This window comes from Oryx dammah, unplaced genomic scaffold (assembly GCF_014754425.2).
Source record: "Oryx dammah isolate SB20612 unplaced genomic scaffold, SCBI_Odam_1.1 HiC_scaffold_7, whole genome shotgun sequence".
Lineage (NCBI taxonomy): Eukaryota > Metazoa > Chordata > Mammalia > Artiodactyla > Bovidae > Oryx > Oryx dammah.
Window position 1 is genome coordinate 23,221,559 of NW_024070191.1, and position 71,698 is coordinate 23,293,256.

The following is a 71,698-nucleotide window of genomic DNA, read 5'->3' on the forward strand; positions in this document are numbered from 1 at the left end:
AGACCCTGAGAAGCTTCTATCAGTCTGGGAACACAAGTATTACCTACACTGTGAAGATATAAACATCTGCTGAATATGTGTCTGTAAATATCATGATTAGTAAAACTTCAAACATTTTCATAAAACAAAGAAAGCTTCTGTAAACACACTGCTAAGAGAGAAGAGTGAAGTACTCTTATATCGCCAGTGTACTAACTTATGAATGAGACAAAAGAAATATATTTGCCTCTGTGCATCTGTCTGTGTTCGTGGCACACAGGAAGGATAAAGAAGAAATCATCGAGTTTGGGGACTGCAACAGATGGGTGGGAGCAGGTTAGAAAGGATGGAGAGATGGTGACAGGGGCTGGGGGGGCGGTGGTGACACATCTCTGAGTATCTCTTTTTGAATAGTTTGGGCTTTTAGTGCCATGTTATGTTTTACATTCCCCAAATAAATAAAACCAGTAAGACTGAGGGGTAGAGGAGAAGGCAAGCTCAGCTACTCCTTTGTGCTTAGTTATCCAGTTGTGTCGGATTCTTTGCGACCCCATGGACTTGTAGCCCACCAAGCTCCTCTGTCCATGGGGATTCTCCAGGCAAGAATGCTGGAGTGGGTTGCCATGTCCTCCTCCAGGGGATCTTCCTGACCCAGGGATTGAACCCAGGTCTCCTGCTTTGCAGGTGGATTCTTCACCGTCTAAGCCACCAGGGAAGCCCCCTAGGAAAGCTGAAAAATCATACTAGTAATGGGAATAGTCAATAAAGAAAGGTCATACATAAAGGGCACAATTCTTAGTCTTTCAGATTTGTTTTTAAAGGAATTTGTTATAAACTCGGAAGTTGAAATCTACACAACCTGAAGTTCTACAGCTTCTGCATAGCTGGAGCTCTTTGAGAACACAGTAGTGACTGTATGACTCCAGTAAAGGTCTGACAAGTGATGCCGTAGACTGAATGTTTGTGTACCTCCCGCTGCCCCCTCCCCTAAATCCAAAACTGAAACTCGATCCTCAATGTGATGGTAATATTAGGTGGTGGGGCGTTTGGGAGGTGCTAAAGTCATGAGGTTGGGTCCCTCATGAACGGGACTAGTGGTCTGCTTTTTTAAAAAGAGACCCCAGAGAGCTCCCTTGCCCTTTCTGCCATGTGAGGATACAATGAAAATATGGCCATCTGTGAACTAGGGAGGGAGCGTGCTCTCATCAGAAATGAATCTGCCAGCACCACGATCTTGGACTCACCAGCTTCTGTTTAACTGTGAGAAACAAATTTCTGTTGTCATAACCCACTCAGTTTATGGTATTTTGTTAGCAGCCCTATTGGACTATGACACAAGAATATCTTTTGGAGGGTTGTGGGAAGTCCTTGGGGCTGGATCCAGGCAAGTGGGAAAACAGATGGTTTGTCTCTGAATCTTGCCTTCTCATTTCCTGCCTTCTCTTCCACCCTTAGAAGAGTTCAGTTCCCATGCCCAGCTCCTTTAACCTGTCTCCATGCCTGATTATCCCTGATAAGGTACTAAGGCAGGAGCCTGAAGGATGACCTTTAGGTCCTAATACTGTACATAAACATTTTGGTCATCTAATCACATCCGGTGTTCAGGACAGCATTTTTGTAGGAAATAGCTGTAATCATTTCTGGTAAAGGGTCTGGAAAGATTTGAATCCCGCCTTCAGGATATGTGAAAAGTGTACATGTTCAAATCCCACTGGGATAGTTCTGTACAAAGTTGTCTTGCTGGCATGCAGAAAGATCCCAAGTAAACTTGACTTTGCTTCCCTGACTCCAGAAAAGAAGACTGAGTACCCAAGATAGAGCAAGTTTCCAAACTGACCATGACCCCAGATCCTCCTCAATCAGTGATACTGTGTTTGGGTTAATCTGGATGCTTTACCTGAAGATAACCTCCTTTCCAGGGCATAGGTCCTCCAAAGGCATCTCTGACCTGGAGTAGGTCTCCTGGAGTGTTGTTAACTGTGTTAATTAGCATTGGAAAAGAGGAAGAAAGAGTAATTTGTCAAGACTTTCATCCCATAGAACTTGCCCCAGATGTTTTGTTCTTGCCTTTTATTTTTAGCAATGACAGCAATTGGTTTAAATTTTGGTTTCTAAAAAATCAATTCCATTTACCTCACCCTCTATTAAACATGCCAAGCAGATTTCACATTATAAATCTATTACTTTAATGGGACTTAATAAGCTTACTCTTAGATCTTCAAAGACTTACAGACACTCACCAGAGTGGGAAAGGGCTGCTGCCTTGACTGGCAGTATATTAAAAGAATACATTTCAGAGAAGTCATTAAAGGAATGTGTGTCCTCCTTCTTCAAAATCTTCGTCATTGTTCTCTGTACACGTATGCCTCACAAGAGGGCTTTCTCCAGCCCCAAGCCTTTGGAAACCAGGATGCCTCACACAGAGTGGTAACTACAGCTCCCCAGAGCCCCATCTTTTTAGAGCTGAGCCATGTGCTACTATAAACAAATCCTCCCTGAAGTACTTATCTTGCTTCTGGCAAGGATATAATAATTTAGACGCCTGCCTTGTAACACCTGCAGAAAAGAATTTAGGAGAAGAAAACGATTCTACATCGGGGCATGGGGAAGAGAAAGGCCCGTTAACAACCCAGCGTATAATGTGGAAAGGCTATGTGGGCGACTTGATTCAGAGTCGGAGGGAAAAGAACCTAGAGATTTAAATACTAGTAGTTGGGTCTAAAGCCGAGAAGAAAGGAGAGGAGATGAACTCACAGATAACAGGACTATTAGATAGCCAGATGTTCCAAGACTGTCATTATACAAAGGTTGCTGCCTCTTTTTGAACCTCGGTCCCCTGTGGAAGAAACTCTGTTTCTGGATTTAAATTTATTTGGTGCTTGACGTTTCTGTGAAGTAAAGGCATGCATCCCAGGTATATGTTGGGGTAACAAAAAAAAGCTATATTTGGAATTCTGTGTGCCTGAAGCTGTTTGCCAAACCTAATATTTGTAGCCGTGTGACTTGTCGTTCATGGAAAAGGCTGATTCGTGGAGTTGAGTGAGTGGCTAGGGCCCTGCAGAATCATCTCAATGAAACTAGGCCTGAATGTTCATCTGTGGATTTCACCAATGGTGAAGGTGAAGGTGAAGTCGCTCAGTCGTGTCCTACTCTTTGCGACCCCGTGGACTGTAACCTACTAGGCTTCTCCGTCCATGGGATTCTCCAGGCAAGAATAGTGGAGTGGATTGCCATTTCCTTCTCCAGGGGATTTTCCCGACCCAGGGATCGAACCCGGGTCTCCCCCCATTGGAGGCAGACGCTTTAACCTCTGAGCCACCAGGGAAGCCCTTCACCAATGGTGGATATAAGGAATTGTCCTATCTAAAAAAATATATCTCTTTAATTTGTGTATGTGTGCTGTTGGGAACATTATTTAATGCCTTTAAACAAGGAAATCCTTGACAAAATCCCTTCAAAATCAAGCATCAGGACAAGGTTTGTTCCTGCTGATGAACTGTCTCCTGAAATTACCCAAAGAATTACCCAAAAGTAGAGAACACCTGGCTGTTCTCCACTTTTCTTAGGTTGGTGGACCTAAGCTCAGAAGTAAGTCTTATGTTTGATCACTACCATTTTTCTTAATTAGAATTTACTGCTATAGTTCCTTCTCTTTCCACCTTTACTTTGGGGTTCATTTTAGTTCTAAAAATCTTTTCTACCATCTCAGTGTTGTTTTTTTTTTCTCCCCTGAAGTGGGTGGCATATAAAAAAGGTGCAATTAATTCAGAGGTTTAAAATGTGCCTCTTGTGACAGTTATTTCCAAATAGCGCTGCATTCCCCCTGGCAGAATATTTGCTTCCTCCCTCTCCATTGTTTATTTATTTGATGTGAGAAAGAATAAGAAAGCAAAGACAGCAAACTAAGGGTGGAGGGTTTGCCTGGAAAATTCCCAGGAAGAAACAACTGACAAAATAATACCCTCTGAAACAGATGGGTCCTATGGAGAATTATGATTTCCATGTTCAAAACTCTTTCTCCGTACAAACATAGCTGGAAGCTGGTTTTAGCCGGTTTTTCCCTCAATGCTCAAGCAACCACTGAAATGACATAGGTGCCTTGAAGCTCCAGGGTTCACTTTAGATGCCTGGAAGTGTGGGTGTGTTTACCTGGAGTCCCAGGCTGGAATGGCTGCAAAAAGAGTGAAATTAATATGCAGAAGGAGCACTTGCCAGTGGCTCAGTGGTGAAGAATCCTCCAGCCAATGCAAAAGGCAGGGGTTCGATCCCTGGTCCGGGAGGGTCCCACATGCCACGGAGCAACTAAGCCCGTGCGTCACCACTACTGAGCCTGTGCTCTAGAGCCCGGAAGCCGCCTCTACTGAGCCCATGCGCCCTAGAGCCCAAGCTCTGCAACAAGAGAAGTCACTGCAATGAGAAGCCCACATATTGCAACTTGAGAGTAGCCCCTACTCATTGCAACTAGAGAAATGCCCTTGTGGCAATGAAGACCCAGCACAGCCAATAATAAATCAAAAAAATTATTTTAAAAATATGCAGAAGGGGACCTGGGAGATTTTGCCATCCTGGTTGCTGGCCACTTTCCTAGATTCCTAGGACATCCATTAAGATCTTTGATTTTAAACTTGTCCATTGTTATTAACAAGGTTTGAGAAATTTGTTCACAACTTCAAAGATTACTCTTTTTAAGGTAGCAATACAAGGCTCTTGGGCTATTTCCCTTCAAATGGGTGTTTATTGATTTTTTTCTGTGTCTAGTTTTGAGGAAGAAAGATCTGGTGCTTCTAAATTTTCTTTGAAGCACTTTTTAAAGGCATGGTAACAAATGCTGACTCTAGTAGGTGCCAATAAACGTGTCAACTGAATGAGTTTTAAAAAATGGAAACCCAAAGGAGCTTTGAACAGCAGGTGGGTGAGTGGTCTGAAAGTGGAAACACTGAGTTCTTGCACTGCCCTTATCTAGGACAGCATTAACAGCGGGCTGTTTCCCACCCGGCATTCCACTCTTTCTTCCCAACCCTGCCAGGGAAGTCAGTCTTGCCAGCTGTATCACCCAGGCCCCCTTGCTCTCTGGCGTGTCACTGGTCTTGTCCTGGGGATGACAGGTGGGGAACAGATTGAGTGAACCCTTCCCATTCCAGCCCTTGCTTTTTGTCTCACCATCCATTGTTTTTCTCTTAATCCTGCCGCAACTCTCTAAGTGGTCCCCTGCTAAGTTCTTGTCATTTGAACCATCTGGGGTGGCTTCCGCTTTTAGCCAGGCTTCTGATGCAAATGATAACAAGCTTTAGCAAACTGGAAATGGATTTCGAGCAGTGGGATAAAATTCTGAAACTCTGGGTCACACCAGCTGTGTCTGGCTTCTTCCTAAGAGGCTGTTAGTTGGAGAGAGAAGCAGGGAAGATGAACTGGTCCCCACATGCCTGGGCTCTTGTGGCCTGATGTTCCTTCTGATGAGAAGTGGAAGAACAGGGACAGTTCAAGTGGTCTTGAAGCCACTGTTGCAAGGGCTTAAAACGATTTTACCCACCAAAGGTATTAACGCACTTGGGGATAAAAGAACTTTGCTCACGACTCGACCAGCAATTTAATGAAAAATGGAGGGTTCTTTTGGTTTTAAATAGCCACTTGACAAGAAGGTAAAGAGACCCCTTAATGGGGTAGTGAGACCAGAGTCCAGGCTTCATTCTGCCGGCGGCACTGTCCTCACGACCTTGCAAGAAGCTAGAAATGTACATAATTGCAGAGGAAACTGCAAGACTACAGGAGAAAAGGAGGCTAGACCACGGTGGGGAATGACATCCACAGCCTTTCATATTTATATCTTATATATATATATATATATTACATCCAAGTATGACAGTCATTTGTACCATTTCCCAAGAGACACGGATGTTTCCAAGGCAAGGCAGGGCACGGGGAAAGGGGTAGGATGGGGGTCCGGCCCAGAGGAGGGGGCCGGGAGCTGCCTCACAGAAGCTGTAGGAGCTTCAGCGATTGTAAGAGGGCTGCAGGCTCGGCTGACGCCAGATACTGGCAGCAGAGCCAGTCCTCCAGCTCCACCCCGCGCCGGCGGTCCACCGCCTTCTCGGCGAACTTCATCATCATCAGGGCTCGCTTCATGTCGATCCAGTTATGTAGCGTGGCACACAGCGCCTCCTCCGAGGTGCCCGGCGGCTCCACCAGCTCACGCCGGGGCCCCCACAGCAGGCACTGCAGCACGCGCTTGGCCTCGCCGATGCGGATACGCTTGATTGGGTCGGCCTCCAGCAGCAGGTGGGCGAGCCGCTGCAGGCCTGGCGAGTAGAGAGACAGCGCGGGCAGCGGGGGCAAGTCCTCCTGCCGGTAGTCCTGCTCCCGGAGCTGTGCCCGCACCTCAAACGGGTTGGGCTGGTGGAGTAGCTCATAGATGAGGATGCCCGTTTGGAATTCGTCGAACTTGCGGTACTGGGAAGCAGACACGATCTCGGGAGCCAGGCGTGCCTGGCTCTTCTTCTGCTGCAGGTTGGCGGTGCCACCCGGCTTCTGCTTGGCCTTCAAGAAATTGCTGATGATAAGCCGGGGCAAGTGTTTCTCACTGGACCCTCCTTGAAAGGCGGGGGCGGCTGGAGGGGTGGGGGTGGCGCTGGTAGGGACAGTGGCTGAGGGGCCAGAGGACGGGGTGGCCGCAGGGGCGGGGGATGTGGTGGCCGGGGAGGGCTCGGGGGCGGCCTGGGGGGCGCAGTGCACCAGGAGCAGGTTCTCCAGGCACAGGTCTCGGTGGATGATCCCGTGCTCCTTCAGGTGCTCCAGCCCGTTGCAGAGCTGTAGGAGCAGGAAGCACACCCGCCGCTCGTAGACCTCGGGCTCAGACTGGTGGCTGGTGGCCAAGTCCCGCACAAAGTCCGAGGCGGTTTGGTAGGGCACCTCCCGAGTGATGACCACCACACAGTCCTGCTCCTGGGCGGGTGGATGTGAGGGCAGGGCAGATAGAGGATCCTTGTGTGCGTCGGGAGAGGTGAGCATGCTGGAGGGTACGGAGGCGACAAAGTGGCCACAGTCCTGCTGGATATTGAAGTGCACGGGCACTGAAGGGCTGCAGTAGGAGGCTGCCTTGGGCTCGGGGGTCTTGCAGATCTGTGGGGGAAAGCGGAAGTGAGGTCAAAAGCCAGAGCCTTCATTCTGTTCAGTAAACAGTGCCGGGACGTTTAGACATCCACACACAAATGGTGAACTTACACCCCCACTGCCCACTGCGCACACACCATTTAACTCAAAACGGGTCACAGAGACCTAGGTCACAATGGTGAGGCTTAGGTGTGAGAGCCAAAACATACACACTTTTGAAGAATACACACGGCAGAATCTTTGAGGCCTTAGGCTAAGCCAAGATTTCTCAGCAACCACACCAGAACCATGGTCCAAAAGACAAAAGGGTGGACAAACTTGACCTTATCAAATCTTAAAAGTTGTGTAGTTCAAAAAGTATTAAGAAAATTGGGAAGACAAGTATTAGAGTAGGAGGAAATATTTGCAAAACACATATCCATCCAGAATGTACCCAGAATTCTTGCAAAGCTGTCGTACGATAAATTATCCAATCAAAAAGTCAGCAAAAGATATTCACAAGCATTTCACCCAAGAACTATGTAAATGGCCATAAGCACATGAGAAGATATTCAACATCATGAGTCATAAGGGAAAGGCAAGTCAAAAACACAATGAGAGCCCAGGTGATGCCCACCAGAATGGCTGTACTAAAATGATAATACCAAGCGTCTATGAGGATGTACAGAAATGGGAAGTCTCAGATACAGCTGCTGCTAAGTCGCTTCAGTCGTGTCCAACTCTGTATGACCCCATAGACGGCAGCCCACCAGGCTCTGCCATCCCTGGGATTCCCCAAGCAAGAACACTGGAGTGGGTTGCCATTTCCTTCTCCACAGATACAGCTAGTAGGATGTAAAATGGTACCACCCCTTTGGAATACAGATGGTCAATTTCTTAAAAAGTTAAACCTAAAATGATCATATAATCCAGCCAGGATGAGTTCCCTTGTTAGGAAGACATCTCTCTGCCCACAACGTGGACTGGACAAATTCTCAGGAAGCCAGATAAGAGCTTCTTCAGGCAACCAGCCTCACTCCCCAGCCCCTGCACCTGACTTGGCAGCTACCTGACAGCAGATATGTTTGATCGCTGGGATATTCCCCTTTGGGGGAATCTCAGGGGCAGAGATGCAGGCCCTATACCTCTAGGACTTGGTCAAATTCTCTTAGGCTGCCCTGGTTTCTAGATCCAGGTTAATATGCCATGCCTACCAATTGGCACAATCCATGGGGCTGATTTTAGTGGAGCTGCTAAGTGCAAGCCACTCCTCCAAGGGTGAGTCATAGCAGCTGAAAGAAAATAGAAAGCTCTCCAGGGAATAGGGAAGCCCAAGGGCCCAAAGGCACCCTCTGAACTGAAGATGGAAATAAACAAGTGGAGGATCTCAGGTTCTCTGGGGAATTCCTATGCTGTATCTTTCCCTCTTCTTCTACATCTTTTTGTACTAATGACAGCGTCAGCCACCTAAGGATCCTGAGCAACAGGAATCTTCATCTGGTGGCTGCACAACTGAGAGTCTTGAGTCACACACAATGGCCTCCCATCAGGCCTGATCCCCTCTAATTAATTATACTGAAAGAGACTGCAGATGGTCTGTGGGCACTCCTCTGCAAAGGAGATGGTGCAGCCCCAGCCGTGCTTTGTAGAAGGGTAAGGATCAGTATGTAATCCTGAGAAGAAAGGCATCTGGCCCCATCTACAAAATATCACCCAGCAAACAATCTCAAAACAACCCTTCGGCTGCTGCACGGCTACACTTGAATGGCCATGGCAGTGTTTATGGAGTGCCACAATGCTTACAGGCGACGTTTTTAGAAGTTCTGTTGCAAGTGCCTTTTCAAAGAGATTTATTTATATTGCAGCTCTACAAACCTCAGCATGAAACCTGGCATAAAGGAGCTCAGCTACTAAGAAAACTTTTTAAAAGATAATCAGAGGGTTGGGGGGTCAGGGGGAGGGAACGCATTAATTTAGTGATCTCTCTTATTAGAAAAGTAGAATAGAAATAAAAGAGAAGCTCATTTTATCCCAGACAGTGTTTCCTCTTCCATTAACAAAAGTGATTTCAGGATACATGTCGAAAAGGCACTGCTATAGGTTCTTTCTTATCTGAGCCCAGCCAGCTATATTCCATTTTTAAATGGCAGTTTTCTGGAACATTGTCAGCTTGGGTGGTCCTCAAAAAACAGTCTAGTGTATAAATACCAACAACCACTGTGTATGGACCTGTTTGCAGTGCCATCCATGGATACAAGTGAGAGCTTCTCAACTACAACATACCCAGAAAACTTTCACATGGTGCCTATAAAGCATATTTACTGTAGTGTCTCTTTAAATCTCACTGAACAACTCGATGAGACAGATGTTACTACAGAGCAGGAAGCTGAAACTTTAAAAAGTTAAGTTATTTTGCGCAAGATTGTACAGCTGAGAAGTGTGCTGGAGGTGAAGAGCACGAGCTTTAGGGTGAAAAGGACCTTAGTTTAAATACGAACTCTGCAAACATTGGCAAGTTACCCTTGATTCTTGTTCTTTTCGGTTGGTCGTTATGTTCTAGTAAGTAGTCACAAACATGGAACACATGAATGCTGAACCACTGCTCCTAGGGAAATGCAACATGAAGTTCTTACAAATCTCTGGTCACAAGATGTTCATCAACTGGCCAGTGTATAACCCTGCTGTATGTGTGTTTCTGTTTAAAGACTCCTTATTCATAGATACTGTTGAGTATTTCAGCTGTGCTAACAGTGACTCATGGCTGACAGCAGTGTAGCTCATGCCTGAAAAGAAGCTGATCTAACACCCTCTCAAAACTGTATCACAATCTTCCCGACCTTAGGATCATGAGACAGGACTTCATTGCTTGGCATGGCCATTTTAAAGGGTGAAATCACCCTTAAAAAAAAAAAAAAAGTGTGAAGATGAGGCACTTGTTTATAGTATGAGAGCTGAGAAAGAAGGTGGAGAGTCCCTAGCACCTCAGCTAGGGATTTGTGTGTTGAATAACTCAGATCTCCCCAATTCTGCACATGGCCAGGAATAACCACTAAAGCACCCTGAGTTACAAAAAAATTTCAGCACCAAATTCACAAATATGAAATCCCCAAATATTGAGAATTGACTGTATTTATCTCAAAGTCTGTTTCTTCTCTGTATCTCAAGGGCAGTGTCCCTCCTCACAGGGCCACTGGGAGCATTAAAAGATACAACATAGACGCAGCTTTCAACACAAAGCCTAGCTCAGGTGAGCACCCACTGGGAAAGGTTGCTATGGTGACTGCTCTTGTGGGTCTGATGGTAACCTGGTGGTAGAGCCAGGCAATCCAGAGGTGGCTGGCAGGTAATTGTACAAACCCAGAGGGCGCAGCTGCCAGGCCTGGGATGCGTTTCCAAGGATCCTTTTCTCCAGGGTATCAAAAGCTTGAGCCCAGCAAAAACTCTCCTAGGGAGTCCAGGCAGTTTGCACAGAGATGTAAATGAAGGAGCAGAGTCAATGACAACTGGCCTGGATGAGATTCAAAATCAGTGAGCTGGTCCTCTGGCAAGACCTCACTGCCTCGAACAAAAGACGGGGTGCATGTTAACCAGTGGGGCAGCCCTGGGCAGGGCCCCTCAAGATCATTCTACAGAGTCAAATTAGGAGTGAAGGTAGAGGAGGTGGGTGAAAGGCTTCTCTTCCACCCCCACCTCCCCTCACCACCCCACAAGATCATTTTCAGGGGTTTGTGCTCAGGTTTTGGCTCAAGACCTTCACACAGACTGGTTCAGCTCCAATTTCAAAGGTTTCATTGAGCCAAGGCTTGCTTTAAACTTTGGTGCCTTGGCCTGCTTCGTGGTTGAAAATCTGGGCTAAGTCATGTCTGCGAAATAAAAAAGGCCCAGCCAACTTAACACAGGTCCCTAATTACTGGAGTTCTGGCTGACTGAGGCATGAAACAGCTTCGACAGCACACGTAACAAAGGCTTTTTCTCCTACCCTGTATTCGTGGAGCAGGGCTACACGAGCTGGCTTCACTCTCTCACTGCCACAGGAGGCAAAGCCCACAAACAGAGGAACCAACACGAGCCTGAGCAGGTGCGAGCCTGCAACCGAAGCTCCTGCATCCCAGATACGGATGAGCTCGGCCGCAGACAGGCGGCTCGGGAAGGAGCCTGCTCCCCTCCTGGGGAACCAGAGGATTCAGATGACTATTTCATCCAGAACCAGCACTAATGAAGTGGAACGGCGGCGCGTGCAGGAGTATGCTCTGCACCCCGCCTCCACCCCATTACCGTTCTAGGCACATCTCCAAATTGATGCTGCTGTTCCCTAGATTCTGAATACTTGAAATTCTTCTTCAAATTTCCTTTTCATAAAATATTGAGCTCCAATATAAAAAAAAGCTAAAATTTTAAAAAGAAATTTCCTTTTCACACGCTACAGAGATACACCCTGATCTGCCAAGGCTCCAGCAGAATCACAGAGAACACTGGGACTCTCTTCCTTAACAGGCCCAAGGTCTATCTGCTGGTTTCCTTATTATTATTATTTTTTGATATGGGCCATTTTTAAAGTTTTTACTGACTTGGTTTCAATATTGTTTCTGTTTTGGGTTTTTTGGTTGGGAGGCACGTGGGACCTCAGCTTCCTGACCAGGGATCAAACCAGCATCCCCTGCATTGGAAGGCGATGCCTTAACCACTGGACTGTCAGGGAAGTCCTTCCTTATGGTTTAGATTTCAGATGAAATGAACAACACTGCCTTCTAATCTTCTCTGGGAATGCGAATTTTCTGTACTGTTCTTCAGAATTGGCTAATGCTACATTATTACAGGAGGTCTTAGAATCCAAGCTGCACAACACAATCATGAATCTAAAAAACCAAACCGCTTGATCCAGAAGTTCAAGGGGTTTGAACTTAAACTAGACCTTGCGCTACGTGGCCCCTTGGGCCACATCACTTTCTACCCCATGGGCAAGAAGGATTAAAAGCCTGTCCCACCAGGCTTGTTCCTCCTCAAAATGGAGAGGTCAGCTGTCTCTTGACAATGAAGGAGCCCCCAGGTCCAGCCCCAGGAGGCAGGGGACAGTAACTGATGCACCTGAACACAAGAAATGTTCAGGGTGGAAGCAGAGTGATGATTCAAAGATCATTTTCTCAGGTCCACTGGGTCAGCAGAAGCAAAGAACTTCCTAAGGGCACCTCTACCCCCTTGACTTTCAAGGAGCTCAAATTTACATCCCTTCATTGCATAGGTACAGATCCCGGGCTCTGGGCTGCCAGTGATGACCAGGCTGACCACATTCAGCTCGCTCTTTCCTCCACTGAACACGTGCACACAAATCACACTGCACCATGTCCTGGGCCAGGCAGAGCGAACTCACCGAGCATTTCCAGGAAATGACCCTCCTCTGGGAGGTGGCCGAGGGGACAGGACTTCTCAAGCCACAGGGCTGCCAGTCAGGACTGCCAGCTGCATGGCGGGGGGGCGGGAGGTCGGGGTGAGACCTACCTTCACGGCATAGGTGCTGCCGGGGTCCTCGGAGCAGGTGGCGCAATAGTAAATGGCATCCCCCGAGTCACAGCAGGGCTTGTTACAGGTCAGCTTGAACAGGGACCAGTTATTCTCGCTGAAGTGCAGCTCCTTCTTCTGGCCGCCCATGAAGAGGTCCTCACACCTGGCCACGAGGCGGACCAGGGACTGGGCATAGAGGCCCCCCAGCTTGGCGTAGGTGCCCTCCTTGCTGCTGATGCTGTTCAGGAGGCTGTGGAGCTGCAGCTGGGTGCTGCCCGCCGAGGCCTGGCTGGACACACTCAACTGGGAGGGCGAGGCAGAGGAGACCCCTTTGCCCTGCAGGCCTTTGCTGCCCCCCAGCCCTGGCGTGGGGCCCCGGTGGCCACTGCCTTTGGAAGTTTTCTCCAGCGGCTCGGAAGCGGAGAAGACGTGCTGGTGGCGGCCACCAGGGCCTGAGGCGTAGCTGAAGTGGGAGTCCTCATGGGTATAGACGTTAGTCTCCGAGTGGCTGAGGTTCAGCTTGGGACTTGCTGTTCTCGGTTTGGGGGAGCCCTGGGTCCAGAAGAAGCCATCGGGGGAAGAGGCCGCCCGACTCACGAGCTTCTTCTGGGGAAGAGGTGGGGGCTGCAGGAGGTCACCGGGGGACACATCCTCGGTGGAGCCCGAAGGGAAGGGGACGGGGGCAAAGAGCTGCTTCCTGCTGTTGGTGGGCGAGTGAGCTGGCTCAGATGATGGACCTGAGAGAGAGAAACAGAAATTCTCAGGCTAGAAATCCATGCTGCTCAGTTCCAGGATCCTGTGGGCTTTTTTTTTTCCCATCAAAGTAATTTATTTTATATTGTTTTTATTTATTTCTTGAAAAGACAACATATGCATATGAACAAATTAAAAGTGCAAAAAAGGTATACAATGCCAATGAGTCTTCCTCCTATCTGGTCCCTCAGTATCCAGTCCCTCTAATCTAAAGGAAACCACTGCTGGCAATTTCTCACGCATCCTTCTGGAGATCCGCCAAACAACCAAAACAAACACACACGCAACATACACACGTTTACACAAAGGAGAGCAAACAGTGCCCCCTGATCCCAATATTCCTTTTCTTCATTTGCCTCTATGGATTGGAGACAGTCCACATCGGATGATGTCCAGGTGTAGTTCATTCTTTTTAACAGGTGCCCCATATTATATCATTTTATGCAAGTATCATAATTTGGGGGATGGCTACTTATGTTGCTTCTAATATGTGGCAAACGATGTTACAACAGCAACAACAAACTTGAACATGTGTGGCTCGGCTGGATTTTTTTCAAAAAGTCAGTTTATAGAGGGTAGTGTTTAGCTGCAGTATAATGCCTCCTTTTAATGTGTAATTCTATGAGTTTTGACAAACTCCCTGATGGCCTGGGGGACAGGGCAGGCCAACAGACATTTTAGAAAGCAGACAATGGTGGTGGTGGTTTAGTCATTAAGCTCTGTGCATCTCTTTCGACCCCCTGGACTGTAGCCCGCCAGGCTCCCCTGTCCATGGTTTTTTCCATGCAAGAATGCTGGAGTGGGTTGCCATTTTCTTCTCTGGGGATCTTCCCAACCCAGGGATTGAACACGAGTCTCCTCCATTGTGGGCAGGTTTTTTTTTTTTTAACCACTGAGCCACCAGGGAAGCCTAGAGGGCATAGGAAGGTGATTTTATAAAAGCAGCAGCAGAAAAGTGAGTGGTTCCTAGGCCCCTGAGTTCCCAGAGTGGTGCACATGGATACTGATATGATTCTGGGAAAGTTCCGTCACTGGCCCAGGTCTCCACAGCGCACAGGTACGTCCAGAAACATCACAGAAGGTGAGATGGATGGCCAACCTAGACAGAGTGAAGACTGGACTTAGTCTTCATATCACTGCATGAAATGGAGAGTTCACAATGAAACAAGAGTTCAGGTAAAAAAACATTTAAGAAAAGGTACTGACATTGGAGACAAGGAAGTGCCATCTGAAATAATACTCATTTATTTCATTCTAAGAACAGATTCAAAGATGTAGCCACTATTTTAATAAAAGCTTTTAGGGGGATTAAAAGAAACCCATTAACTGTATCCATATGTGGTAAAATGCATGCTATTATCCTGAAGGTTAAAATGTGAAAGAAACAGGGGTCTCGGATTTAAGGAAGTGGACACTTATGATGTGCACCCGTCATTTTCAGGGGGGCCCCAACCTCCAGGATCTAATGGCTGATGACCTGAGGTGAAGCTGATGTAATAATAATAAAGTGCACAGTAAATGTAATTTGCTTGAATCATCCCCAAACCATCTCACTCCCCACCACCCACAGTCTGTGGGAAAATTGTCCTGCAGGAAATCAGTCCCTGGTACCAAAACAGTTGGGGACCACTGTGACTGTGCATGTCCCCTCCTAAGGGCAGGGCATGCAGTACCTCTCTGCACCCCTCTCCTCTCAGCAGGACGACTCGAGTGAAAGACGCACAACGGACACAGAGGCTGAGACCCGTGGAGAGAGCCCCACAGGGAGGCCACTGTTAGTTCTGTGTCACTTCACTCGAGGCCTTTGTAGGGCTGCTTGTGCATATGTGATAGCTGTTCACGCCTGAGTCTCTCTCTGCTTTCTCCAGCCAAAGTGGGACAGAAGTGGCCGGCACCAAGCCTCTCATGGGGCAGGGTGCGGGGTGGGGGGTGGTTTCCTTACTTAAGATGCTTCTCCATAGGCAAGAGAGAGCAAGGTGGATGACCACGTCCTCAGGCGTTGATATCCGTGCCCCAGCCTCACTGACCAGCACCAGTGAGCGACAGCAGAGCAAGCCCAGTGCAAAGCCCCCAGAAGGACAGAGTTAGTACACACAGCTCGTTGAACCCAGGAGCTGGGAACCAGGTTCAGGCAAAGAGAAGTATTATCAACACTCAGAAGATAAGGCTGGGAGAGGAGTGGAGTGTGATCAGAGTTCCGGTCAGTCAGCCCTGATGTTCACTGGAAGGACGGATGCTGAGGCTGAAACTCTATTACTCTGGCCACCTGATACGAAGAGCCAACTCATTAGAAAAGACCCCAATGCTGGGAAAGATTGAGGGCAGGAGGAGAAAGGGATGACAGAGGATGAGATGGTTGGATGGCATCACCGACTCAGTGGACATGAGTTTGAGCAAACTCTGGGAGATGGTGAAGGACAGGGGAGCCTGGCGTGCTGCAGTCAGCCCATGGGGTCACAAAGAGTTGGATATGACTGAGCAACTGAACAACAACAACCAGCAACAGGGACACCCTGCCTATGACTCCTGGTCCCCAGTTCAACTGGCCAGGGAGGTCTGTGACAAATCAGTTTGTGGACTAGTCCCCTCTTTTAGGCTCATGCTTATACCCACCCCCTTATCTGGTGTGCTTTTCTTGCCTTCCTTGTACGGCTCTCACCACATTCCTTTCTGCCTCTACCCTGATCTGAGGGTGCACAGAGAGATGTCAGCTGTCAATCTTACTCAGCTGAGTTTCCTCATTTAAAGCTGACCAGGCTGCATCCTCAGGAAGGCCCCTTCCAAAACTAATAGTCTACAATTTCAGCCACTCTTTCCATTTTCAACAGCTCCTCATGTGTATTCTGTCTCAAAGCTGCCCCCGAAAGAAAATACCTCTATACTGATGGTTATCTGGCTTCCTCTGTTCCTCTAGTTCTAGCTCTCCTATGCTGTGGCTGGAAAACTTTTCAGAATAGCAGGAATCTTAAAATATATATATATATAAAATCAGGGACACTTCTTACCCTGGATTACCAGAGAAAACCAAGAGTTTGTGCTTTAGCACAAAAAATAACGTGTGTGTTCAGGCAGTTGGAAGGAAGTGATTTTTCTCTCCTTTGCCCTGTAGGTGTTCCCTTGCTTTCTTGTGGGAACTGTGAGTCAGTGGCTTTGATGAGATCTAGATCCTGCAACCTCTGAACTAAGTTGGGCCAGGAGTACTGGATATTAGAAGGAGGCGTGGCTTCAAGGATTAGTGTGTAGGCTGGCTCCTTTTACTGTATTTCTTAGATGTTAGGTGTTTGGCACCCAGCAAGTACTGCCTAAAGCGCCGAGTGGTCAGATGATGGCACTGCGCAGGAAGGCTCCCAGCCAGGCACTTGCCCGGCGGATGCACAGGACTACACGACAGACCTCATCCAGAGAAGTGAGGCTCCCCGGAAACGTGCCCTTTCCCTGTATAACTGGGCATTACATACGTGTGTGTGCGTGCGTGCATGCTAACTCCCTTCAGTCGTGTCTGACTCTTTGCGACCCTCTGGCCTATAGCCTGCCAGGCTCCTCCATCCATAGGATTCTCCAGGAAAGAATATTGGAGTGGGTTGCCATGCCTTCCTCCTGGGGATCTTCCCGACCCAGGGATCAAACCTGTGTCTCCTGCATTGGCAGGCGGGTTCTTTACCACCACCTCCACCTGGGAAGCCCTTTACATACACACATTGTGATTTTTTTCAAATGAAAAAAATCACCTAGTTTGGTAACAGGCACCCCACCTTCTGTCCTGAGGCATTCTTAATCCACGCTTCAGACTTGGATCCATGACTGATGAGAAGACCGTAATTCTCTCTGATGGCTCCCAAGCACCACGGGATTGAATAAATAACATCTCAGCTGTTAATATTCTTAGGGCTTCTCAGAAAGAGATGTCCACGTGTGACCCTTCTCAATGAAAGTGTGATTTCTCCACCGCAAGACAGGCAGCAGCCGTCTTCTATGGAATCACAGGGAGCCCCCGAAAGCCCATTCTGGCTCTGTCATGCTCTTGATTCTTCCGTGGGGCACCTCCTCAGAAATATGGCTGTGACCTTGCAGAGGCTAGACTCTTACTATGTGTGGCAGCTGCCACCCTCTGCATTTAGAAGAGCCAGAAAGAAGACGGAACAAACATGCCTTGACACCTAAAATAGTCTCAAAACTCCCAAGCAAGCCACTGGTTTAGAAAAATGTGCCTAAAAAAATCATGAAACACTTTGGCCAACAGCCCATATTCTCAGGACTTGGATCCAAGGGTGCACGAGACAGAGTCAAATATATCCTGGGGTTTTAGGCTGGTGTTAGGTCACTCTGTTTCCAAATTCTGGCTTACAATTAAGGGTATAAAAAGGGTAAGAATGGAAAATACTTTCCTGGGACGTCTGCCTACATCACAGTTACATCATTGGTAGTTTTTTAAAAATGACTTTGGGTACTAATAGGGCCAGAGAGCTACAAACCCCATTTCCTAAGTTTTCCTTTCAGTTTTCAGTTCTGCATATCAAGCCGGTAGCTAGCTATACAGCAGAACTGCTCTGCATCTCTTTAGTGCCTGTGCTTCAGAGAAAAATGTTTCCTCGGACAAAACTATCGCTTGGTGCACAGGGTGGGATCTCAGAACAACTGACGGGAAGGTGAACTCATTTGGTGCCATCCTATTTAGAAAGCAGAGAAGAGGAACCAGGATTTCAACGGTCCGGAAAAAGAGCTTAACTCCTATGCAGAAACGCAGGCCAAAAGTTCAACCCCAGCACTGTGAGGTTTTCTTATTATAGAGTCCTCTCTTCTGGCTGGGTTTTAATAGGTACTTTCATTGTTCTCTACAGCCAAAATGAGAGCTGGGCTGCAGGAGGAAGTGGTCAGTCCAGTTTTGAAACGTATAAATAAGCCCGTGTGGCTCCTTTGGTGCCCGGCTCTGCCTTCTGACGGCGGATGTAAAGGACTGAATGACACAGACCTTGACAGCAGGGAGGCCAGAGCAAATGTGGGGACAAAGGGCAGGGTCCCAGCTAAGAGCCCCCCCGCCCAGCTCCAAACTTTAGCTTCGGCATCTGACTGTTCTCCACCTTGTAAAGGAAAGTAAATGGAATTTTCTTTTGTTCGAAACACTTAAGTGTTTTTTGGATCTTTTTTTAAAATGAGGGTAAGAGGAAATGACTGGCTGGCTGGAAATGACTGTATAGATTAATCCATTCATTCACTCATATTTCCTGAGCACCTACTACAGGCAAGGCAGAGATGGAGAAACCTCGTCCGCACCATGGCCTGCTTCAACCCCTACATGTTCAAGGTGAGAAACTGAAGCCATCGGTGGAGGCCAGCATCTCACAGGAAGTGGTAGTCTTGCAGATTTTGGCCAAAACCCCTCCCCACCCTTCCAGAAGATGTTAAGGGTTGGGGTGGAGGGTATGTTTTAGACTCACAGAGAGTAATTTTTTCCTCCAAAGGAAAACTGTACAAGCTCTTGTTTGGTTCTACAATCAAAATAGACTAAGCTCTATTTTGTTGTTGTTGTTTTGTTAAAAGAAGGCATATGGCATTTCTTCAAGAGGAATGCTTACTTTTTCAAGAAGGCAAACGTGGTCTGAAAATGGAAACACATTATTAGCATTTTACAGTTGTATGGAAAATGCAGCATTTGTGAGATGTTTCTCTGGACTGCTTCAGCATCCCAAGAAACAGTGATTAAGATGGGTAGGCCACTGACACGCAAAATGGGGAAGCACTTTCTGTTTGGAAAACAGGTTCATGGAAAATATTTCATGTCTACAGCCCGTATGTGCTTCCAGAATCATGATTTTTCCCATTATAACACAATCACTAAGGGTTTGCTTCCAAATTAACAGTAAAATTAAATGTTCAAGGCACTTTTGCATGCCACTAATGGAAGCATAAATTGACATTTTTAGAGGTTAATTTGGTAACATCTATTTTAAAATGCATATATGTTTTAACATATCAATTCTACTTCTAAGAAGTTATCTTACAGATATGCTCAGCAAATTATCTCAGTGTGTGTCCCAGGATGCTACTGTAGACTTCTAATGAAAGGAACCGACATATGCATCGACAAGAGGAGGGTTTAACTCATTCAGACAATGAAACAATACGCACCATGAAAAGAAAATGACGTTGACCTAGAGGTTCTGATTTGAAGGACTTCAAGATACAGTAGGTACAAAAGTGTGTAGAACTGAAGCTTATGATATTTGGAATATGGATACAAATTTGTGGGATGATTTAGAAAAAATGTTCCAAGTGGAGGTGGGAGCTGGGGTGGGAGTGTCTGAAGACTGGCTTTTCATTTTATATCTTTCTCCACTGTTTAGATTTGTATCATAGACATGTACGGACTTTACTGAAATAACATACGTTTTTAAATTTAGTTTAAAGGGAATAGCTCAATCTAAGATGAAGCTTTACATGTGGTGATATTGTGAGGGCTCAGGCCACACTTAAAAATGAGTTATCTTTTCTTTAGGATAATTTCTCCAACCTTTACTAATAGATCTTTCAGAACAGAACCCATTACTCAGTCTATCTCCATGGAGGGCTGAGAGGAGAGATACAGTGTTAGAGCAAAACACGGATGGAATATATTAGACTGAACCCATCCAGTTAGGATCAAGTGTTCTAACAAGCCTGCTTAATTAATAGAAAACACACTATTTTTGGTTTAGAAGTTTTAGATGTCTTTTTCAGGACCACCATTTTTTTTTTTTTTTTTGGGTTGCTTCATGTAGCTTGCAGGATCTCAGTTCCCTGAAACAGGGATTAAACCCAGGCCACAGCAAAGCCCAGAATGCTAACTACTACACTGCCAGGGAACTCCCAGGACCACCTTTTTGAAAATACTGTTTCTTCTTACAGAGGCTCGGGTAATAGCCTGAGTGGGTGAGCAAGAGCTCAGTGAGGGTGAGGCTGATGTATGCTCTTTGTGGACTTTCTGTCTCCCCTTGACAGGTGAGTCCCACCCCCTTGCTGGCTGACTTTTCCCTGTAGCACTTATTGCTGTCTGACACACTGGCCACCTGAGTTCTTTATCTTCCTCGCTATCCATGTCTCCGCACTAAACTGTGAGCTCTATGAAGGAAGGGATGCGGCACCTTCTCTCCCTGCTGTGTCTTCAACATCTAAAATTGTACTCAATCCACAGTTTGCGTGGGACTTCCCAGGTGGCTCAGTATTAACTGATTCTTTAGAATCTGCCTGCCAATGCATGAGACGCAGGAGACCCAGGAAAGATCCCTGGGTCAGGAAGATCCTCTGGGGAAGGAAATAGCAACCCCCTCCAGTATTCTTGCCTGGGAAATCCCATGGACAGAGGAGCTGGGCAGGCTACAGTCCATGGGGTCACAGAGTCCGACACAACTGAGCAACTAAGCATATCGTGACTGTGTTAATGTCTATATTTTAAAAATCCTCTTGGCATTATTATTGAGAAATGCAAGCTCACTACTGTCAAGATAGTTAATGAACTTTCTGTGCCTCTAGTTTGCCAGTGACAAAAATCAGAACAGAAACACTGCCTGGGTATATTTCTTCAAGGGAGTTTATAGTCACTACTGTCTGGTTATTTAGACCTCTCATCTATCCCTTGTGACCACATTTTCAGTTCAATCGGAGATGGGAGCCTGGCATCCATGATGTTTTTTTAACTGTGGAACTCTTAATTGAAATGTTATCCTACATCAAAAGGGAAAATGATCTTAATGCAATTATGAGGTTTGCAATATTTAAAAGTAACCATTTAAAAGCACATGAGTCCCCTGATGACCATTCCTCCCACCCCCGTCCATCCATTCACTCCAGATGACCTTCCCCTTGGCAGCGTTCATAGATCTGTCCTTACACATGCAGTTTGTCCCTCCCTACCCAAGCATAAACCTGACAACTGCTTAGATGGATTTTTCCTTTCACCGAGTTGACCCACTGTTCAATGGAACTGGCCACATGGACAAATGGGATAACAGATGTGCTCAGAAGAGTAAGAAATGCGACACAAGCACAAAGAGCTGAATTAACATTGATATAAAAATATTTTGTCAAGTTTAGACAAACTCGTTTTTTTAAAAATGCAACAAAGTTACAGCTTGCAATTATGTGTTTATTTTTCTTATAAAATTAAAAACTTTTGCAGGGGGTGGGGCACAAAACCTGAATAGAAGAAAACTAACTTTCACCATGAACCCAGATGAGTTTCCAAGAAGTTTCTAAAAACTACTACTATGCTACATGCCCTGGAATGACTTTGTCTTCAACTCACTCAGGCTTGCTCATACCACAGACTCAGAGTCCACAAAATGCGTCATTTTCATGAGTGAATTCTTACTGACAAAATCAATAATCGAATGGTCTCTTTTGATTTGGAATATAATATTAAAGAGGTTGATGCTACATTCTTGAATTAATTCTTCCTCTCCTGTCTTGGTTCCCTGTCTCAGCTTCGGCACTGGATGCCAAATAGTAACAAAAGGCACGATGGGTAAGTATTTCTGCTCCAAGGTAAAAGTGAGTAAGGATCCATGGGACGAAAAGCTCACTGTTCAACAACAGATTGAAGCCAGCTGCCTTGGCTAATGATGAGTGGCTAAATGAAGGGTTTCTTACATTTCATGACTGGCGGTTCTGGAGAGTCTCCAGATTAATGTTTAAGAGACATTAAAAAGGAGAAAAGAGAGAGAGAATTCCTGTGGTCTCTTGCCAGTTTCAAAGCAGGGTTCTGGGTACAGAGCCATATGTAGGAGCAGCAGATAGAAACTGGTTTGCTCTGACGAGCCAGAGTCTGGTTGAGAAGGTATTGGGTTGGCCAAAAAGTTCGTTTGGGTTTTTCCATAATGTGTTACAGAAAAACTTGAACGAACTTTTCGGCCAATGCAATATATACCTTTTGGTTATTCCAGGAATCTGGATTTTGAGGGGTATTTCCACTGACTAGCTCACAGTAAAAGGATAACCATGAAAATGTATCCTTTTTAAAAAATCGAAGCATAGCTGGTTTTACAGTATCATCTCAGTGTCAGACGGACAAGTGTTCATTTTAATTCTAAAAGTCAGAGTTAGGTGTCACCAACATACTCATAAACCCCCAAGTGGCTCCCTACTTCCAAATTCCACAGACTGGTTTGGAGAGCTTTGCACCAGCCTGCCCCCAGCCTCCCACCACCTCGGAGACTAGTGCCCCTCATTCGCTTCCACTGAAGTGTGTCAGGCTGGTCTCACCCTTTTGCCCTGTGCATCGCTAACCTTGTGCCTTTTTTTTCCTCCTGAATTGATTCCTTAACCTACAAAATCCCCTCTTCCTCCCACTACCTCCTCAAGTTTAACCACTCTTGACACAAGAGCTGAAGTCTCATCTCCTCAGGAAGCCTCCTCTGAACCCTCCACCAGCCCTCACTGATTCTTCTCTCTCTGGACACTTTCATAAACACTCTTGTTCTGAGCAGCCCAATTTGCCTGCTTACTGCATCCACCCATGGGTCAGGAATTTTAATCTTACCTTCCTGGCTAGACGGTAAGAGCCCGAGAGCAAACGTCATGATTTGCTGGTTCTGAGAAGAAAAGTGCTGGAGCAATTTAGTCCAGTTCTCACCAACACGAGCTGGTGGGTGGCAGATGGAAGACCCTCCCACAGAATTGCTCAGAATCCCAAAAGAGCAGGTCCCTGCGGACCAGCACAGGGTCTAATGGTTCACATACCCTGCCCAGCCCTCCACAGAATAATGTGCTTTGTAGAAATTTCTGCACAATCGAAGCGGGGAAGGAAAAAGATAGATGCCCAGGACAACCTGTAGAGAAAGAAAATGTTCTTTTGCCACATCCCACCCAAATCAAGGCTAAGATATTTCCTGTTTTTAAGTCAGAGCTATTGGAAGTTTCCCATCAGAACACACCACAGACTGACTTCTATGCTTCTGTCTGAGTGGCACTAATCTTTTAGATAGAAAAATGTTGGTGACAGTAAATTCACACTGGAACTTTGTACTCTAAAAATGCCTACGGAGAATAAATATTTCCTTAGGACTGAGAGGGTCATGATAGCACATGTTCAAATCTATCGTGCTAGGGCAAGTCGATGAGAAATATAGGAGTCAACACACACACACACACTCACACAAATGTTAAAGGCTGAAGGTTCTAATACTACCCATCAAAACTACCGGGAAGCGTTATCCCTCATTTTCCCTGGGGGAATTGGTTCCAGGAATCCCCTGGGATACCAAAATCCATAGATGTTCAAGTGTCTTATACAAAACAGCAACAGAGTACCGTCAGCCTGCTGTATCTGCAGGTTCTGCATCCATCGATTTAACCAAAGATTTAACCTTGGGAACCTGTTCGAATCTGTGAATTCAGAGCCTGCAGATATGGGGGTGGGGGGTGGGGAGGCAACTGTATACCCAATCAGGACATGTGTACATGTGTGATCAATTGCTTCTGACTCTTTGCGACCCTAGGGACTGCAGCCCGCCAGGCTCCTCTGTCCATGAGATTCTCCAGGCAGGAACACTGGAGTGGGTTGCTGTGCCCTCCTCCAAGGGATCTTCCCAACCTAGGGATCGAACCCATACCTCTTGCTTCTCTTGCATTGGCAGGTGGGTTCTTTACCACTAGTGCCACCTGGGAAGCCCAATCAGGACATACCCACATATGAAGCCTTAGAGCTTTATCCAGAGGCTCTGGGATTGGTGGTGGTCTAATGAAGCCTCCATGGTTTAATTCAACAAATACTGATACAAACACCTGCTGTGCATCCAAGTAAGTGTGTGCATGCCTGTGAAAGAAAAGGAGAGACAGAGGGTGGAGGGAGAGGGAACTTGGGATTGCCATTGTGAACCAATCCTGAGGATAGAAATCAAGTGCAGACCTATATATATAATGACTCATTACGCAGGAGTCAAGAGTCTTTCAATATGCTTCCGACCTCCCACCGTATTGCCATGTGGATGTACTATGTGTGATTGGAGAGGGAGATATGGGGTGAAGCACCTTGCCATAAATTCAACAGGGGGTAAGAATTTCTCTGGTGGTCCAGTGGTTAAGATGCCACCTTCCAGTGTGGGGGTGTGGGTTCCATTTCTGATTGAGGAATTAAGATCCCACATGCCATGCAGTGGGCTTCCCTGGTAGCTCAGCTGGTAAAGAATCCACCTGCAATGCAGGAGACCCCAGTTCAATTCCTGGATCAGGAAGACCCCATGGAGAAGGGATAGGCTACCCACTCCAGTATTCATGGACTTCCCTGGTGGCTCAGACAGTAAAGAATCCACCTGCAATGTGGGAGACATAGGTTTGATCTCTGGGTTGGGAAAATCCCCTGGAGGAGGGCATGGCAACCCACTCTAGTATTCTTGCCTGGAGAATCCCCATGGACAGAGGAGCCTGGTAGGCTATAGTTCATGGGGTTGCAAAGAGTTGGACATGACTGAGTGACTAAGCACAGCATAGCATATGCTGTGCAGTGCAGCCAAACAAATAAATAAATGAAAATAAAGAGAACTCTTACACACACACACAAAAACTCCTCGGTAGAGTCTATTTTGTGGGGAAAGTGGGAGGTCTAGCTCAATGCTTCCGAATCTCGGCAATTAACCCAGGCCTGGCCCTCCAGGCTCAGGAGAACCTAAGCCTCTCCATCAAGGTCAAATGTGTTACCTCCGGCGCTGCAGGTCCTGGAGTCGGAGGCCAGGCTGTCCGTGGAGCCCGTGGTGAAGCTGACGTGGACGCCCCTCAGGCTCTCGGCGGAGCCCTGGCTCACTTTCTCTAAATCAGAGCTGCTCTTATTCATTTTTAAAAGGTGCCTGGAAAATGTAGAAACAAACGATAAAAGTAATTAATTTGGTTTCTGTTAAAAAAAAAACAGCCAATGGAGTATGAACCTACTATGCTCTTGAAGCCTGACCAGTGCTGGCAAGTTCTGAAAAAATAATTTGGGGGAAGACAGAACAGGGGCTCTTCTGAAACCTTATACACATGAATGGCAGGTGATTTCTTGAGTGTGATTAAAGATAAGTGAGTCTATTAAATTTGGAAAAGCCCCCAAACCATGATTTGGGAGGAACTGCCTTCATACTCTGGCCCTCTCTGCCAAAACATGTATGTCAGCTATTATACCACGTGTCATCTCTACAAAGAAAAACTGAACATTATCATACAAGCCAACGTACAGAGATATACAGAGATTGGGGAGGTTTTGCAAGATCACAGGACAAATGAACTGTGGACCAAAAACAAAAGATTTCTCCTGTGCCTGGTACTCTCTTGATATAGCTTCAAAGGGTCTAGCTTGTTCCATGGAGTTAAAGGAAACATTATTTCAATTTTAACTAGATTTGTAGTGCAATGCTTAGATAGAACCATATTAAACCTTATACCAAAACTATGGAATGAATCTGCCCTTAGGCTTTCTATGAAATCTTTGATTGTCTCTAAGATAGAATGACTGTCGCATTGGGGACAGGAATATCAAGTTCAAGAAAAGAACCTCGCCTTGGAGAAAATGGTTCCCTTATCAAGTAGAAGGTTTAGCTGATTGATTTCCCTCTTTCCGAGGACCACATGAATATTCACTCTGACCTGACATTTCCCCACACAGTGGGACAGGCCACAGTCAATCCAGCCCTTTCCCTGTTGGTGGTAACCTAGATTTGTCTGGACTGATATCTCCTGATGACACCCTCTCCCACCACGGTGGATCTATATCTCACTATCTGCTGTAGGAAATACACAAAACAGTATTGATTTGGTATCAGAACTGCCTTATTTAATGCACATGACCTTACAGCCAAGAATGTATTGATTGTTCTTTGTGTTCAGCATTGCCCAGCCCTGTATGATCCTCGCAGGCAGTGGAATCTCTTGTTCATTAACAGAAAAGTTTAGAGAAAGTTTGCTTCCATGAAACATGTTCTCCAGAAATATGTTTCTCTCCCCACCTCCTATTCCTAGGACTGCATTTTTAAAAGTTTTAAATCTATTAAAACTAAATATGACAGTGATGGCAATGTTACAAGTAATAATATTCTTTACATTCCAAAGTCACTCTAGGGGCCTTGCTGCTGCTAAGTCGCTTCAGTCGTGTCCGACTCTGCAACCCCATAGATGGCAGCCCACCAGGCTCCACCGTCCCTGGGACTCTCCGGGATTCTCCAGGCAAGAATACTGGAGTGGGTTGCCATTTCCTTTTCCAATGCATGAAAGTGAAAAGTGAAAGTGAAGCTGCTCAGTCGTGTCCGACTCTTAGCGACCCCATGGACTGTAGCCTACCAAGCTCCTCTGCCCATGGGATTCTCCAGGCAACAGTACTGGAGTGGGTTGCCAGTGCCTTCTCCCTAGGGGCCTTGGGGATATCAAATCTTAGAAAGTGCTATGGTAGTAGATTATCTTTATTTTACCCTCTGGCAAAATATCGTCATAGAAGGTTTCATAAAATATTTTTATCCATCCTCATCAGATCCAACAACAGTGGTTTTGCAGATGAGGCCAAGATATGAAGTTGTGAATAACGATAAGTTCTCAGTCTAGGGGGAAAAAAAGCTAGGTCTCTCTGGCAATCCAACCACATCAGAGTGGCCCGGCAGTCTCCTGGTCTACAGGCTCAGAAAATTGCCATGGGAGGAATTCCAGCACCACAGCTGCTGAGCTGGTGCAGAAAAACACCAGAAGAAATGTATATAAATAGAGAAAACAAAACAAAAAGTAAATGTGGTGTGTGTGAGAACAAAGTGAAGCATTAAAAGAAAGAAAAATGTTCAGTTGCCAGATGCAAAGGGAACGGAGATATTAAATGACTGGTAGTGAATGAATGGCCAGCTCAATTTTGTGAGTCAAGGCAGTTTAATGGAACAGACCAGGAAAAAAAAAGAAAGAAAGAAAATGAAAAGAGTAAGTATTTGTGAAACTTTTGTTTCAGGTGTGTGTGTGTGTCTGTGTGTGTGTATTGGATCACAGTATTAAATATAATTCTTAAAATATATTTTAGAAACTTAGTTTTAAAGAGGTTAAAAGTCATCGCTCTAGAATAGGGATAGATAAACCTTTCCTTAAAGGCCAGATGGTAAATATTTTAGGCTCATGGATCATATAGTTTCTGATGCAAGTATCAGCTCTGCTTTTGTAGCAGGGAAGGAGCCATTGACAATGCATAAACAAATGGGCATGTTTTCTAGTAAAACTTTATTTACAACACAGATAGATGGGTGACCTGTGGGTGGTAGATGATGACTCCTGATCTAGAACAGTCTTGTTCAATAGAAATATAACACAAGTTATGTGCATATATATAAAATTAAAAAAAGATTAGTAGCCAAATTAAAGGTAAAATTAATTTTAACAATGTATTTTACTTTACAAAATACATAAAATATTGTCATTTCACTATAACAAATATAAAATTAATGAGATATTTTCTAGTTTTTTTATTCTAAGTCTTCAAAACCTGGTTTGTATTTTATATTTATAGCACATTGCAATTTAGGCTCCCACATTTTAGTGAGTGGCTACTGCACTGTGTAGGGCAGATTTAGAAAAACTCATACATGGGGAAGACTCTTCACAGTGTTACTAACAGCAGAAACAAAATCATAGGCAGTCCAATGGCCATCAGTAAAGGAATGGGTACACTATGGTATAGTCTTGTATCAGAGTACCATATAGCATTCAGAAATAAATAAACTTGATTTTAATGTACTAGTATGAAAAGAATTCTTAAAATGCTGACTGTTAAAAGTAGCTTGCAAAAGGCTCAAGTGTGACACCATTTATATACAATTTTAAAATACATCATGATTCTATGTATATATTTTACCATATATAACTGGTAAAATGGAAATGACACTCAACTTCAAGACAGTGATGACTCTGGGTAGCAAGGGGAAATTGAAACGGAAATTGTATAGGGAGGGATATTCCACTGTATCTGTAATATTTCCTTAAAAAAAAAAAAAAACCCAAACAGAGAACAAAATGGTAATTATTTGAAAAGCCTTGGACACATGCGTGTGTGAAAGTTACTCAGTTGTGTCTGACTCTGCAACCCCATGGACTATACAGTCCATGGAAGTCTCCAGGCCAAAATACTGGAGTGGGAAGCCTTTCCTTTCTCCAGGGGATCTTCCCAAGCCAGGGACTGAACTCAGGTCTCCCTCATTGGAGGTGGATTCTTTACCAGCTGAGCTACAAGGGAAGCCCCTGGACACATGAAACTGAGTTTAATCATTCTTTGAACTTCACTGCATGCTTGAAAAACTTGGAAATGAACATTCTTAGAAAGAAAGAAATCACTAGGGTCTGACTAAGCCCAAGGATGGCCACTTCTATTGACCTGCTGCTGAACCTCTGAAGGGCGAGGAACACAGAGATGACCCAGTGAGATTTCAATCAGTCCTCATGGGACAGACAGGCTCTATGAGGGTTGATTTCACCACAGAAAAGCCTCATGGATGGAAGTTATTTTTCAGTCCTAACAACTCATCTGAGACTGTGAGGGTTAATTTTTCTACATCTACTCAATATGAGAAGTCACAGTTTTAAAGCCCCACCAAGTGAACGCAGACAAAATCAGACTATTCTAGCGGCTGCAGGGATAAATTCTGTGTGTGTGTGTGTGTGTGTGTAGGGAAGTGGGAAGCCTCCAAATGTAGATGTTGGTAAATCTTAGTATCCAAGCCACAGATGGAATTTTCAAGGCTTCTGGGGACTTTACTACTGTTTCTCTACCAAAAAACCCTCAAGAAGTCGAGGTTCCCAACCAGTAACTAAAACCTCATAGGTACCTAGGATGCTTAGATGTAAATAAGGAGGAAAGGGGTAACCCTTTTAAAAAATCTTTCATATGAACTGCATCAAATATCATCCACCTTGGAAACCTGTATGATCTGTTGTCTTAGAGAATGGCCACTTCAATTATCAAAGAAACACAACCACACCAGACTTGAAAATGCAAAGGGGGAAGCTGGCCATCAAAGCGGGGACAGACAATCACATCGTTTTTGTGTCTCCAGTCTGTGTGTGCAATAGATTTCTCAAGAATCCTTGCAAAAGGCTTAAGATTCCAAAGGTAACTTTTCTGGGCCCTAATAGATTGTTCTATCAGATGCAAGGCCGGATGAGAATCCAAAGGCAATACACAGCCAGACTACAGTTTTTCTCTTTTAAAGGCTCTTTTCCTTCATTAATGATAGTTTGACTTGCCTTTCATGAAACTTGGTGCAAACTATCTATGCAATGAACTCCGATGTCACATGATTTAAGGAAGTGGCTTCATGAGGCCAAAGCCACATGCTCTAGTCTTTCCTCTCTGGATGGTGACTAACATTCTTATCAGCTGCAGTGAGAGCACTGCCTGCACAGATGTCGTTGCTCTGCACTGTGATAAATGACTTGTTCTTGCTCAGACTTCCTTCCCTACCTCCCCCCATGATTAGACACAGTCACAGGAGAGCAGTGGGAGATACCCAGCCAGCAGCACAGCGTCCTTAGAGATCGGAGCGCTGCAGCTGCTGCTCAGTGTTTGCAGAATGGCTTTTCCCCCCATTGTCCTTAGAGAAAGAAGCCTTGCCAGAGTTTTCTCCCTACCGTATTGGTAGAAAGCTGCGAAAAAATAATAATAATCCAGCCGGAAGAGCCATCTGCCAGACTTCCTCATTCATAGGAAAAAAAAAAACCAAGTCTAAAAATACCCCCGAGTTTTCAGAATGCCCAATATTCTGAACAGATACCAGACCCCAGTGGGGGCAGAGACTGTCTCTCAGACACGGTGGCTAGAATCCTCATACGCAGCACAACTGAAAGTGTGACCGAGGCAAACGTTCATTCTCACAGCTCTGAGTCTGGGTTAGTTTACATGTATCTGGTTGAGAAATTTTTGCCTCTGGAGCAGAAGGTAAGGAAAGTTGCACAGCACCAGTGTGCAGTTTTACACTAGTTCTCCAGACCCCTGTACACAGTTATACCACCCAGTCTTCGGATGAATCAAGTTCACTGCTATGTCTAATGTTTTGGGGAAGCCCTTTCAGGTAGCTCAGAAAGCACGAACATGTTCGAAAACTCAATAACTTAAGTTACCAAGAAGGGAAAACAAACTGGCTTAGATGCAACTAAATCAAGTCATGCCTTAATCAAAGAATGAGAGCCTCTTACCATCCCAGACTCCAGCCCTCGGTGCTGTGATCACCCGCATGGCCTCCCAGAGCCCAGGGCTGGGCTGGGCCGGTGCCGGCGGGGTCCTGCGGAGCAGCCCTGAGGATGAAGGGCCAGCTTCAAAGGCGGCCGAGTGTGCCCTGTCAGCCTGCTGTGAATTCACCAGCTCAGAGCTCTCCGTTTCCCCTCAGTTCCTCTCTGACTTTTCTATAAAATGCACTTCCTGCGAAAGCACAGGAAAATAGGGACGGCTCTGCCTCTGCGACCTGCGGCTTTCAATCTCCAATTGTCCTGTTGGGCTGCATCATCAGAAGCCATTCAAATACCCTCTCAAATACACTCAATTTCACCCTATTTCATTCTCTACTATTTGGCCAGATCCTAAAGTCAAAATCATTCAATGATTGGAGCTGAAACACTGGGTTGGCTTGGTGAATACAAGCACCCCATTTTTATTTATCTTATGCCTGTATGACCAGCAGTGCATTCTCCGATCCTGTCTTTTTTGAATACCATTCTCATATTTTCCAGTAAATAAATACTGACTGCCTGCTCTGTGCCAGGCACTGTGTCAGGTTTTATGGATGCAACAGCGAGGAGAGGTGATACTATCCTTGCTTCAACAACCTGGTAGATAAATATTGATCAATCTCCTCTAAAAAAGTATGCAGAGGGCTCGAGCCATGGTTGTCAGAAAACATCTGCAGCCTTGGTCATTCTGACTCAAAATCTCTCCAAAATCCTTCTCGCATAATGATGGTCAACCTTCAAGAACCCTACGCAGAGCCCGTGCAAGTATTCTTGACCTCTGCCGCCATACCAAATCAGCTCTGGTCTCGCACGGTAACAGAAACACACCTCCAGACTGTCCTTGATTTCAAATATCCCCCTCACCCCACCCCTGCACCATGTATACATTAGAATACATGCCTAGCATTCTGTTTGGAAAAAAAATTATCACCATTTTGGTTAATCAATATCCACTACTTCTGCTCATATATACTCTGCTCTGGTGGGGCGAGTCTCTCATTGTCCCCAAAGCACCCTGCATTCCTGTCCCTGCCCCATCTTGGCAGAGAGGGAAACATTCTCTCTCCCCTCCAAACCTTTTCCATACCCAAGACCTAGCAGCAGCAGCATCACTTACCTACAAACCCTTCCCTGGCCATCTCAGTCTTCTCTGACTGGTCTGTGCCCTCTGGGACTCATACCAAACTGAGTCTGATTCACATCACTGAGCATTTGGTTATAATCCTGGTTAGATGATTCTGTTTCATGTGAAACAGGCTTGTTACCACCACAATTATAAACTGTTTTGAGGAGCTGTGTCCTAGTCAGGACATGCTGGAACACAGAGTCATTATTAAATACTTCTTGATTAAGTTTATCTGCCTCTGTTTCAATAACTGGGAGGCATCTAGGAGGATAAATGTTTCCTTTAAGAAAAGAATCACACTTGCCCGGCTACACTTGCCCAGCAAAACTTGCAAAAGGCAGGAACACTGAGTAAACAACAGCCCTCCAGAAAGCTGGACTCAACAGCTGAGGCTTTTTCATATCTACAAAATACCACAGTTCCCAAATATCCTGAATTTATACAATCTAACAATCTTATAATTAAAAAAAAAATTTTTTTTCAAGAGATGGGATGAGAAAGTTAGATTGCTAAGCTGGAAAGGTTTTTATTGTTTTTATCCTTAGTGCTGTTTGATGAAGATGCTATGGGAATTATTCTGCAAAGTGTCTAAGTGCCAAATGAAGGAACTAATGGACCCAGTCTGCTCTGGCGACAGGCTTCCCCGCTGACTTATTAGCACATATAAAGATAGGAAATCAGTTTCATTTTGGGTCAGATGACCTTTACGGTCCCCACAGTGCAGGCTTTTTAATTTGCATTTGCAGTTAATGCACTGGTGACTGCTGGGGCACCTCAAGTTGAAAAAAGCCTTTGGTTTAACCCCAAAACGAAAGCACTTTGCATTCAGTGGAAACCATTTAAAAACAGGAATAAAGCCATGCTTATTTTTAAAGACAGCGGTATGCGCATGCATGCACGCAAACCTGCACCTACATACACATCTTTAGGTTACTAGTTAGCTGGTATAAAAACGGATAAAAATGCTTCAATCGGTCAAATGGAAATTTGCAGCCATTTGTCCTAACTATACATAGATATACTTTGGTACTGAGAGATACAAATGGCTTTAAAAGATGACCTTTCTTGTCTCAGAAAATCAAAGTCTCTTATTTGTGGCCCCCAGTCTGCATGGCTATGTCCTTTCCCAAAGAATTTCTGGTGCAGGAGAGGAAGGCAGCAACTCCCTAGTATGGGAAGGTTTAAGCCCAGGCTGAGGACAGGAGACCAGCTATGGAAAGCAGGTGAGAGTGTGCAGAAGAACTCGGCGGCTGGACCCCAAAACCTGGTCCACTACACTTGCATCTCCAATCTCATCACCTAACAACAGTGAGTCTCCAACTCCTGGCCTGTTAAGGAAGAAACGCTACATGTTCAAGAGCTTGACCATCTGTTCACACAGGGGCAGATGGGAAGAGGTGAAAAGGCAATGAATGACCAATGGAAAGTACAGGCTGAACTACAGTCCAGATGGGGCCCTCCCACCAGCTGCCCTGCCCACAGGTCAGCATAGTGTGGAAGGAACCTCTGGAGCCTTTGGGAACAATAGCAACGAAAACATTTGAAAAGCTTCCCAGAAGAGTTTCACTCTTAAGAGCATGGGTCCTGGGGCATCCCATGCACAAAATAGAGATAATACTACTACTTACCTCATTGAGGGGCTGTGGGGGGGGGTAGGTGGTGGGTTAGGAGGAGCTGATGACTTAATATTTAATAAGTGCTAAAAACAGCACCAGGTACAAAGAAAGTACTAGTTATACAGAAAGATGGGAGGATGGATGGATGGATAGATGGGGACAGACAGACAGAAGACTTCAGCAGCCTCCAGCAAATCCAGTATCTTGCTACCTGGATAGAAGATACCTAGATATTTTTCAATAGACAGGCTAGAGATTTCACTTTCATATTTTAAAGAGACCCAAAGATGAAACAAACATCTCCCATCTGACTTCTGCAGTAGTGCTTCTCTAGGAAAGCACACAACCATGCCGACTGGTACCACAATGAACTCAAACTTCCTGAGAGCTAGCTCTTGTGGCTCCTGGGCCATCCTTTCATGGGACCTCCCATTCTCCAAAGCAGCTATTCCAAACTTTCATCCCATTATTTGGTATTCTTAGCCACTATCTTCACCTCTCTCAAGTAAGCCTGGATTTGCTCCAACTCCCAGCTACTATAAACAATATTGTACTGATCCTCATTGTGTTTTACTCAAAGGCATCACTCAGGAATGGAAAGGGCCCAGTGTATTCTTATATTTCATTTTCCTGGGTAATTCATTTTAGCTTCCTTTACACCTAGACCTCAACAGTTGGTGATTAAATGACTATCACAAGCAGGAGGAAGGGCAGATCAACACTGAAGGAAGCAAAGGAAAAGGATTGAGGGGCTGGATTTAGGATTTACTATTTACTGTGCAGACAATTCCCTGGGTCAAGCTCTGGAGAAGACACAAATATCAAGGAGGTATTTTGAAAGATCTAAAGGGAAGTCACCAAGTAAATATAACAGATCAGCAAATAATCCTGTCCGGGTTTTCTTCTACTTTCTCCTCATGTTGAATATTTTCATAAAAAAAGATGACCTCACTTACCACCAATCAAAAAGACTTGGAAAAATTATTTGTAAGTAATTATGAAAACAATAGTTTTCAATTTCTAAAATATAAATTTATATCATAATATTTAATATTAATTTATATAATTTTATATATTTAATATTTCCAATTTCAAACTACTCCTCCAAAAGATTCTGACATATACCTCCTGCCTGGACTCCCTTACCCCAACCACCTAGGGCACAGAAAGTCAGTGCTAAAAGTTAAAGAGGGTGAGGCTAACATTCCTTGTTTAACATGATTTAAGGAATGAAAACATAAATTTAAGATCTTTAAAGAGAAATAATACGTTATATATTGGATACTAGATTAAATGGTAACTGTTGTTTTCTAAAATACAAACTTCCAAAAATTCATGGAATATTCATAAATCACTCATTATAATTCACAAAATATTCATAGTCACTCATTAAAAGTCAGAAAATATTCATAATCACTCATTAAGAGGAAACAAAACATTTTGGCACAAAATGGAGGTTGTAATCAGAAGACCCTCTTCTGCAAACACTTCGCTTAGGGCTACACGGGCTAGACGGACCACAGATACTCTCCCAGGTGTGGAACTTTCAAATTAGTACAGTGAAGTGTTAAGTTGCTCAGTCATGTCCGACTCTTTGTGACCCCATGGATTGTAGCCTGCCAGGCCCCTCTGTCCATGGGATTTCCCAGGCAAGAATATTAGAGTGGGTTGCCATTTCCTTCTCCAGGGGATCTTCCCAACCCAAGTATCAAACCTGGGTCTCCTGTATTGTAGGCAGATTCTTTACCTTCTGATAGGAAACAGTTATTGATCCCCAATGATTTTGCAATTACCGATGGTAAATTTTGGATTCTTAAGCTGGACTGGCAAACAGCTGGCACCTGTGGCTGTACACTGCTCCCCCCTCCCATAACCTGCAGACAGTATTGATGGAGTATGGCAAGCTGTCACAGTTTTCCATGTGAAACTCCAGAATGCTACTCCAACTGATTGTAGCTGGTGTGGAGGATGCAACCTAATTGCCCTGGTGTTGCAAGAACATGCAGTCACAAAACCCTCCCTTTGATCACACATTCATAAGGATTATTTTAAGTGACCTCCTCACCATGACTGATTTTAAAATTCCAAAGATTCTTCTTCCTTTTCTTCATAATCTTCAAAGTCTTATTACTACTTAATGTGTCAGTTAATCTCAACTATTCTTATCTTTATCCAGGGTATCTGAATTTTCATTCATTTTGACTGTCTATGGAGCTCTTGGAATCAGGAGCCATTGTGAAGGGACATACAGTGGAAACACTCCCAATCATTTGCCTAAAAGACAGGTTTTAAATTGTTTATAGCACATGTATAAATGGGCATGAAATGGCTAAAACCAAACTGCCAGGAAGTCACGGGGATCATCTGGTAGAGAAAGATACTAAAATTAACTGGAGAGTAAAATATCTGAGTAAGAAGGGAAGAGTTTGTTTTTTTTTTTTAAAGCAGTCTTTAATCTGGAAGTTCCCCTTTTCCCCCAGCGAAGGACACTTGTTTATGTAAGTCTGCCTGTTAGAAAAGTACAGTGAATAAATGTCCAGAGTACCAGACAAAAGCTGATGGAAGCGGAGGATTTTACAGAGCTGTATGGGGACAGAACAAACACTGTTAATGCCCACATTTTTAGGGATCTGCCCAAAAACCAGCTGAAAGAAACAAGTGAGCGATTTTAGCACAGAGGCTGAAGACGCTGCTCTTAAAGGGAAAATTATTAGTTGGAGAAATGGGGTTGCTAATGATTATTTGAAGTTGGTCTATCTACCCTGGTAAAGGGAAATGCAAGTCTTCTTGTGAGCACATCAATGATAATCAAACTGCAAATTTCCTGCACTACAAATAGAGAAAATGTCTCAGCAATTGGTGAGTTCTACACCTCAAAGGTAGGCTGGCTATTCTAGGAACAAAGTGCTTTTGATCATGTGATGGCAGAGGGGGCTTGATCATGTGGCCCATGCCTGTATCTCCCAACCCACTTCAGAAAGCATGGAAAATCTATTCTCAGAAAAATGAAACCACACCCTAGAATTCCTTGCAATTTATGGGTGGGGAAAAAAGTCCTTAGGTGATTACTGCCTGAAAAGAACATTCTTGTGGCGAGAGAGGGCTGGGCTCCAAACACCTGCTCAGCTTAAAAAAAAAAAAAAGCAAATGCACAATCGTTGGAGAGTAATTAATCCATGAAAGGGTGCATTGTGCTCTCATAGTGTTTGCCCACCTTGAAGCATTAATAGCATTAATAATTATTAACTTCAGTTTCTTTAACTCAAGTCACAGAATTATAATGGGGTGTCCAGTGAAAAATAAGGCCAAGATTTGTAGTTCCTTCTGGCCTTTATTCCCCTCTAATTCAATAATCTTTTACTGAATACCTACTGTCTTAAGGCATCCTATGGAAAAGTCAAAGAAAGTATATAAAATGTTTCCTGTACTCTCAAGAGTTTACAAGCTCTTAGAAAGATATGACTTATGAATGGAGTTTAATTCAAAGCACTGTGTTAACTGCCAAAAGAGAGGCAAGAACAGAGCAGGGGGGCGATCTGAAACTTGGGTGTCAGAAAGACACTTTGATATAAGTATTTAATGATGCTACTTGCTCCTTTCTCAGTATTTCTTCATGTATAAAACAGAGTTAGGTGCTTCTGGCCAAAATGAAATAAATAGGGTATGGCCTCTGCCTACTACTGTCAACTGAATAAAAGTTTCTTGAGCATCTACATATGCCAGGCATTAAACAGGATATTCTGAAATGATGGCTAAGAATGTCTTTTACCTTCAAGGAACATCTTTTTTTTTTTTTTTTAAATAGATGGCTATCTACATGCCTGTACTAAGTGTGATTTGTATTAGGTCAAAAGACCTTAAAGGAAGGATTGCTATTTCACTACTCCTGGACACCAAGCTGAGCTTATCTTGGCTTTACTGGGCAGAACAAGAAATTCAGTGAGAATCCAGATGCTGTGATAACCAGTCTCCACAAAAGCAATCAAAGCAGGAGTGCACTTTTGGCGGTCCTTTTGCACATCTGCTGATTTAATTCCTACCAAGTCAACCCTCAGGGGCCTTAAGGGGTGGAACTCCAGTAACTGGCTATTTTTAGCACCTTGCACAGAAAGTAGGCAATTAGTAGATATCTGATGAATTAAAGAATCTCTAATCCCTACGCCTTCACCATGGATGCCTTCTCAAAAATGGAGAGGATGCTGTAAATATTTTATATATGCTACTGTTCCACTTAGTGAATAAAAAAAAAATTACAGAATAAGAGAGGAATCAATGTTAGTTCTCCATGCTTCAGCATCACTAGATGTCCCACAACATTTTCTATCCACAAACTCATGGGAAGAGGCCAACTATAAATTTCCTGGCACAGAGCAGGATATAAAACTGTATTGTTGATATATGTGCTTTGTTTGCCAAACTTTGTGTGTGTATGTGGCGGGGCAGGGGGGGTCGGTTTCCCCCCTGAAGTATGCCCAGTATTCAGTCTTCACCGAACCAACTCGATCTCCAGCAGACTTATTTCAGTTTTGTCAAAAAGGTAAACACAGAGAACATTCCTGAAGCGTGTATAATGCTTTCTGATACAAACTGTGATTTTCAAAACGCCACTGAGAAAAGCATGTTATACATGAAGATTGTGGGATTTCCTGGTCAATTGTTGCCATCCCATCACAATCCACTACAGTAAGAGGTGCCTCAAGAATAAAACATTTTAAAGTTTTTTTTTTTTTTAATGTGGCCCATTTTTAAAATCTTTATTGAATTTACTACAGTATTGCTTCTGTTTAATGTTTTGGCTTTTTGGCCACAAGGCATATGGGATCTTAGCACTCTGACCAGGGATTGAACCTGCACCCCCTGCTTTGGAAGGGGAAATCTTAACCACTGGACTGTACTCTTGCCTGGAAAATCCCATGGATGGAGGAGCCTGGTAGGCTGCAGTCCATGGGGTCGCTAAGAGTCGGATACGACTGAGCATCTTCACTTTCACTTTTCACTTTCATGCATTGGAAAAGGAAATGGCAACCCATTCCAGTGTTCTTGCCTGGAGAATCCCAGGGACGGGGGAGCCTGGTGGGCTGCCGTCTATGGGGTCACACAGAGTCAGACACAACTGAAGCGACTTAACAGCAGCAGCAGCAGCCAGGGAAGCCCCTAGAGATTTAACCAGATTGGATATAGGATCTAGAGACAGTGACCCATCTCACTCATCCAATTCCAATCCTCAAAGTCATGCTAAGATAGCGTGTGATTGAGAGAACGTACAATGAAGTTCTTTTGGTTCCTCTGGGGAGTAATGTGGCCACTTCAGCGTGCAGAAAAGACCTCCATCTCTGACACCATCACCACCTGTCTGTGAGAAGCCATGTGAGAAGGATGAGAATTAAGAATGAACAAAAGCTTAGGACAGACTCAATCTCTGCTTCCCAGAATCCTTGCAGAGAAGGAGGAGAACTTAGTATAAGTATTGGGTTAAAATTATAAGCATGAGTGATAACTTTAAAACAAAATCATCCCTCACTTTCTTGGGGAAATGTTTCTTTCTTTTTGATTAGTCTCATCTGGGGCCAGATCATCTGGAAACTAAAACCATATAAACCTGTCTTATTTCTCATTCACCTGTTGTCTTCTAATTCTACCTCTGAGTTCAGGTCTACCAGCCTAATTCCTATTTGGGGATTTCTTTGTGAAATGCCTGTTTGACACTGATCAGATGATTTTCCCTTAACTGACCTTGTCACTGAAAAGCCATAAGTCATTTAAAACCAGGTTTGCATCTGTGAGGAAATAAAAGGCAGAAATAAATTTGATTTTTTTCACATCTTAATTACTCCCCCAGGCACTGGCTGCTCTCACTGAACTGCCTTGTCTCAAACATGACATTTAAACTAAGACGTACACATCTCTTTCCTGTGGGTTTTTGTTTTCTAACCAGCAGTATGGGTTGCTCCTTACCTTCTAAGTCTGCCCTATATTGGAGCAGGGGTGATCCAGAGACTCAATGGGATTGGTCAGGTTAAGCAGGTGTGAGCTTACACAGGTAGGAGGCTGCCTTGGCAGCAGCAGGTAAAAGACCCAGACCTCCTCACCTGCCTGGGAGGAAGGCTCAACATGTACTTGAACACCTCTACATGGCTTTCAGGCATTAAATGAGTATTGAGAATCTTCATCCTACATGGTACTGCAGCAAGAGTTTTCTCAGGAACCCTGATGGGAGTTTGCAGAGGACAGTATCTCAGAAAACAGAAAAGCTACTGCCAAACATTCAAAACAAGACCACAGGAAAGCCAGGTCACTCTCAACATCTATTTTTTTCCCCTCCGAGTCGGTCCGTTTTATAAAATGGGACCATAGGAAAGCCAGCATATGATTTCTTGGTTCTATAGTGGCCCGAGAAAGCACTAACTTACTTGCTTAAGTGCCTGTTAGTAAAAAGTAACACTACTCTGCATGGAACAGCCCCTCTCTCTGGAGTCCTGAGTGGACCTCATAACCATCATGACAGGTGTTATCTTTGTTCACAGGTGAGGTTGAGCCACAGAAATAAAATCCATTGAACAGATGACCCATGTGAAGAAATGAAGTTAACCTTGGATGTTGCTTAAAGACCTTCCAACATTTTCCCATCTTGGAAAACTGACATCAGCCTGTCACAGCCACCAGTGGTGCTGGATCAACCATGGGCTATACTCTGGTCAACACTCTGATTTGCCATCACCCAGACCAACTAGGTTTGAAGGCTGTGGGTTCCGAGCACCCACCTCAGTAAGTAGAGTACCAAGTTCCAGAATCAAAAGTCAGTTTATGGTCAGTTTATGGTATGGATTTGAGAGTTGGACTACAAAGAAAGCTGAGCGCTGAAGAATTGATGCTTTTGAACTGTGGTGTTGGAGCAGACTCTTGAGAGTCCCTTGGACTGCAAAGAGGATCCAACCAGTCCATTCTAAAGGAAGTCAGTCCTGAATATTCATTGGAAGGACTGATGCTGAAGCTGAAACGCCAATACTTTTGGCCACCTGATGCGAACAGCTGACTTATTTGAAAAGACACTGATGCAGGGAAAGACTGAAGGCAGGAGGAGAAGGGGATGACAGAGGATGAGATGGTTCGATGGCATCACCGACTCAATGGGCATGAGTTTGAGTAAACTCCAGGAGTTGGTGATGGACAGGGAGGCCTGGTGTGCTGCAGTCCATGGGGTCGCAAAGAGTCAGACACAACTGAGTGACTGAACTGAACTTATGGTCCTGGGCCTGCCCTCTTATATCCTCATGGGAGATGTGCGATGATTTAAAAGAGAATGCTGGTAATGCTTGAAAAATCTTCCCCAAATGAATATATATATATATATATATATATATGTATGTTCAATTTATTTTAAATAGTACCAGATGCTCTTTCCCTTTTTTCTGTGTTCTCTTAAGCTAGTTAATTTTATTTCCTAGATTTTTCTCCCCAAAGTTCTGAAAATAAAAACTTTTCTTTTTTTTTTTAAGAGCTAGCCCCTAGAACCTCTGAGATTCCCACCTGGTGTGAATTGTACATAATCCAATGGTTTTGTTTTTTAACAAACTGGCCTCCAAAACTCTGATCTCACCCCAGATGCTAACGAAGGATTCTACTTGAGTCACATTGCTATGGTGACTGGTGTTATTCCAAACCCTGTGATTCTTACCCAAGAAAGTTCTAGTTCCTTCTCCAAGGCTCAGGTGGTTTTCCTCCGATCAGGCCAGTCCCATTTCTATAAGGTGTGGGTATCCCTGCTACTGTTGACAGATCGGGGTGGCTTTTGCCTACAGAATTAATCTCTGCATTAGATTCTGTTCATCCATTTGAGCCTTTCAACAACAGGGTGTTACAAATGTATTGTTATTATTAGCCCATTTTGGAGAGGAACCTGAAGCTGCTCTGTCACAGCGAGTGGCTTGCTCGAGATCACTTAACATGCAGGTGAGACAGACGCAACATGAACTCAGTTTTCTGGCTCCAAAGCCCGTGCTTCCTACTAAGCCCTCCAGGCCTGAGGCAGACATGATGCCCATGTTTTATTTGAATGCCCTGCCCACTCCTCCATACACTGCTGTGTCTAAGGTGTTTGGAAGCACATACTATGGAGGCAGCCTGCCACGTATGCCGTGTGACCCTGGCACAGGTTACTCAGCTCTCTCTCTGTTTTGTCATCTGTAATTGGGGATGGTAATTCCTACTTCCTAGATCTGCTCTGAGCATCAAATGAGTTAATATGTCTAAGTCCCTTAGCTCCATGCCTGGCCCATAGTAAGTGCTGTATAACGTGGGAGCTCTTCTGAGCTGAGGAACCCCCCATTCAGTCAGTGAGCAAAAACCGTAGCCCAGAGTCTGTGCTCCTCCAAAGATCTGGAGGATGGCTATCTACTATGCATGGCAGGAGGCCAACTCAACACCAGAACAGAGCAGTGGTTCCAGAAAAAGCCCACGTTAGGACGCATCACAGCCCGAGATGCCTTGATGTTCAAAGTCAAATGTCACAGCTGTTTCCCTCTGTGGTCAATTCCCTGCTTCTGACATCAACCTGGAGGCACATGAGCTGAAACAGAACCACTGGAGATGACATGACTAAAGAAAGTGTTCGGAAGGGCTGTCATCTTTTGAAAAACAGCAGGCTGTTCCTTTCCCTGAGAGGAATTGGTTTTGCTCTAATTGAGAGCCACTCCCCCCTTCCCCCTCCCCACCTCAGAATCTGAATTCCATGCACAACTCAATACTTCAAAAAAAAAAAATTTTATTTTTCTCAGGCCTTTGAGAGGAACTTTAAACTGGCAGGAGAAAACGGTGAGAAAGCTGTGAGTTTCAGCACGCTACCGTGAAACTATATATATGTTTTTTTTTCTTTAAAAACCCACATCTGAGAGTTCTAAAACATGTCCAGTGCCTCCTACAACCTGCTTTTGCCCCCAAAGTCTAATCACCATCATGGCTACAATTTATGGAGCACACTGGCATTGCTCCTTTGCCTGCCCATCTCTTTGCCTCGCAAGATTCTGTAGCATAGCCTCCTGGAGCCTTTGTCTGCATGTTTAAATAAATCAGGAACTTTAGGATTTGGGTGGGGGGAAGCCTGCTGAAGACACTTCAGAGAAATGGAGAAAACAAGGACACCCAATGATAAGACGGTAGGCACCAGCCAAGAGTGACAGCCTCTCAGTGCTTCTCAGAAAGACACCTTCCCAACAGCCAAGCCCAAGCAGGGCACTGCTCCTAGGTTTGTGTGCTGAGCACCAAGGAGAAATTCACACTAAGGCACACGTGCCTACAGGCCCCAAACCTTGGCCTGATGTCTTGCAGGCAGCAAAGACCTTGGTTTCTGGAAGATGCCTCCGTCTTGCTGGACGAACACACTCTCCAGGCCCACCCAGACACCAAGTTGCACGCACACACAGTCGTACTTACCGTGACTTTGGAGGTGGCGGGGGAGGCGAGAACGCCTCAATCCCGCTTCTGTCCTTGGGGAACTCAAAGGCAAATGAGGCCGACTTGCTCATCCCAGTCCCAGCTTTGCTGTTCTGCCCAGAGGAGCCGTCTGTGGGGCAAAGACGGTGCCAGGCGGAGGAGCTGGCCGGGTCCAAGGGGCCATTTTCCACCTCTCTCCCCCAACTTTGACTCAGCAAGTCCTGCTCCAACTCATCCTCCTCCTCGATCCGGCACTGGCGACTCCAGGCACCGGCCTGGGGCCGGGGCCGCCTTTGCTCCAAGACTGACGTGCTGGTGGCAGGCGGGGGCCCCCTGGCAGAGTCACTGGCGGGAATGCCGTTGGCCCGGCAGGAAGAAGCGGGGTCAGCGGGGGCCCTGGATGGAGGCTGGGGCCCAGGGACGCCCGAGTTCCCTTCACTGAGGTCGGACATCGGGGAGGCGGAGGAGGATACCGGGGACCCTCCAGGGCTGCTCCTGGACATCTTGGGGGGGATGGCAGGTCTCCCCTTGGCCGTGGCCTCGCTGGCACCACGATGCCGGCTCTCCCTGGAGCCGAGCCCCTGCCCAGCTGAAGGCTCCTCTCCGCCTGTCTCAGGAGCCTGCTGGCTCGGGGGCCCGCGTGGCCACTGCACCCCCACCGAGGAGTCAGGGCTGCTCAGGTAGATTGTCCGGTGGTCCTCTTCTGGGTGGGCCGCCAGGACTGTGATGGTGGCCGCCAGCTTGGGGGCCACCTCCGGGCCTTCCCTGTCCTGGCCCCAGCCAGATGCGGCTTTCTGAGCCCAGGTGTTAACCGTCCGCACATGGGCCTGGCCCGGGGTGCCTGCCCCCTGTTCTGCCTTGGCCTGCGGCCTGGAAGGCACTGGAACGGCCTTCTTCCTCTTGGTACTCTCAGCATAGATGGGTTCAGACTGTGCAGCCTCCCTGGAGTGGGCTGGGGGCTGGGGCTCCCCAGTCTGCCCAGGGCACCTGCTGGAGGCCACACCATGGCAGCCAGAGTCCTGCTGCTTCCCCGGCCCAGGCTCCTTCCTGAGGGAGCAGTAATCGCTCTCAGGATGAGGGGCCAGGGGGCTGCTGGCGCGGCTGTTGGCACTCCCGCAGGAGAGGCCATCCGAAGAGCTGGCAGCCTCTGAAGCGAGGGACTGCTTCTTGGGGCCCAGGTGGGGTGGGCTCTCGGTCGGGCCCTGGCTGCAGCAGTCCCTGGGGAAACTCAAAGCCCGCTTCTCCTCCTCAGGTGGCCTGGCAGACACCCGCGGCTCCCAGCAGGCTGCCGAGCAGTCCCTGCCGCCCTGTCTGTGTCGGGAACCGCCGGCCCGGGCGGCGTCCTCCGCGCCTGGGCTCCCGGGGCAGCAGTCCAGGATGGAGCAGTATTCTCCCCCTTCGCTGTCCCCCGAGGGCGAGCACCTTTGATCGCTGTCATCCTCCGAGGGCAGGGACTCCCGCAGGGGCTGAGCAGACGGGTAGGGCCCCAGGCCCTTGTGGCAGCCGGAAGTCATCCCGGAGAAGGCGGCCAGCTTGTGGCGGAAGCTCTCCTGCGGAGAGTTTAGCTCTTGGTAGGGGATCGCTGGTTTATCGTCTCGTCCAAGCTTCTCGTCAGGGAAGCTCACCGGGTGGAAGGCGGCACTCCGGTCCCCCCGGGGCTCTAGGCTGTGCAGGCCGACCATGGCATAGGCAGGGGGGCTGCGGGGGTGACCCCTGTCTGTGGGACCCGAGGGCCCGGCAGGCTTCTGGACGCCTCGGAAGCTGCCCAGATAAACTACTGGCGCGTCTTCCTGCTTCGGGAGGGGGAGCTTGCCGGGGGCTCGTCTCCAGATGACCTACACAGCCCCAAGGTTAAAAGACTTACATTAGACCTTGCCAGAGAAAAAAGGAAGAGAGAGAAAGTGAGAGGGCAGGGCCATGACACTGGAAACAGTCTTCCGAGCCACAGTTAAGGAGCCAGGCTGCCTGCCTACCCTCTGATCTCCCTACGGCCTTCTCATCATCGCGGGGCTCCCCTGGAGCCGGCAGTCTTCCCAGACACTGCGCTTCCCGCCCATGTCTGTTACTCTTTTGGCTGAGGGGAAAAACACTAAAGAAGAACATTTTGCCTTTTCCCTTGAAACTTCTAGATGAGATGAATTCTCCCATGGGCTTTGAAAATAAGAGTTTGAGTTTTAATTTTTGCTTAGTGTTCATTAGTCTTTTGATAAGAAAACAAAGTCATAAGGCTTTTAAAAACATGGTGGGTGGGGAGTGGGGTTAGAGGGCAGGAGGGTGAGGGGTGCCTTCTGAGCTGGGCCCTGGTTCCCTTGCATCACTCACTCTGAGCCACAATCTTTCTCCCAGTGACAGGCAGTGACCTCAGCCCAAACCTGCATAAGTGGCTGGACTAGTTGAGCCTGAGACAGTGATGTAGGCTAGTCATTCCCGTCACTGAAATCACAGTCCCCTCCTCCTTTCCTTCTAAAATCTCCCCTACCCCCACTTTCAAAGAAGCCTCAAGGCAGGGCCGGCCTCTGGCTCCTTTCCAACATGATCCAAACTAGAAAAAGTTCCTGGTTTACATCTGTGAAGGTTGAAGGTGCCAAGAAAGGCCTGGGGAATGAGTGTAACCAGCTTCTGGAAAATGGAGCAGCAGCTTTGCAGGCGACTTGAAGCTGAGAGCAACCCCAGGAGGTGGCTTGCCTCATTCAAGCCTCCCTTGATTTAAAACTGACTTTTGATTTCACATAAGCTCACAAAGCCTTCCTGACCTACTCACCGTGATAGTTTAAGAAAACTAGAAGAGGTAAAGGGGTTACAAGAAGTCCCAAGAATATGTTTTAGACATGCAGCTTCTTAGAAGACATGTCTAGAGGCAGCAGGCTTCATGTGCCCTCTAAATAATTAGACCTTGGTCAGGGTCAACGGTGGGGTGGGGGGTGGGGGAGTTGGGCAGGGGGATGAGCAGAATGGTCTACTCTCTAAGGATGTAATTGTCTTTAGTAATCCCAGATCAAAGGCGGAAAAATCCAAGCTTCCAAATTGGAAATATGAACACTGGCTGGGAATTGGATGATATCACGGAACTACTGCTGACATTTTTAAGTGTGATAATGATATTTTGTATAAAGACTTAATTTTTTAAGGAGGTACAATCATGATGCAATATCTGGGGTTTGCTTTAGGGGAAAGGAGGGGAAGGGAGAGTAGGGGCAGGGATAAAGATGGAAGGAGAGTGATCATGAGTTGATGACTGTTCAAGCTTTTGAGGCAGGGTGGTGGATGCATGGGGTTTGTTAAGCAATTCCTGCTAGTTTTGTATATATTTAAGATGATCTCTTAAAAGTTTTAACTTTTTAGAAAAATGCCTCATTTTAGTGGCTATGTCCTGATACAATCTCCAAATAAACTTGGAGGGATTGCATTCATGGTTCTTGGCCTGAAGGGACTGAGAGAAAGGAGGGCAGAGAGAGAAGAGAGGGTAGCAGTCAGGAAGGAGCAGTCTAGGGCGAGCTACCCAGGAAGCCAACCCGAAGGAGTCCTGCCGGGACAGCTCACCCTGGCTGCCCGCCAGTCACAGCAGCCTTACAACAGGAGCAGCCCCTGTAAAAATACCATGGGGCTGAGTCAGCCTCACCTGTGCGACGTCGGCACTCACGCCGGCCTCTGTCCACCCATCAGAAGCCTCAGAGCTCATCATGGTGGGCTTCACGGCGATGGTGGGCTTGGAGTAGGGTGAGCCGCTCAAGCTGTCATCTTCCGGGCGGCCGCTCTCCGGCCTGGGGTGCAGGCGAGGCGGAGGGGGCAGGCAGCCAGCTCGGGGCTGGGGGCGGCCAGGCACCAGCTGATGGTCACTGCGCAGGCAGAAGCAGTTTTTGCAGGACCCGGGCTTCCAGATGTGCTCCACAAAGTCGCTGCACGCAGACATCTTCGGGCTCTCGGGGTTCAGTGGAATGGTCTCAAGCATCTTGAGCAGCAGATGGGGTACTGGTTCATCTTGCACTCGGCTTGCTGGTGTGGTCTCCGGGAAGGTGGAAGGGGCTCACTGGGCAGCTTCCTGGAAAAGCAGAACACTTGCCTGATCAGAGGTCTCCCCTGCCAGATCTCCCCTTAGTGTATGCTCAGTCCTGTCCGACTCTTTGCGACCCCATAAACTGTAGCCCACAAGGCTCCTCTGTCCATGGGATTTTTCAGGCAAGAATACTGGGGTGGGTTGCCACTTCCTATTTCAGGGGATCTTCTCCACCCAGGGATCCAATGCCCATCTCGTTGGTCTCCTGCATTGCAGGCGGATTCTTTAACCGCTGAGCCCCTGGGGAAGATGGGGCATGATCAATCAGAGTCTGATGATATGACTGTGGAGCAGAAGGGGAAGAAGAAAAGAGGTGAAGATGACTATTCTATTTATTCCAAGGCCTCACCCACTTGTCATGAGGCTCTTAATCCCTTTCTAGTGGGGTGGCCTTAAAAAGCTATAAAATCTAAACACAGCTCTGTTGCATGTGTGGGTGTGTGTGCGTGAGTTGCTCAGCTGTGTCTAACTCTTTGTGACTCCATGGACTGAAGCCCACCAGGCTCCTCTGTCTATGGGATTCTTTAGACAAGAATACTGGAGTAGGGTGCCATTTTCTTCTTCAGGGGATCTTCCTGACCCAGGGATTGAACCTGGGTTTCCCACATTGCAGGAAGATTCTATACCACTTAAGCCACCAGGGAAGCCCCTGATGCATGAGTAGAGAGTGTAAAAGATACTTCAGTCCCCTAAAATCCTGAGCACCTGGAGGTTCTGGGGGCAGTTCACAGGAAGAAATCACACAGGGCTGGAGATGAGAAGCTTGTGACTGATCTGTGCATCACCTGCTGCTATGGGGTCTAGAGCCTGGGACTTGGCCCCAGAGAAATGAGAACTTCCAAACAGGACAGCAGGTAGAAATCGTGGCTTCTGGAAAATAAGCCACAATTTTTAACCGAGAATGATATGAGAGGGGAGGCAAGCCTGGGCTCTGAGATCAACACTGCAACACATACTTGTGAGGAGGTGGAGACAGAAGGGGTGAGAAAGTGGAGAGGTGTGGTCTCAGCTGCTCCCCAGGGGGTCCTGGTTGGGAGGTCTGGCATCTTGGGAATTCTCCAACCCCTCTAATTAATATGCCTTATTCAGCCCAGGGCTTAGTGAAATCAATAGACCTAGAGCTTCAGGCCTGGGGGAAACAGAAAGAGAGATTCATGGTCATGTAGCCCTGTGGTCTAGGTCTGGATAGACTGTACTAGAAGTAGTTGTACAGTAGACTGTACTAGAAGAGTCATTGCTCACAATGATTTTCCGTATGAGAACCCTAAGGAATCCAAACGGAAATCAGTCCTGAATATTCATTGGATGGACTGATGCTGAAGCTGAAGCTCCAATACTTGGGCTACCTGATACAAAGAGCCGACTCACTGGAAAAGACCCTGATGCTGGGAAAGATTGAAGGCAGGAAGAGGAGGACGACAGAGGATGAGATGGTTGGATGGCATCACCTCACCGACTCAATGGACATAAGTTTGAGCAATTCCAGGAGTTGGTGATGGACAGGGAGGCCTGGTGTGCAGTCCATGGGGTCGCAAAGAGTAGGACACGACTGAGCGACAATGAAGAACCCTGGAGGGGAGGCAGTCAGCTTGCTTAAAGAGTTTACTTCCTCTGAGAGTAAAACTGAAGGCGGAGAGTTTGCACCACGGAATTCACTCAGTAAATTCACCACTGAGGGGGAAACCTCGAAGGATTGCAGACTTTAACCAGTTCACCTGAATGAGACCCGTCAGGTAGCTGTCACCTCCATTTTACAGATGGGAAAACAAACCCAAGAACATAAACTGAGGCATGTCTGCAGGCGCAGAATGCTCAGGGGTTCCTCGGAGAGAAGCCAACTTTGCTGGCAGCCCCTCATGTCATCACCTCACACGTTACACTGAGTCGCTTGCCATTATCTATTTACTGCTTTTTGCTCTCCTTTCCTCACTTAAATGAACTGACTTCCTCAGAAGGACAGTGTTCAGGAGAAAATCATCCTGAAGAATCTACAGTGAACAGACTCATTAAATAGAGAGGGTTTGGCCCCAGGGTCTGCTTTCCGCTTTCCTCTCGTGAGAACTGGCTCTGAGGTTGCTGCTCTCCCTACCATCAACAGGACTAACCAGGTGGAATGAGCCAGGAGCCCCAAAGATCATTCCAGAATCTCTATGGGAAGAGCTCTCTTTCTGGTCTCCCACACTTGCAGACCAGGGTGCCGACTCAATGAGAGCTGAAGCTACATTGGGCCTCTTTGTCCCTCCAAAGCTAACCAGGAAGCCCACTGTATCTTTAAGCTAAATGAACTCTCTGAAATAAAGACAAGTATCTGTCCTTCGTGACCATCGTTAGGATCTTCTGCATCAAGATGATTACAAGTTGGCTTCTCCTCCTCCTATAAATATACCCAAGTGGCAGGTTTGTTCCTTGCCAAGTTCCCCAGAAGAGGTCACTAAGCTTCAACAAGCAGAGGATGAAAGCAAGGGTTTTTCTTTCTCTCACAATCCCAGGCCAGGGAGGATTTTGGAAAGAGGAAAAAGTAGAGGAGGCATTTTGTTGTTCAGTAAGGCAAAGCTCCATACCCTTGCCCTGAGGCAGGGAGAGGTCCTTTCCTGGGAATCCTGGCCCCCTCTACTGCAGGCAGAGGCTTCCACACCCCAGACAGGATGGAGGGAGAGAGCTTGGGAATCTGGTCTGAGTGGGCTCACCTCCTTCCTGCAGCTCCTCACAGGGCTGGGCTGTCTGAGGAGTGAGGCATCCACAGAGTGGGGGGCAAAGAAAGCCACGTGGGGTGGCCACACATCATTTCCTGCTCAGATAACTGACCCAAATGTGTTATGGTTGCTTGGTGCCAAAGGTCCCTCCTGTGAGCAGATGGCTCACTCCAGCCCTGGGACTTCAGGCTGGATTACCAACATTCAGGAAGCTTCCTTCAAAACCCGTCACCAGTTCCTGAACACCCTCCTCGCTCCCATCCTCAGCTCTGAAATTCTCCGACGGTGGGTACAACTTTCACTACGCCAACCGCTCAGAGACTGGAAAACGTTTTTCTGGGAAAAAGAATGAAATGAAGCCCTGGGCTCCTTACCATCACTGACTCACTACACATCCTGTTAAAACTGGTTCCTCAGTCACAGCAAACAGAATTTATCACTACATCAAGCCAGAAAGGATTCTCTCTGTCTAGAGAGGTTCTGGGCTTGGAACTATCTATTTATTTTAAGTCAAAAGACAGTGGAAAAACTTAAGTGGCACTCACCAAGCATGAGCGTTGCCTGCCTCGTGGTGCCAGCTCTCCACCGCCTGGGAATGGCACCTTCCCAGCCCACATTCCTTACCTCCAAGGGCAGGCAGCCCTCAGAATTATGCAAATTCCCCCATTTCAGTGGGAGGCAGCAGTGTAAGATTAGAAAAAGATCTTAACATTCTTTCTGATCCAAGTCATGATAAAATATCTTTGCCTCTGCAAACTTCTGCACCAGTCGTGGCTAAAACGTGCAAGACTGAAGCTGTCAGATACACACCCACATCATAGGATAAAGAATCCAAACAATGATGACCAGATCCACAAAATCAAATCTCTGGGCTCCAAATGCCCTTCACACTTGCACTGAAAGTTGCACATGCCTTACCCTGAAGTGAGAGAATTCTGGAAAACAGTCATCTAAAAAAAATTTATCTATTTTTTACAATTAAATACATTTAAATACAATTAAAAGAATGCAAAAGAGGTATATTTATGGAAATTTGTCTGGATTTCAACACTCCATTGACAGGGGTTGCCCAGGCAGAAAGGAGTAAGTAAAGGCCTTACCTCCTGTCTCCCCACCACCACCCACACGCACAGAGGGTAAGTCATGCTACTCACCCAACTTTTTATTTTCTTTTTTCCTTCTCCAGCGCTATGTAATCTAATCTCATCAGCAGGAATGTGGTTTTTGTGGGTTAGACCCACTACAATCTAAACCAGTAAGGAAGATACCCGCATTCCTCAAGACCCCAAGATAGCGAAATAACCGCAGAATTCCCCAGTGCTTCCTGTCAAATTTCCGGCTCAAAAGGGGAAGGGGTTTTTCAGGCCAGTGATCAATAGGGCCTTCCCAACCTGACTCTGGGCTGGATGCCCTGCAAAACTCCTCCCTCCTAGACCTTTGGGCTTTGCTCTGGGCTCTGCAAAGCCATGTGCTCACTGGCTGAGCTTCACCTGAGAGAAATACAGTCAGCCGGCCCTGCCTCCTCGCGTTCTCACTGAGGACCGGAAAGTGGAGAGATTCTATTTTCTCTCTGTCTGTCTGTCTGTCTGTCTGTCTGTCTGTCTCTCTCTGTGTGTGTGTGTATGTGTGTGTGTGTCTGAGTGAGTGATTCTATTTTGTGTGTCTGTGGCGGGGGAGGAGGAGGCAACATAAGCAAAGGTTAACAACGTGCCCACGGTAGCCTCTCAGAGGGCTCCGCCACCGCTCAGGAAAAAGGTATCGTCTAGTTCCCCCTGGAGACCCCCAGGCTGGCATCCAACTGCGGGCTGCCTAAGAGGCAGCTACTAACCTGGCGTCCCAAAGCATCACGCCCGGGGTCCCGATCCGAGCCGCCGAGCGGTCTCTCCCTCTCTGTTCCTGTGACAATCCTGCAGCCGCGGAACGGCAGTCTCCACAATAGCAATCCCCAAAGCGCTCCGGTCTCCTGCCCCAAGTCCAGCAGCCAGACCAGCTAGACCAGAGCAGTCGGTTCCGCTGCCGGAACTCGAGGAAAGTTTCCCTTCCGAAAGAGCGCGATTCTCGAACGCATCGAAACATACCTCTGGCTCCCCGGTCCTTCCCCTCCGCCCCTCCACCCCCTAGCCCGGGCTCGGCCCTTCCACCTCGGGCGCAACCCCGGGCGCACGCGGTCCGAACGCTCCACCCTCCTCCAGCGACCGCCTGTCACCCCCGGGGGACGCCGACGGGGGTCGCCTGCTCCACAATCGCCGCGCTCCCCCGGAGCTCCCCTCTGCGGCCACGTTTGCCAGACAAAAAAAAGAGGCCGATTTGGGAGAAGGCGCCGCGGGCTCACCTCGGGGCTGCGCTCCCCCGGCCTCGCCGCGGGTCTCCGAGCCGCCAGCCGCCCTGCTGGGCGCCTCGGAGCATTGTTTGGAGAGTGTGCGCGCGGTGCGTGCCCGGCCGCGGGCGGCGTCTTCTGCCCGGGCCCGGCGGCCGGGTGGCAGCTGCGAGCGCGGCTCCGCCCCCTCCCGCCTCCGGTGGCGCCGCCCGCCGGGCTCCGCCGCACCTCCGCGGTCCGGGCCGCCGCCCCGCGCCCCCAGCCGGCGGGCTCGCTCCCCGACCCCCGACGCCTCCTGGCGATCCCCGCCCCGCCCCTCCCTCCGGCTCCAGACGGAGGCTCCGCCCCCGGCCCGATACTTGGCGCCGTCCGACCCGGGAGTGAGCGCCCCTTTGCACCTTTTTCCAAGGATGGCCCCACGGGGCTCTGCAGGGACGAGTTTCGGTGTCTGCAGCCTTCCCTTTCCCATAACGTGCGCGTAGGTATGTAGGTGTCCTGCATCCCTTCGTCCAGCCTGCTCTGCCAGACCCGGAGAGGACGAGGGAGAGGCGGTGGAGGGTACAGTCCCAGATCTGGGGGTGCGCAGGGGAATGATGAAATCAGGAACCCAGACGCGTCCCGAAAGTTGCGTGGGCCCCGAAATTGTCAATGACTTGCTGCGGGTAGGAGGAGGCTGACGCGCCACCCAGCCTGACTGGGAGTCCTCAGTCCCTCGACTGATGCTTCAGGCACCTGGCGTAATGCCTTGAACTTCAGTTTTCTGAAAGTGGAAGGCAAGGGTTGTTGTAGGAAGAGCTGGTCTTCCTCCAACCGCGGAGAGCCAGGGCTTCTTAGGCCGGTATTACACCTGTGTTTACACCATTTCCGGTTAGTGACTCATTCACCGGGATAGAATGAGTTCGAGATAGTCCTAGGGCTAGAAATCGTTTAACAAAGAGTATGACAGCCTATGACCCAGACAGTCCTCTCCCTTCCTCTTGCCGCCTGCAACAGGCTTGAACCTTGACCTGGGTGTTTCTCCAGGGAACCTGCATCCAGGTCACCACCTTGTGCCTGCCTGGTAGGGAGAAATTGGGGAATGGAATAGGAAGAAAAGACCTCGAAGAACACCTGTGGCTTTCTGGGTGCTCCTTCCTCCTCCCCAGAGAGGCAGTGAGTCCAGTAACTCCAGCAGGTCCTCCTCCTCCAGGGAACCCATCAGGATTCGCTTGTGAGCCTCCACCCATCCCAGATGAGGAGGCTGGTTCTCCTTGAGATCCCTGGGCTTACCTAGTGACCTGGCATTGACATGGCAGGGCAGGTGGGGTGAGGGTGGGGAGAAGACATGTATTTGAGATTTGGCTTCTGTGTGAGAAATGGAGACTGTTAGCAGGGATATTAAAAAATAAATAAACAAAAACTTCCTTTGCTCCAATGTCACTAATTTCTGCTGAGTATGAATAGAACTGGGGGGTTAAGGTTTAGTGAAGTAGAATTAACATTTGTCAAATACCTACCCTATGCCAAGCAACCCCATGAGAGGGACATCATCCTCATTTCAAAGAGAGGACTATGGTGCACAGGGCCGTATGATTTGCCAGGACCCATGGACTGACAGGCCTTGGTCCTGGGATTGGAACCAAGGGCAGTCTGGCTCCTCCGATGGGCAGTTCCACTCTGCCACACTACTGTTCCCTAGTACTGGTCATCCAGCTCTGTTTTTCTTTCTTCTCGAAATGATGGGAAACCATTTGAACAAACATGGAAAGAAAACTCAGTTTAGGCTCCAACAGCAGCCAGCAAAATTGAAGGGTCAGTCCCATTTGTTTACAGAGAAACCAGGAGGGGAAGGTGTTGAAAAGCAGTAGAGACAAAGTCGCTGGAGAAATATAAAAATGACATCAGGAGGTGCTTGCAGTTCTGTTAGAAGGTGTGCATGAGTGTGCTCAGTCGTGTCTGACTCTGGAACCCCATGGACTACAGCCCACCAGGTTTCTCAGTCCACGGGATTTCCCAGACAAGAATACTGGAGCGGGTTGTCATTTTCTACTCCAGGGGACCTTCCCCACCCAGCGATCGAACTCGCGTCTCTTGAATCTCCTGCATTGGCAGGTGGATTCTTTACCACTGTGCCATCTGGGAAGCTTCCATTCCATTAAAATGGAAGAGGGAAAAACCCTGTGTTTTAGAAGTTCCTAGTCCCCATGATTCAAGTTGGATATTTCTTCTGTAAAGGTTTTACATTCTTCCTCTGTAAAGCCCCACTGAGGACACCCACCCCAAGAAGGGAGCACACAGGAGGACCTCTTGTTCCCACTTTTTTCCTTCTCTTTGCTTAATTTGTCTCTAGTATATTAACAGGTTAAAATACGTAATTATAAGAAGTAAAGGCTTCCCTGATAGCTCAGTTGGTAAAGAATCCACCTGCAACGCAGGAGACCCCGGTTCAATTCCTAGATCAGGAAGATCCGTTGGAGAAGGGATAGGCTACCCACTCCCATATTCTTGGGCTTCCCTTATGGCTTAGCTGGCAAAGAATTCGCCTGCAATGTGGGAAACCTGGATTTAATCCCTGGGTTGGGAAGATCTCCTGGAGAAGGAAACAGCTACCCACTCCAGAATTCTGACCTGGAAAATTCCATGGACTGTATAGTCCATGGGGTTGCAAAGAGCTGGACATGACTGAGCAACTTTCACTTCACTGCAAAGGCTCTATAGTATGGCAGAATTGGCAGTTCTGTGGCATGGGACAGCAACTGAAGGATTAATGCAGTCTCTGCAAAATAAACTGTGTTTTCAAGCCTCTTGCTATGCTCACATGAAGTAAATGCTGTAGTTGCTGACGTATAATATACATCTTTTAATGCCAGTGACATGGCCTTAAAGCTGGCTTCTTCTAGCCTAATGAAAAGAATTTAAAAAAATACTTCAAGAGTTGCTTAGATCCACACAAAATACCCATTCTCGTATGCAGTGCTCCACCAGTAACTGTTAAGTATGTTATCTCCTCCTCGGTGAAGCTATGGAAGCTCATGCATTTTAATAAACAATTCTTGCTTGAACTTCCAAACTGCGCTCTGCACTGCAGTGGAATTTGTGTATACTCAGCATTTTGCTTCTAGCTACTTATCAGTTCATTTTCACGACATTTTTAACTGCAGGGTTTGGCTTCCCTGATACACATCAGACCTCAAAGAAGAGCGATTCCCTTCAGGGCTTTCATCCTGGAGCACCAGTCTGCATAAGAGAGCAGTTAAATTTGAGGAAATTAGGACAAATGCTGGGGCAGGTGGTGTGCTTTGGTGTGGATAAGGTGAAATAATTTGGAATTAGAAAGGAGAAAAGGTAAGATGAGGAAGTGCACATCATTAAGTTATACAGAGAAAATAATGCTAGCAGGGGTACTGGAGGGGTTAGTGTCAAGATTGGACCAAAGTAATCGAAACCTGTATCTTCCCAACCGGAGAAGTGACCTCAAATAATAGAAACATTTACTGAGTGCCTTCTCCTTATGTAGCACAGGATGAGGGCATATAGGGGAAAAAAGAAAGATGAAAGAGAGGCAAATATAAGCTCTAGGAGAGGAAGATAAGCTAGGGGCGGTGAGAATTCAAAGGAAGAAAAGACAAAAACACAAAGTGGCTTCAGGGAAGAAGAGGCTTTGCAGGATAAGGATTCCAGTTTGTGAACAGTGGGGACTTTCCAGCCCAAGGGAATGGCATCTTCCAAGGAATGGACGTGGGCGAGGCAGAAGACTTTGAGAGATTTCTTATCCAATCTGACTGGAACATAATTATTGGAGACAAGCCTGGAGATGGCGTGGGGCACTGGACAGGAAAGACTCGCTTTTCAAGTAAACCAGCGGGAGAGGATTGACATTTCTGAACAACTGAATGACGCTCTCCAAGTTAATTTTTTATTAGCGTTATCTGGATCTTGTATCTCAAGTGGATCAGAAAATGGAAGAAGAAATTGGAGACAAGGAGACAGGCTTAGAGCGTCTAACCCTGGTCCAGGTGGGAGGTCAGGACTTGATAAGGAATGTGGCAGGAGGAATGGAAAGTGTGGATGTTGGATGGATGGTTTGGAAAGACATCGAGAGGGAGATACGGGGACTGGATGCTTCCTGATGAGTGCTGTGGCTGAGGGAGAGGAGGAAAATCAAAGAAAATCAACAGAACTTCTGCCTCAAGAGACTGGTAGAAGGTTGGTGTCATTAGTACAAATAAGGAAGTCAAAGGACTTCATCTGTGGTCTCTGGAGTCTGAAGCGTGGGATAGCCATCTGTTGGATGAAGTTCTCCTGGTAGAGTGGTGTCTGGAGCCACAGGAGAAATGAAAGAACTTGGAGGGGCACGGCGAGGAAGGAGCAAAGACGAGACAAAGAGGGGAAAGACTAGAAACGTGGTGGTCTAGGGGAGGCCAGGAAACAGAGGAACTCTCTTCCAGACCATGTGTAACCCAGAGCCATGTGAAAAGAGGTCTCTTAGAGGGAAGGGAGAAGCATTATCAAGACAATTCCAGGTTTCTGCTAATTGCACATGGTGCAGTATTGCACGTGGGGCATTGCATTGCGTATTTGAGACCAGCTTAAATTCTTCGTTACTTTTCTTCTAACAGCAGAGGTTTACAGCAGACCCCATGGAAGAAGTACATCAAATGGGAGCACAGATGGAGTGGGAAAGATAGGCTTGACCGGGGTGCAGGGAGGGAAAAGGCGAATTTAGAAGGGAGAGAAGGGTGATGGCTGGTAAGACAGGATGAAATTCCTGAGAGCCATGGGCTGTGCTGCGTCTGCCTGGGAGGCAGCTGGAGTCCCCAAGCCCTCATGGAGAGGACTGCGAGTGTACGGAGAGAAGGGAAAAAGGTCTTTTGAAAATCTGCTGTGAGGAGCCCCTCTGGATTCTCTCTGTCCTTCTGCAGAGATGATACTCTCTGCAAGCCAGTTAAAGTTCACTCTGGCAAGGGAACACGGCCCCACACCTGTCTCTCTCTTTCCTCCTGAGTGATAATCAGGTCTTTCAATTGCCAACCTGAAATTCTCTCTTCCTTCTCGAAGATGTGGAAATTCAAGTAATCTGATGGGTTAATCCCCTTCCTGTGATTGTGGAATCATATCCTTGTGTCGCAATTTTTTAAAAAACCATTCCCAGCATCCCATTCTTCCCTGTCTTTAGTCCTAGGAATCACTACCCAGGATAAACCATGTTAAATAATTTACAGGATTTTATCCCAAGCACTGAATAGATCCTCTCCCTCCCCAGACTGAAGGCAGTTGTTTAAATGACTGCAGATGTCAGAATCTCAACCCAGATGGGACTGAGAGTCAAGGGCTCAGGATTATTATGTTTCGAAATGGCAACCCACTCCAGTGTTCTTGCCTGGAGAATCCCAGGGACGGGGGAGCCTGGTGGGCTGCCGTCTCTGGGGTCGCACAGAGTCGGACACGACTGAAGCGACTTAGCAGCAGCAGCAGCAGCAGCTATAGAACTCAGATGTCAGGTGTTGAAGAAGGAAAACACTTTCCCCCCCTTTTATAATATAATATCAGTTAGATGTGCATTCAGTGACAGATACCTTATTGTAAACCTCATTTTTTCCCCAATTGTTACTGTTATGAGTTGAACTTGTTCCCATACTGCCCAGTCCCCCAAAAGATATGTTTAACTCTTAACCCCCAGTACTTCAGATGTGACCTTATTTGGAAGTAGGATCTTTACAGATGTGACCAAATTTAAGTGAAGTCATTAGGGTGGGTCCTGATGGCATCACTCAATGGACATGAGTTTGAGCAAGCCCTGGGAGATGGTGAAGGATAGGGAAGCCTGGTGCAACTGTAGTCCATGGGGCTGCAAAGTCAGACACATGACTGCACGACTGAACAACAAGCACCACCCAAGATGACTGGTGTCCTTATAAAAAGGGGAAATTTTGGATCAAAAGACAGACTCATAGAGGGAATACAGTATGAAGACACGGTGGGAGAAAGGCCGTGTAAGTCAAGTGATGCATTTACTAGTCAAGGAAGGCCAAGGATTGCCAGTGCATGCCAGGAGTTGGAAGACAGGAGGAAAGATCCTTCCCTGGAGCTGTCAGAGAGAGCATGTTCCCTGCAATGCCTGGTTTGGGGCTTACAGCCTCCAGCAGTGTGAGACAATAAATTTCTGTTGTTTTAAGCTACCCAGTTTTTGGTACAGCCAGCCTTTTGTTTCCAGGACTTTCTATCTGCAGTTTGGTTAAAACCAAAGATGTGAAACCTAGGGATACAGAGGGCCAAATTATATTCGTTGAACTATGTCATTTTATAAGGGACTTGAGCATCCATGAGTCTGAGTATGTGGGGCACTCCTGGAACCAGCCCCCTTAAGAATGACTGTACTTTATTAGAGCAGCCCTAGGAAATTAATACAGTTTCTAAGATAAACAAGTTCCACTGAGTAATATAGGCTACCACTTCCAGACAGATGATTAAGATTTTTAAAAATCAACTCAAAAGAAATATGACCTTAGAGGAATGTTAATTAATGTCCACCATGCATGTTATGCCAGGCAGTTCACTGGAATAAGAGGGTCATAGTGTCGCTTCATTCAGCTCGCCTTAGGAAGAGAAAGGGTCATTCTTTCATCTGTTGCTCCCTGTTTCTCCAATTTTAGGGGCCACATTTAGGGGAAAGTCCCAGTTCCCTGAGTGTGCATATGCATGGTTGAGAAACTCTTCACCTCCACACCCAGGCAGTGTAAACTAAGTATCTCAAAGCCAACAAAGGATTGTTGTGGGTCCATAGATACCTCCATAGATGCCATTAACGGACATTAGAAGTCACCTTGGTCTCATCTTCTCTGACAAGTGGGACCCTGAGGCCCTAAATGACCAACATAACTTGCCAGAGGTCTCATAGACTGTTTTACAACCCTTCTTCTGAGCTTTAAAGGTTGTTTAGTTTTAATGTGAACTCAGCTGTGAGTTAAGGATGTGAAAATGAGAACTATTTGAAGAATCAATTCATCCTGCCCACTGCTTGACTTTCTGACTGACCTGGGGTCAGAGTTGAAAAGCAGCAGAATATTTTACATTGGGAAGGGTCACAAAATAAAAACAAACCCATTGGAAAGATCTGTTTAGTTACCCGAAAGGAAAGCTCCTCATGGCACATCCACTTTGGAAGACAGTAGACAATTTCTTAAAACATTAACTGTAAAGTTGTCATAAGGCCCAGCTAATCCATTTCCAGATATCTACCCAAGAGGAATGAAAGTATGTCCATACAACACCAATATTCATACAACATTATTCGTAACAGTTAAAAGGTGGAAACAACCCAAATATCCATTAGCAGGTCAATGGATAAACAACAAGTGACATATCCATACAATGGAATACTATTCAGTAATAAACAGGAGTGAAATACCGATAGATATGGCAGCATGGACGGACTTCAGAAACATGCAAAGTGCTAAGTAAAAGAAGCCAGACACAAAAGAAGACTAAGTGTATGATTCTAGATACATGAAATGTCCAGAGAAGGCAACTTTTCAGAGACAGAAAGTAGTGGTTGCCTATGGTGGAAAGTGGAAAAAGATTTAGAGTGATGATGAACTGTACATGGGCAGGGAGGTGATCTTACTGAGATGATGAAAATGTTCTAAAACCAGATTGTGATGATGACTGGACAACTTGATAAATCGCATGCTAAAAATGGTTGAAATTTACACTCAGTAAATTATACTCAATAAAGCTGTTTATAAAAAGAGAAAGATGAAATAATATTTAGTCTTTAAAAGGAAAGAAATTCCGATACATGCTACCTCAAGGGCATTATGCCAAGTAAAGTAAGCCAGTCAAGAAAGGACAATTGCTGTATGATTTTACCTGCATGAGGTACCTAGAGTAGTCAGATTCCTAGGGACAGAAAGGAGAATGCTGGTTGCCAGGACCTTTGGGAAGGGGGAGTGGGGAATTATTGTTTAATGGGTACAGTTTCAGTTTGGGAAGATGAAGAAGTTCTGGAGATGGATGGTGATGCTGGTTGTACAGCGATGTGAATGTGCTTAATGCCACAGAGCTGCACACTGAAAAAATGTTAAACCAGTCCATTTTATGTTATATGTATCTTATCACACATGGAGAGAGGTCACCTGTGTCACTCTGAGAGAACTGCCAGTGTGTGAAAGATACAGCAGGTCTGAGAAATCTCATGTGTCTTTAGGTCAAAGGGCTTAGTCATTCAAAAGGCCATCGGTTTTTAAACTCCCGTAGGAGATAGATGGATCCATAATTCTCTACCACCACACAAACTCCAGGCTGTTTGCTGCCAGATAAATCAGGGTTGAGAAAACATCGCATGCTTTACCGTGGCTCAATAGCCCCATCACTGCGACTTTCCCCTTGTCTTCCCCAAGGCAGCTTCGGTTTCAGTTTTACTAGGTCAGTAGGCTTCTGAGTGTCCAACCTCTGTGTTGTTGTTGACTTTTACAGAAAGCCTTCTGTGGAACATTACCTCTGAGACCAGTTGCCAAAACCCAACCATAAGGATGTCATCCCATGGACCATATCTTAGAGGTTTTTACTTACAAGGTAAGCCAGTGCTCTAAATCAATTTTTCCTGAGTACTTTTCAATGATAGGGGGAAGAAAAGGTGGGGAGGGTTTTTTCCATTTATTTAAAAAGAACATGGCATTTGCCATCTAAACCTATTGAAAAAGTGTTTCCTTTGCATATTCACCCCTGAAGTGAGGTGGACTTGTCCCTTGTCCCTTTTCCTTTTTTTTTCACTTTTCTCATAGGAAATATATCACAAAAGGATCTCAGGACAATTTTTTGGGCACAGAGCATTTTACCAATAACCAGCTTTGGCACTTTGCAGGAGTAAAATCCTGTTTTGATACAAGGGACTCTGAGGGGAGGTCTTATTTCTCTCCTTGGTATACCACATGGTGAAACTGAAAAAAAAAAAAAAACCCACAACTAACCTGCTTCCTCCTTTCAGGTTTCTGAGTGCAAGCACTGAGTCAAGAGACAGATGTTGCTTGATTGCTCCATGGGGTGGGGTGTGGTGATGTGGGGGAGCAAAATAAACCTTCCCACCTAGGGCCTTCAGGTTGTGAGCTGCTGCTGCTGCTGCTGCTACTAAATCGCTTCAGTCGTGTCCGACTCTGTGACCCCACGGACGGCAGCCCACCAGGCTTCCCCGTCCCTGGGATTCTCCAAGCAAGAACACTGGAGTGGGTTGCCATTTCCTTCTCCAATGCATGAAAGTGAAAGGTGAAAGGAAAGTCGCTCAGTCGTGTCCTTGCGACCCCATGGACTGCAGCCCACCAGGCTCCTCCATCCATGGGATTCTCCAGGCAAGAGTATTGGAGTGGGGTGCCATTGCCTTCTCCTAGGTTGTGAGCAGCCTCCTTCTATTTCAGGTCCAGAGTACGTAATTGACAGAGTATCTGTCTATGCCAACCCTGCACTTTCTACAAACACTGACTCTTACTAGTAAATTACTTCTTCCCAAGTCACAGAATGAACGTTCTCATTTTTCATCTCAGTCAAGTAGTGGGGAAAAGACTTGCCTAGGCAGACCAGTTAATAATCAAGTATAGAAGACTGGAGGGAAAAAAACACAACAACAATGACTTATTTGTCTTCCGGATCCGTGGTGTTAAAACTACCAGTTAGCATCGCACACAGTGTCACCAGTGCTGCACTTTGTGGAGTCAGGATGATCTGCGTGTGGATTTACATTCCTGACCGGGGCTGGCGTCTAAGAGTAGTGGCCGTGAGGCTCCTGGAGGGACACCGGTGGAGTGCCCAGGGACCACAGAATGTAGCAGAATCAACAAGTTTGCAGTGGCGAGTGTCTGAGGGAAGGGGGACCCAATGGCTAGAAGAGACAGCAGCGCAAAAGCTTGAACTAGTTTTCTAGAAAGCCCCAGGCCTTGTTAAGGAATCTTTAAGATAATAACTCTTTTGACTGGCCGTTGGTTTTTTTCCCTTTTAGAAGTAGCAGTGGTGGTTGGCTGGGAGAGATGTGGAGAGAGCAGGGTAGGAAGGGGGTCAGAAGACACGTGATGGCGCTGATTACAAGTGGGCTTTGTGAGCCGTGGCCAGGGGACACCTGCAGCTCTCCCAGACATGCCTGCCCAGTAGGGGTGGTTTGAATGAGAAAACAGCTTCCAAAAAGATGTAACACAAGAGCATAAAAGGAAAAGAAAACTGTGCATTTGTGAGATGAGGGAATTGTAGAGTTTTATCTCTGATTCTCCTTTAAATAAACCTTTTATTATCTCATATTCTCACCCATAGGTCAGGGCTCACCAGATGACGAGAGAGAGAGAGGACTCATTACCAGGGCTCCAAGCTGGTGTTTTGCTCAAAAAGGAGTTTGCTTTCAAACAGACATGTATTCACTAATCTCTTTTCTTTAAAAAAATAAATAAATAAAACAAACACAAAATCTCTTCCAACTCAGCTGACTAAGCCTGAGTGGGGATGACAGCAGCATTCACTGGCGTGATCCCGCAGAGCAAGCGTCCAGAATGAAAATAAATGTGACTTTTCATATCAGGGCATAGTGTTGCTTTGTTCGTAATTCAATTAAAGAACAGGCATTACAATGCTCTTGTATGACAGAGGAGATAATAAAGAGATTCCACATCTTCCAGGCTGAAATTCAGCTAAACCTGTGCTTGACAGGTTGGAATCAGTTATCTTAAGAGAGCCAGAGCAGACAGTCTTTGGTGTCCAAAGAGCTGTACTTTGGGGAGTGAGGAGAAGCAAAAGAAAAAAAAACCCCATGCATTATATGGTCAACCAGCTTAGCCCAGATCTATTCCAGATGGTTATTGCTCATATTTGTTGACATTTTCCATAGCTAATCGAGCCTTGATAAATACCAATTGTGTGATCATATATGTGAGATATCACTCATCTGTCAATCTATCTATCTGTCTCTCCCTATTAAAGTGCTCAGTCATCCAATCAGGTCATCCACTTAAAACTGATTTTAGCAGGACTTGGAAGGAATTAAGTGTGGTGTCATCATCGTCACTTTTGGAAAACCTTCCCTGACTGTGGAAGCTGAGTTGGATGTCCCTTCTTGGCTTCAATTTCTTTGTCTGTAAAACACAACTAGTGATATCTTCCCCGAAAGGTTGTTTTGAAAATTAAATAAGCTAAGTTATGTGAAATGCCTAGTTGAGAACCTCGTGTCTCAGTCCATTCAGGTTGCTATCACAACGTACCATAGACCAGTGGCTTGTAAATATTTCTCACTGTTTTGAAGACTGGGAAATCCATGAGCAAGACACCAGCAGATCCAGGGTCTGGTGAGAGCCCACTTCCTGGGTCATAGAATGCTGTATCTTTGCTGTAGCCTCACATGGTGGAAGGGGTAAAGGAGCTCTCTGGGGTTCTGTTTTATAAAGGTAATAATTCCTGTTCATGAGGGCTCCACTTTCATGACCTAATCATCCCCTCAAAGCCCCCATCTCCTGGTACTATCACTTTGTGGGTTAGGTTTTAATACATGAATTTTGGGGGGACCCAAACAATCAACCTATAGCACCTGGCATACGCTCTCAGTAATTGATGGGTAATACTAGAGCATGTGTGTGTGTGAAGTCACTTCAGTTGTATCTGACTCTTTGCAACGCTATGGACCATAGCCCACCAGGCTCCTCTGTCCATGGGTTTCTCCAGGCAAGGATACTGGAGTGGGTTGCCATGCCCTTCTCCAGAGGATCTTCCCAACCCAGGGATTGAACCTGCATCTCTTATGTCTCCTACATTGGCAGGCAGGTTCTTTACTACTAGAGCCATCTGGGAAGTCCATCAGAAGCTAAATCCATTCATTTATCCATTTGGCACTTAGTTTGAGGACACCCCCTATACTAAACTCTAAGCAAGGCCTTGATGATGCAGCACTGAGCCAAACAGACCTGCTTCCTGACTTTCTGAATCGATAGTATAAATGGAGGGGAGGAGGGAGGTGATGCCAGAGTGAAACAGGATCATGTACTTATATTGTGGCAGGTGCTCCAAAGGGACCATGCTTGGTAAGTTCCCAGCGCAGGAAAATGCTATCATCTAGGAAGTAAAACAAGTCTTCCTTTTGAACTGACATTGTTGTTGAGTTTGCAAGGATAAATGTGGATGTGGGAGGTAGGACATGAGACAGAAGCAGGATGTGGGAAAGGATGTCTGTTCTGTTGTGGTTTAATTTCATACTCTTGGAGGGGCAGGAGATGTGCTGGTGTGAACTTAGCAGAGTAAGTTCCTCCAGTGCCTTTTCTGGCATCAGTTGCCATCCTCTGATGTCTCAGGGATGGGTATGGAGGGAACACAGACAATGCAAGGGAGAGATGGTTTAGGGGTCTGTGGGGAAGCGGCGTGGGTGGGGATTACAGAGGCAAATAGGAAGGATCCAAGGCGATCGTGGAGTTAACACAAAGAGCCGCAAACTGAGAGGCAGTGGAGCTCCTGTGGGCCCCAGCTAGCAGTCCTAGTTTACAGAGGAGAAAACTGGACTTCAAGAAGATTGTGTATTTACCCAGGAAATAACACCTGGTAGGTGGTAAAGTGAAGTGAAAGTTGCTCAGTCATGTCCAGCTCTATGCGACCCCAAGGACTGGAGCCCGTCAGGCTCCTCTGTCCCTGTGGTTTTCCAGGCAAGAGTACTGGAGTGGATAGCCAGTCCCTTCTCCAGATCTTCCCAACCCAGGGATCAAACCCTGGTCTCCCACATTGCAGGCAGATTCTTTACTGTCTGAGCCACTAAGACTAAAATCCAGACCTTTTTGTTCCAGGTCTCTTGCCTATACCACAAATGGAAGGATTTGAGAAAATAATTGCTGAGGTCCCTTCTGTATCTTAATTTCACTATTATGAATGATCCTCACAGTGCCTCTTTAATAATAAAAAGGAAAAGAAAGAAAAGAAGAAAAGGTAAGGTAAATAAGGATGGAAGGAAGGAAAGAAAGAGAGAGAGAAGCAATAAAGATACACAGAGATAGAAAGGAAAAAGAAAAAGAGAGAGGATAAGAGAAAAGAAAAAAAATCATAAATTTTATCTGTGATTTTTCTACTTTGGAGTATGTCCAACTTAATCATTTATAGAGCCATTAACATCCACATCAGAGTGCTCACCAGTTGAATATTCCAGCCTTCTGTCAGGGCACTCACTAGAAGAGAAGCTAGACTTCCCTGCTGTATTATCATAATGGTTATTCCAGCCAGTGCTTGATTATCGGTGCCAAATGCAGGGCAAGCCGTGGAGGCACGAACCCCTGAGAGAGTTCATCATGGTTCTGAGACATTACCTCCAATATCCTCGAAGCTCCAAAAGCAGCCAGGGTGGAGGTTTCTGCTGTGTTTCATTTCATTAACTGCTTCTGTGCTATTGTGTTGAGCCTGTATGTTCAGAAATGAAACATATAACACATGGCAAAGAAACAGTTTACTTTGCACTGGGGCAGATAGCGAGTTAATCACCTGGCCAATATCAGCGTCTTGAGTGTAGGTGATGCCTTGTCCTTTTATTTTTTTTAATTGGAGGATAATTACTTTATGTTGGGATGGTTTCTACCATACATCAATATGAATTGGTCATAGGTATACATGTCCTGTGTTGTTTATTTCTGTTTCTCTGTTAGAAGAAAGGAATCATGATAAAAATTGTGCTTTATGGTTCTAATGGAATTTAAGTATTTTTTAAAATGTTGTGCCAGTTATTATATACATGTCCATAGGTATACATGTATCCCCTCCATTTTGAACACCCCTCCCACAGCCCTCCTCGGCCTCTTTGTCCTTTTATTTTTGGCAGCAAACCTCCTTTTGGCTACTCTTGGTAGAGGGCAGATATGCTTCTCCTCAAAACCTTTCTGGCATTTCCCTTTTCCCGAAGCCACGGCGACCAGACACTGCTCTTCAGGCCAATGTCTGCCTCACTGCCCTCCCCTGTCACCCACACACACACTCTTTCATTTATACTTTTGTAAAAAATTTGGATGTGTTGCCCATTAAATACAAAATCAAGGCCCCAAGTTGTTTATTTCTGTTTCTCTGTTAGAAGAAAGCAGTCATGATAAAAGTTGTGCTTTGCGGTGTAATGGAATTTAAATATTTTTTTTGAATGCTATGCCAGCTATTCTATTCTGTTTATTATTTGTTTTTCGGCCGTGCTGTGCGACACTTGGGGTCTTAGTTTGCCAACCAGGGACTGAACCCAGGCCCCTGCAGTGGAAGCATGGCATCTTAACCACTGGACTGTCAGGGAAGTCCAAATTTAAATATTTTTTAAACAAAATATTGATAAGAGTCATCTATCTCTTCCTCATACCAAAAAAAAAAAAACAAAAAAAACCCTCATTTTATAAAACAAATGTTTAAAAAAGTTGAATCTGTTTTTTCTTGTTGTTGTTTTTTCCTGGGTATAGAGACTCAGGAATGACATTGAAACTTGTTGTTTGTAATACATAGCAACAGCTCCCAGGCTCTCTGTGGTGTAGAAAGAGCAAGCTAATAACTAAAATTGAGATATTCTGACATGATACTACATACAAAAATAAATTGTCTCTAAAAACAGCATATTAATAGTGCACTTATTTTTAACCAAAGTTACACTAAAACAGAAGGATCTTCTCAACACTTATCCCAAATTCCACCATTTAAGTATTTCCAAGTGGTGGAGGAATATCTAGAAATGTACAGATCAGAAAGTATAGTGGATTTATAAGACAGTTAAGAGAGAAAACAAGGTCAGTTCTTACTAGAATACAAACTACTTCAAAGGAAAACTGAACACCTTTTAAGGAGGAGGAGACTGTCTTTCGGGGACTAGGTTATCAGAATATGGTTCTATTCAGAAATGTCATCTGTGTGTCGTGGAATCCCCAGTCTAAGATATGACTCAAGACTGGGTATATTGGGTCATGTCGGTTATGTTGGTGGGGAGTAACCTCCTTTACCTTAGAAAAGATACTGTTTTAAGAAGAGGCATTATTGCCATTTGGGATGCTAACCCCTTGTTCAGAATACAGACACATCCCTAGTTCCTCTTAATAACCTATGATGTGTGTATAGACTGTGCATTTATATTCACATTTTTGAATAGATATATACAAACACACACACATAGTCTGTATCCTTCAAGGTTAGCAAATTCTGTACAGTTTCCAACTACTTTGTGAAGTAAAATTTTATTTTACTTTCTCCAAATGCTGTCATTTTCTGTCTCCAAAGGGTGACCCTAGGTCCACTTTGGGCTCCAGGGAAGCTGTTCATAGTCTTTCACTACTCTTGGAAATTTTCCTTAAATATCTCTTTGTCTCCCCCTAAGATTCAGTACACAAATTTATCTTAGACACACTCCCTTAAATCTGTCATCATTGTTGGATGTGTTTACCCTTCCAACGAATTTTTCCTTCCATATTTTCTTTTCTAATCAGTTCTACCTATAAAGCTCTTTCTCACCCCATCCCCACTATCTACATTCTATTCATTCTCCAAGTTAATTTTTAGGTCATTCCCCCACTCCCCACACCATGCCCTTTCTCTCTTAATCCAGTCCACTTGGAACTCCTATACCATTCCTATTGTTCCCCTTTCATGCCCCTTCATTGTTCTTAATTATTTTAGAGTTTTCTCTTTTGCTCTTGCCTCAACAGTGAGAGATTAAAACCCAGATACCCTGATTTACACTTGCTCTGTACCCTCTCTTAACCTGTAGGAGTGAGCTTTGCATCTAAGAAGAGTCATAAACCGTATTTTAGAGTCTTTGATGGTCTTTGTCAATGTTTTTCAAAAAAATATTTAGTCTGTTTGTCCTCTTACCTAGTTTATTCTCCACCTGGATCACTTTTGTATACACACAAGGGCACCTATGATAACCATGGACACTGGTTATCTCAATATGGAGAAGTGGAAACGGGATTCAGGGGATTTAGTGCATTATCATGCTGGCGGATAAAGAACTTGCAGCATCTACAGACTTCATGCAGATGTTTGACTAAGAATATTATGGTATTTTGGGGTGAAAGAAGGGAAGTAAATTGTGTTGAATCTGAGCCATATCTGGATCCTAGAAGCGGTTGATACTCATTCTAAATTAGCTCAGGCCTTCTGAATTTTATATACTATACAGTCTCACAAGCTTGTCCTGTCACAAGCAACAGGACTGATCTTCACGGTGCTGATGCAGTCTGAGTTCTCTGCCCTGGTCAAACCTTCCATGCATACCCAGGTCTCATCACCACTTTTCTGAGCCAGGGACCTCATCTTTTCCTGATGCAATTTCTATCATTACAAGCTGAAGGGAAGCCAACAACAAGGTGATGTGTTACCCAAAAAGGTCAGTACAAGCATAGTCTCGTTGCAACTTCGGGTGGTGGCATGCTGGGCAGAGCTAAGTTCTAGCAGAGCCAAGAGCCTGGACACTGTTGATAAGAAATAGCTTAAAAGACTGGAAGCTGTATCACCCAGAAAAGAGGATGTGATGCAGAGAGGGAGCAATAGGATTCTGTTTTTATCTATACGAGTTGGGAAGTGATGTGGAAGTGCGGCTTTGCTCGTATGAAAGCTATGACTAGTGAGGTTAACTTATAGGGAGACTCTCTACATTTAAAAATGGAAGGAATTGCTTTGTACCTGGTGAGCACACTCTTTTAACACTTGTCAGATTTAAGGACTTGTGTTCAGATGATTAATCGAGTTATAATGAAAGAGATGCCTGCATTACATGGAGCTAGAGAGACACAAATCAATTGCAAATCCAGCCTTCTTTTAATCTATGATGGTTTGCAATTTACTTAAGACTTTCAAGAGATATAGCACCTAGAAAACAAGTAAGATTCTAGTTTCATGTATACAGATGAAAAGCTTTTATGCAAGGGGAGGGATGGGAGGGGGAGAATGGAGAGGGGGCAGGTTTGTCCAATATCAATCTGGATGGTTTCCTTTTAGTAGGTCCATCTTGAAAACAACTATCTTTCACAAGGCAGTACTAATTTTGTTCCCTCCTTCACAACTGGTACATAACTCAGCACAGTCCCCCTTCACTATTCGTGGGGGATTGGTTCCAGGACCCCCACAGATACGAAAATCCACACATGCTCAAGTCTTCTAAGTAAAACAGTAGTACTGTCAGCCTTCTGTATCCATGTATCCTGCATTTGTGAATTCAGCCAACCTTGGTTGAATTTTAACTATAAGTACACCAGGATTTCAGGCATTCTAAAACCTTCAAAAGTTTGAAAAATAATGTTTGGTTGCTTTTTCATGTTGATTGACAATGACTTAGAGTACCAAATAATTATGTCTCTAGCCTTATCTGAGAAATGAGAGTGCTAATAGTACCTTCTTCATAGGGCTGTTTTTAACAGAAAATGAAATAATACTTGGAAAGCACCTAGCAGAGTGTGAACATGGTAAGTTTCAGCCATTGTGAGGAATATACAGTTGGCCCTTAAATGTACAGGTTTAAACAGCACTGGTCCACTTTTATGTGAACTTTTTTCAATAAATATATCAGAAAAATTTTTGGAGATTTGCAACAATTTGAAAAAACTTGTAGATGAACCATGTAGCCTAGTGAAATAAAGAAAAAAAGTGAAGTCGCTCAGTCGTTTCCGACTCTTTGCAACCCTCATGGACTGTAGCTTATCAGGCTCCTCAGTCCATGGAAATTTTCCAGGTAAGAGTACTGGAGTGGGTTGCCATTTCTTTCTCCAGGGGATCTTCCCTGACCCAGGAGTTGAACCTGGGTCTCCTGCATTGCAGGCAGACGCTTTACTGTCTGAGCCACCAGGGAAGGCCTATGTAGCTTAGAAATATCGATGAATATGATACAGTATTGTAAATACTGTGTGTAAATACTCTTCCTTATGAGGGATTTTCTTAACATTTCAGGATGTAATAGTTCCATCACTCCCCAAAGTTCCCTCATGCCCCTTTGTGGCCATTCTGTCATCTCTAGCCCCTGGCAATCACTGGTCTAATTTCTGTCCCTATCATGTTGGCTTTTCCAGAAAATTGTATTAGACTTATAAAGTGGGGCTTCCCTCATAGCTCAGTTGGTAAAGAATCTGCCTGCAATGCAGGAGACCTGGGTTTGATCCCTGTGTCAGGAAGATCCCCTGGAGAAGGAAATGGCAACCCACTCCAGTATTCTTGCCTGGAGAATCTCATGGACAGAGGAGCCTGGTGGGCTACAGTCCATGGGGTCACGAGAGTTAGACATGACTTAACAACTAAACCACCACCACCATAAAAGATGTCACATTTTGAATCTGGCTTCTTTCATCTAGCATAATGCTTTGATATTCATCCCTGTTGCTCCATATAGTGATATGTTCTTTTTAATTGCTGAATAGTATTCCATTATATGGATATACCACATTTAATGACCCACTCATCAATTGATGGACATTTCATTTCTTTCTGAGTTTTGGTGGTTTTGAATAAAAATTCACTTTGAAAGTTTTTTTTTTTTAACCTTTAATCATCTCCAGTATTTAGTTATCCAAGCTATTTATTGATTGATTTTTAGCCATGCCACATGGCACATGGGTTCTAACCAAGAATCAAACCCACACCCCCTGCATTGGAACTCCTGAGTTGAAACCACCAAACCACCAGGGAAGTCCTCTGTATTTTTAATTTGATTTGATATTAAGGGATTATTTTTTGCCTTTTCAACTGAAGCATTCATTCTGAAATATAATGGTAACTTTGGCCACCTCATGCGAAGAGTTGACTCATTGGAAAAGACTCTGATGCTAGGAGGGACTGGGGGCAGGAGGAGAAGGGGGCAACAGAGGATGAGATGGCTGGATGGCATCAATGACTCGATGGACGCGAGTCTGAGTGAACTCTGGGAGTTGGTGATGGACAGGGAGGCCTGGTGTGCTGTGATTCATGGGGTCGCAAAGAGTCAGACACGACTGAGCAACTGAACTGAACGGAGGGCAGGCTGGTCATGGCAACTTAGCATAGATACTCCAAAAGGCCTTTTTCCTGTACTTGTCATTCTAGGCCTTTGACTTTCCATGTGGAGAAAACACCACTTCTCTGTATCTGAACAGGCGAGTATCCTGCTCTCAGAATGAAGGGACTCAGAAGGTCGTGGCTGTAGCTGCTTGAGGTCCAGTAGTTCCCCTTTTGCAATAAGGCTATGTTGTAAATAATCACATGTGAATAGGTTTTCAACATTACCCGTGGGAAGTTAGGAGCTGAACTTCAAATCTTCAAACTCTGTTCCATTTTGAAAATTGCTTATCTGAGGAGTAAGAAGAAAAAGTACATATAAAGACATCAAGGTTCTAAGATAGGTGACTGCTGATTTATTATACAGTGTATTCACTTAAAATGGAATTTGTCTTTTAGATTCATTTGCCTCAGGCATCATAGTGTTGCAACATGCTGTGGCATCACATTGCAAAACTCTGACTGTTAAAACGTCTCTTTCTCTCTCACCTTCTTTTCCCAGACAAAAAGGAGACGGGGGGAGGAGGAGATGAAGGAAGGAAAAGGGGGTAAGGGGTGAGAAGAAGGAAGTAGAAACCTTGGGTAATTATATAGCACCTTTGATGTTAGAATTTCAAAAGTTGTTTCCAAAATCAACTCACTTAACACTGCCTGACTGTCAGGATCAGGGAAACCAGGCAGGAACTGGAATGGCTTTTTGCAGAGAACCACTGGGCAATGATGAATTTCATGTGTCAACTTGGCTTGGACCATGGGCACCTGGATATTTGGTTCAACTTTATTCTGGATGTTTCTGGTGAAAGTGTTTTTTGGAGGAGATAAACATTTAAATTGGTAAATTTGAGTAAAGCAGATTCTTTCCATAATAGGAGAGGGCTTCATCTAGTCAGTTGAAGGGCTGAATAGAACAAATAGTTGATCTCTGGAGCAAGAGGGAATTCTGCCAGTCCACTGCCTTGGGACTTGAATTGCAATTCTTTGTTGGGTCTCCAGATTGTCAGCCTACCCTGCCAA

General features: G+C 45.8%; 1 protein-coding gene across 4 annotated transcripts; it reads right to left on the bottom strand.

Annotated features, from left to right (window-relative positions):
* Positions 1–4,486: 4,486 nt before the first annotated feature.
* PRAG1 (PEAK1 related, kinase-activating pseudokinase 1) lies at positions 4,487–51,864 on the bottom strand. 4 transcript variants are annotated; one of them, XM_040243187.1, is made up of 6 exons: positions 51,749–51,864; positions 46,289–46,708; positions 42,670–44,504; positions 24,985–25,130; positions 12,562–13,301; positions 4,487–7,095 (listed from the first exon to the last, which is right to left on the bottom strand). In XM_040243187.1, the coding sequence occupies exons 2-6, from the start codon at positions 46,616–46,618 to the stop codon at positions 5,950–5,952; spliced, it is 4,197 nt and encodes a 1,398-aa protein (XP_040099121.1). In that variant the 5' UTR covers positions 46,619–46,708; positions 51,749–51,864; the 3' UTR covers positions 4,487–5,949. The 4 variants fall into 4 exon arrangements, with proteins under 4 accessions (XP_040099121.1, XP_040099122.1, XP_040099123.1 ...); XM_040243188.1 differs by lacking the exon at positions 51,749–51,864 and adding an exon at positions 51,245–51,524; XM_040243189.1 differs by lacking the exon at positions 51,749–51,864 and adding an exon at positions 50,571–50,991.
* Between the last annotated feature and the right edge of the window lie 19,834 nt (positions 51,865–71,698).

Excerpts from the sequence above, each read along its gene's own strand:
- PRAG1 (XM_040243187.1), bottom strand. The coding sequence starts at position 46,618 with ATGCTTGAGACCATTCCACTGAACCCCGAGAGCCCGAAGATGTCTGCG. Across the intron at positions 44,505-46,288 it reads TGAGTGCCGACGTCGCACAG|GTCATCTGGAGACGAGCCCC; the intron begins GTGAGGCTGACT and ends GGGGCTGTGTAG. Across the intron at positions 25,131-42,669 it reads CCGCCACCTCCAAAGTCACG|GCACCTTTTAAAAATGAATA; the intron begins GTAAGTACGACT and ends TACATTTTCCAG.